The 72,089-nt window shown below is 32.7% G+C and overlaps 3 protein-coding genes across 4 annotated transcripts; 2 read left to right on the top strand and 1 right to left on the bottom strand.

Annotated features, from left to right (window-relative positions):
- The first annotated feature begins 4,325 nt into the window (after positions 1 to 4,325).
- Positions 4,326 to 6,385, top strand: LOC128552083 (uncharacterized). The gene is made up of 2 exons (XM_053533090.1): positions 4,326 to 5,259; positions 5,469 to 6,385. Exons 1-2 carry the CDS (start codon positions 4,326 to 4,328, stop codon positions 6,383 to 6,385), a joined length of 1,851 nt encoding a protein of 616 aa, XP_053389065.1.
- LOC128552084 (uncharacterized) lies at positions 6,385 to 8,598 on the top strand. The gene has a single exon (XM_053533091.1). The coding sequence runs from the start codon at positions 6,385 to 6,387 to the stop codon at positions 8,596 to 8,598; it is 2,214 nt and encodes a 737-aa protein (XP_053389066.1).
- Positions 8,599 to 22,490: 13,892 nt separating this feature from the next.
- Positions 22,491 to 53,817, bottom strand: LOC123554584 (uncharacterized). Of its 2 annotated transcripts, XM_045344834.2 has the most exons (5): positions 53,284 to 53,817; positions 32,547 to 32,583; positions 30,768 to 30,872; positions 30,082 to 30,428; positions 22,491 to 23,016 (listed from the first exon to the last, which is right to left on the bottom strand). In XM_045344834.2, the coding sequence occupies exons 1-5, from the start codon at positions 53,749 to 53,751 to the stop codon at positions 22,960 to 22,962; spliced, it is 1,014 nt and encodes a 337-aa protein (XP_045200769.2). In that variant the 5' UTR covers positions 53,752 to 53,817; the 3' UTR covers positions 22,491 to 22,959. The 2 variants fall into 2 exon arrangements, with proteins under 2 accessions (XP_045200769.2, XP_045200768.2); XM_045344833.2 differs by lacking the exon at positions 22,491 to 23,016 and having other exon boundaries at positions 29,988 to 30,428; positions 53,284 to 53,816.
- Between the last annotated feature and the right edge of the window lie 18,272 nt (positions 53,818 to 72,089).

Below are 72,089 nucleotides of genomic sequence, written 5' to 3' on the forward strand. Positions count from 1 at the left end.
TAATATGAAAATTCTTGATAAAGAGTCACCCAAAAAACATTTGTAAAATTATTTTAAAATCTGATGTTCACTTTCTTAAGCTTTCCGCTTCGAATATATAATTATGGAAATGTGGCCACGTCCTCTTGCAGTCAAGTTTTTGACAAACTTGATTAACAAGAACAATATTGGTAAAGTTTATTAAAATCTGACAAGAAGACTTTTTACACTTTTACACTTCTCACTAATGATGAACATACGTTAGCGGCCACCTGTATAAAGCACCCATTTGCATTAAGCAGTAAGTCCGCTTACTTTCTAAACTGTCTCGACTTCTCTTAAGCAGCCACTTTCTTTAAACAGCCTAATTGTGTTAATTTCTTGGCTACCTGCTTGATATATTATTGTACTATACTGTACGAATATTTTTTGATTTCTATTGTATCGTATCGCATCGTATCGTATCGTATCGCATCGCATCTTATCGTTTTGTATTGCATTGCATCGCACTGCATTGTATTGCATTGTATTCTATTTTCATATTAGCCTTATTATTTGTTTTATATGGTGGCATATTTCTGCCAACTACAGTAATCGAACGATAATTTGATATTTGTAAACAAACGCAGTCGACCTTATTATTTACCAGTTTAGGTAAATCACGCATAGACGATATGGATTAGTATCTCAAATTGAGACACGATGAACGAAGTACTGTATTAGCGCAATGGGTTAGGCCGCTAGGTATGACACCTGTGGTCCGGAGTTCGATACTGGGTTGAAGTATAGTTTTTTACCTTTTTCAGCATAGATACAATACCGTTTTTTCAACTGGCTTTAAAAATAATACGGTAATACAGCATTCACGGGTTCTTTGTGAACGTCCAATTTTTACCGATGGAATGTAAGTACATTACCCACACATTACACACTAACATACCATTCCTTAGCTCGAAATGGCGAACATTGAAAAAAGCTTCTGATGAGCGGTTTCATTATTCTGAAATTCTGAAACGGACACAACCGACGACTCTGCAACAGATACAGCGCCGTCGGACGAGCCGGAAATGAAATCAATTTTACTGATTAAAATTTCATAGATACTACAACAAGTTAAAACAAAATAGAAAAAAAAAAAGAATAAAAAAGAAATAAACGTAATAAGATAAAAAGAAAAAAAAGGCATACTGAGAATCAAACTGAAATAAAACAAACATAAAGCAGGGCTACATAAAACTTTTCCTTAGAAAATTTTCGAGCTCGTGCTGTTTTCGGACTGCATTTGAAGACCGACAGCTTAGCCACCTGAGTTATTTCGCCAATCAAGTAATTGTTGATTTCAATTTGACAAGTATCATACGAATTCCTATCTAATTTACCGTGACATCTGACCAACCTAAGTTATCTGTCTTAGACTCGACTGACATTTTCGCGCCATTTTTATTATCGTTCGCCGACTGTACATATCCACTTATATATCTCGGAATTGTTCGTAAAAAATGTCACTTATTCAGTTATTATCTGGCAAGTGACAAAACTGCTTGTTATCCACTTAAGTATCTTAACAGGACAAAACTGCCTGTTAGTGCAGTGTTACTGCCATTTACATATTCACTTACGTTAACTAGGTATCTTGATTTTTGTCAGTTAGTCAGTAATGATTGGTAATATCCCGTAATCATCCTCTGTCATTACGGGATGAATGAAATACATAAATGGGCATAATAAATATGCAAATTTACCATTCCTTCTGAATGTTATAGGGGCCTCTATGGCCGAGTGGTTAAGGCCGCTAACTTCAAAATCACTTGCCCCTCATCGATGTGGGTTCAAGCCTCATATGGTGCTTGAGGAAGCCATCCAGCTGGCTTACGAAAGGTCAGTGGTTCTACCCAGGTGCCCGCTCGTGATGAAATAACGCTCGGAAGGGCACCTGGGGTGTTCCTCCACCATTAAAGCTGGGAATGGTCGCCATATGACCTATGGCTGTGTCGGTGCGACGTAAAACCCAGTCAAATTCTGAATGTTATAAATCATTTCTATAAGTTGCACAAACCATTAGTGGTGGTAATTGGGGACGAGGTAGATATACACTCATTCATTCCGTATAGGGGACGAAATGTCTAACCGTTAATCACCAATTTGGGTATGAATATTATCTGGATATCAAGAAAACTTTCACAATAACCACTTATGTATGTGAATATGTGGATGGCAGAAGTGGGCACTAACAGTCAATTTTGTTCTGTTAACATAATTATCTGGATAACACGCAATTTTGCCACTTGTCAGATAATAACTGGATATGTGACATTTTTGAGAAAACTGTCTATATAAATAAGTGGATATGTTCTTGGCAGAAATATGCCACCATATATTGAAATTATTTTAAGGTTCTGACTTTATTTCTAATAACATGACCAGCCCTTATAATAAATAAGTTTGAATAATCCCATAACGTTTCCCTGGGGTCAATTAAAACATAATTGAAACGCGATTTCAGAGCAAAACGGCTTAAACAAAATTACATCATCAAAGAGAACACGTATTGTAAGTGCCACTCGTAATGGTCGGTACTTACCGGCATTTAGCCGTTTTGTTAGACGACAACGATAATGTTGCTTTGATTTTCGTTAGCAGTTTAGCCATGTTTCCAGAGTATTTTTTCTAGAAAATTGTTCGTTTTTTTTTGTACTGAAAAGGTTCAAATACATGTACTATAATTTGGTAAGAATATAAGTATTTGCTTTACTATTGTTAAATATTCTTGACATGTAAAATCAAGCAATTATGCTGTATAACTATTAATTAGTTACGCGCCATTCGTACCCCACCCATATCTGACTGTTCGCTAATAAGTTTGTTGCTGGTAAATGACTACTACAGTTTTCTAGATTTAGGACAGCAATTGTTTAAGTAACAAGGATCGATTTTCTTTGTATTCAAGCTGTGTTTGTATATTTTATTACGTTTAAGACCTCAGTTGTCGTTTGCTTATTGTCAAGGGAAGTAACTGCTACAAATTCTTGTATATGCCTTGCATAGTTATGCCCCTTTGTTTCACCTTGCTTAAATTCACTATTGTTACATTTGTTAGTATTGTGTTAAGAAGTTTAAAGATTTTAAACATTAATTAAGTTGTTTTGACATGTATAATAATTTACTAGGCTATAATAGCATTATACATGTATTGTGACTTATTTGCTAGTACTTATTCATGGTTTTGTGTATTTTCAGTCAATCGTAACATAACGAACTGGACATAACACCGTGCAACATGATGTAATAAAGATCATCTTGAAACAGTTACGCATTGTCAATTTGTCTTGATATTTGAACATTTACCAGCCAGTACAACATTGACAAATTATAAACAGTGAAATGGAGGAAATGGATGACGACCTTAGCCGAAAGAGAACTTTAACAGAGAAAGGGCGTGAATATACCATGAACTTGAAGAAAGGGGAAAGAGAAGCGAAGCTTAACAGATTGAAGAAAGAGAGTGATAATTTGGAACAATTGTTACAGTGTACATTAGATCCGCTAGTAATAAAACAGTCTCATGCAAAGTGGCTTCAATACTACGAAGAATTTATTGAGGCTAATGAGTGTTATCAACAATTCTTATCTCCTGATGAAAAAAAGTCTGACGATGATGCATTGAAATTATCCTATGAACAATTGTGTGATTTGAAAAAACGTGTTGAACAATGGTTTTCGGTGAAGATGCAACAAGCCGAAAATAAGACTTCTAAAACAAGCCCCGGAAGTACATCTAGTGCGGTATCTCGTCATAGTTCAGTATACAGCCAATTATCAATAGAAAAGTTAAAAGAAAGTCAAAGGAAGATAGAACTATTGACAAGAGCCGCAGCTTTAAAGGAAAGACAGAAAATCGAAGAAGAAAAGTTAAAACTGAAAATAAAAGAGGAAGAGTTAGAATTAACCACTGAAATTAAAATAAGTGATGCTAAAACCAAGGTTATGGATGAATTAGAAAAAAGCATACGTATGGATGAAAATATTTTTGAGGAGACCAACTTACCATTAAATCTTGATGCTCCAGAGTTCAAACCAGATATGGAAAGGGTTTCACCTCCACCAACGCTACCAAAGTCTGCAAACCCTCAAATGAATAGTTACATGAAACCTGAGTGTACCTACAGTACCACTAACATTTACAGTAGTAATGAGAACGATGGCCTACATAGGGTGACGCGTGAACTGAATAAACCAAAGTCTGAAATTATCAAGTTTGAAGGAAATCCTATGGACTACAACAGATCAGATTCATTAGACAGTTTCAGACAAGAGTGTTAAATAACACTGATTCGTATGATGAGCGCATGAATTTCTTACTACAGTTTACAACTGGTGAAGCACACAAAATAGCTTCAGGATATTCACACTTGAGTGCTGAAGTAGGTTTCACAGCTACAATGAAGGAATTCAAAGACAGATATGGTGATCCCGATGTGGTAGCTAACGAGTATGTTAAAAAAGCCTTAGAATGGTCCGTCATAAAAGCAGACAATCCAAAAGCATTAGATCAATACTCTATATTTTTAAAGGAATGCTTATACGCAGTTGAGAATGTGGAAGCGGCCAGGGTTCTTGAATACTCTGAGAACATTAAGCGCATCATCATGAAGTTACCGTATTACCTGCATGAGAGGTGGCGCACAATAGTATATGAGTTAAAGGAAAAGAATCGCGTTGTAAAATTCAACAACCTTGTCTCATTTGTACAAAGGGAAGCTAAGAAGGCCAACGACCCATTGTATGGGAAAACGGTGATGAGTGTGGAGTCGCATAGTACACGTGCGCCTACGTTGAATCAAAGGAAGCCGTATAGAAGTTTCGCTACAAATACAAGCAATGACGAACATAGAGAGTTACTACCTGAAACAAGTCTATCCGAACACGTTGTGCAGTGTGTGTATTGCAGCGCTGAACATTCGCTGAATTCTTGCCAGGACATCACCAAACAGCCACTTAAAGAAAGATACCAGTTCTTGAGATCAAAGGGTTTATGCTTTGGTTGCCTGAAGCCAGGGCATCAGAAGTCAAATTGTAACAGGAAGATGGAATGTCATATCTGCAAGAGACCACACCCAAGTATTCTCCATGTGGAACCCACGGACAATGAAAAATTTTACACAAAAACGGCTGCAACGTCTACAGGGGCTGGAATTCGTCAAGTTTTGCCTATTGTTCCTGTGAGAATTAAATCTAAAAGTAGTAGCAAAGTTGTAGAAACATATGCATTTCTTGATACTGGTAGTACATCAACATTTTGTTCTGAAAGTTTACTTAGTAAATTAAATGTATTAGGGAAAGGACATAAAGTCACAATCCAGACTATTACTGAAAGGCAAACGCGAGACTGTCTTGCTGTTACGGGTCTAGAGATTTGTCTTTAGATGAGAATGAAGTTATTGACTTGCCAAAGATATACTCTCAGACAAAGTTGCCGGTAACAATTGCAGATAGAATAACAAAGTCCGAGTTAGAAAAATGGCCACATTTGAAAAACGTTGAATTACCTACGATTGATCAGTCGAATTGCGATGTTGAACTCTTGATTGGCGTCGACGTACCTAGGGCACTGGAGCCTTGGGATGTTATTCCCAGTGTTGACAACAGTCCGTTTGCGGTTAAGACCCTATTCGGCTGGGCTGTAAATGGTCCCATAGACTATAGTGATGTTGATGCTGAATGTTTAAACGCGTTTTCAGTGACATGTAACTTCATTCAGACAAGTCTTGATCAGCAAGTTAGAAATAATTTTAACCTTGATTTCAGTGAACGCGTAATTGATGATGTTCCGGAACATTCTTGCGAAGATAAGCGATTTTTAGAGATAGTGGCAGGATCTGCAAGGTTTGAAAATGGACACTATGTAATGAACTTACCATTTAAGTCGAAAGACATACAAATGCCTAATAACAGACAGGTAGCTATACACAGACTGTCATTACTAGGAAAGCGTTTCAAAGGTGATGCAGAATTTCAAGGACAGTACGGTGATTTCATGAATAAGATGATGGAGAATGGCTATGCGCGAAAGGTTCCAAGTAGGGATTTGACACAGAACGATGGATGTGTTTGGTATTTGCCGCATCATGGTGTATTCCATCCAAAGAAAAACAAAATACGTGTTGTATTCGACTGTGCGGCACGTTTTCAAGGAAGGTCCTTGAATGAAGAATTATTGCAAGGTCCGAACCTTACGAACACTCTTATTGGAACATTGATCAGGTTTCGCGAGGAGCAAGTTGCTATTATGGGGGACATAGATAGCATGTTTATCAGGTTAGGGTCCCAGAATGTGATGCTAGTTTGTTACGGTTTCTATGGTGGGAAGATGGGGACATTAATAAACATATTGTTGAATATCAAATGATGGTTCATTTGTTCGGTGCAAGGTCCTCGCCGAGTTGCGCGAATTATGCATTGAAAAGAACTGTACAAGACCGTAGTGATGACATTGATGAAGAAATAGCTGACACTGTTATGAAAAACTTTTACGTGGACGATTGCTTAAAATCCGTTGATACTGTTGATCACGCGAAATCAGTTGTGAAAGGTTTACAAAAAGCTTTGAGTCAGGGCGGGTTTCACATATCAAAGTGGTTGAGCAACAGTCGTGAGGTAATGCAGGCAGTTCCTGCTAGTGACAGAGCCAAAGAGATTCAAGATTTAGACCTGGACCAAGACGTTCTTCCCATTGATCGTGCACTTGGGGTGCAATGGAATGTTGAGTCCGATATGTTCTGTTTCAAGGTCCACCTCAAGGAACGTCCACTTACCAGGAGGGGGATGTTGTCTATGATTAGCAGCGTGTATGACCCTTTGGGATTCCTGGCGCCATTTATGCTTCAAGCTAAGAATCTTTTGAAAGATCTGTGTAGGTTAGGTCTAGGCTGGGATGATCCTGTCCCAGAAAAAGTTGTCGAGCGGTGGTATCTGTGGCTAAATGATGTTGAAAAGCTATCCGACTTCAGCGTTACTAGGTGTTTGAAGCCATCACTGTTTGGAAAAATTACTTCCGCTGTCCTACATCATTTTTCTGATGCCAGTGAAAGTGGATACGGAATTGTCACATATCTCAGATTAGTAGATTCAGATGAAAGAGTTCATTGCTCATTTGTGATTGGAAAATCGCGTGTTGCGCCGTTGAAACAGGTCACAATACCGAGATTAGAACTTACAGCTGCTACAGTTGCTGTTCGCACAGACAGAATGGTGAAATCAGAAATTGACATTCCGTTGAATGACTCAGTGTTTTGGACTGATAGTATGTCGGTTCTTCGCTACATTATGAATACCACATCAAGATTTCACACATTCGTAGCTAATAGACTATCGGTAATTCATGAAGGTTCGAACCCCGACCAGTGGCGGTATGTGAGCACGAAGCTCAACCCAGCGGACATAGCTTCCAGGGGTATTCCAGCAACTGACCTCTCGAGGCATTGGATTGAAGCACCAGAATTTTTGTGGAAGTCCATATTACCGGAAACTACCATTCAAGTATCAGATTCTCTACTTGATGATGACCCCGAGGTTAAGAAAATAAACTTCGTGAAATCAGTTACAAACAATGTTACTTTTGAATCAATTGAAGAGGATCCAATTCACAAACTAATATTACACTATTCTTCATGGCTAAGACTTAAAAGAGCAGTAGCCTGGATACTTAAGGTTCGCGCAAAGTTGTTGCAACGCGTAAAGTGTAAGTCTAGTTCGCAAAGTCATTTTTCTGGTGACATTGACCGTGGTTGTCCTGACATAACAGTTCATGACTTAAATCTAGCTGAAATAATTGTCATCAGTTATACTCAGAAAAATACATTCCCAGAGGAAATCGCGACTCTCGCGTCCGGAAAGTACAAATTGAAAAGAGACAGTTCGATAAGAAATCTTGACCCTGTTCTTGATGATGGACTTTTGCGTGTTGGAGGTCGTTTAAACGAGTCATGTATGCCAATTGAAAGCAAAAATCCTATCATATTGCCAAAAAACTGTCATGTTTCTAGTCTAATAATGAGACAAATTCATCAAGATCTCAACCATGTTGGTCGAAACCAGATGCTTTCGAAATTAAGAGAAAGATTTTGGCTGATCAATGCACCGTCAGCTATCAGAAAAATCATTTCAAAATGTGTAGTTTGTAGACGACAGCGAGGCAGCGTTGGTGAACAAAAAATGTCCGATTTGCCTGAAGATCGAGTCACGCCAAATGAACCACCTTTTACGCGCGTAGGTGTGGATTACTTTGGACCCTTTGAGGTTAAGCAAGGAAGAAGCTATGTAAAACGTTATGGTGTTATTTTTACGTGTTTAGCAAGTCGAGCTGTTCATTTGGAAGTTGCCGCGTCTCTAGACACTGACTCGTACATCAATGCATTACGTCGTTTTATTGCTCGTCGCGGACAAGTGACAAAAATGCGGTCTGATAATGGAAGTAATTTCATTGGTGCCAATAAGGAACTCAAGAAAGCGATTACTGACTGGAATGTGTGTCAGATTCATGACGCAATGTTACAGAAAAACATAGATTGGCAGTTTAATCCTCCAGCAGACTCGCATCATGGAGGCGTCTGGAACGAATGATTAAGACTGTACGTCAAACTCTAAATAGTGTTGTGAAGGAGCAAACTCTTAATGATGAGTCCTTACATACTTTGTTTTGCGAAGTTGAGTCTATAATCAATGATAGACCAATTACCAGGAATTCAGATTCACATAATGACCTTGAGACGTTAACCCCGAATCACCTTCTTCTTATGAAACGTAAGCCAAGTTTACCTCCAGGAATCTTTGCGAAAACAGATAATTACATCAGACGTCGCTGGAGACAAGTTCAGTACATGACTGATCTGTTTTGGCATCGGTGGACTCGAGAATATTACCTCTACTCCAAGAACGTCAGAAGTGGTGTGACGTCAAAAGAAATTTATGCGTTGGTGATGTTGTCCTAGTTGTAGATTCTAACGCGCCAAGGAATTCGTGGTTGATGGGTAAAGTAACAGAGACTATTCCAGATAGATTAGGCCATGTTAGGCAAGTGAAGTTGAAAACTGTGTTCAATACGAGCTTGGTACGTCCAGTTGACAAGCTATGCTTGCTTCTTGAAGCGGAAACATAGATTGCTTCACTGTTCTTAAGGGGCATAATAATCCCCGTGAAACAATCTTGATAACAAGTAGTATTCAATATCTTGTAATATTTTCTAGTCACCAAGAGAAACAGTTTAATTATTGTGATCGATATAAACTAGTCTAAACTGTTGTTATAGAAGAAAATTGAACTAGAGTGTGTTGTTGTTTCAGAAGAAATTGAACTATGTGTGTTGTTTCAAGAGAAAATTGAACTACTTGAAGGAACTACCTTATACATGCATGTTTGTCTATTGAACTATCTGATATGTTGAACTATTGTATGTTGAGCTAAATAACTGATGAGGCATTTATAGCTTAATTTTTTTTTATTTTTTTTTTATTTTTTTTTTTTTTTTTGAAGATATTTGAAAGGTCTTACTAGAGAATTACTTGAGAATTCATATGTTGTAAACTTTAGTTGAGAATACAGTGTATTTTGTAAAATACCTTTAATGTCTTTAAATTATGCACATGGTTCAAACCTCAAGAATTTATTTTTGCAAATTGAGTTACTGTATCTTAAGTTTTGAAGTTGTGTTGAGTAATTGTGTCAGATGTTATCTTCACAATTAAGGGGCTGGGATGTAAGTGCCACTCGTAATGGTCGGTACTTACCGGCATTTAGCCGTTTTGTTAGACGACAACGATAATGTTGCTTTGATTTTCGTTAGCAGTTTAGCCATGTTTCCAGAGTATTTTTTCTAGAAAATTGTTCGTTTTTTTTGTACTGAAAAGGTTCAAATACATGTACTATAATTTGGTAAGAATATAAGTATTTGCTTTACTATTGTTAAATATTCTTGACATGTAAAATCAAGCAATTATGCTGTATAACTATTAATTAGTTACGCGCCATTCGTACCCCACCCATATCTGACTGTTCGCTAATAAGTTTGTTGCTGGTAAATGACTACTACAGTTTTCTAGATTTAGGACAGCAATTGTTTAAGTAACAAGGATCGATTTTCTTTGTATTCAAGCTGTGTTTGTATATTTTATTACGTTTAAGACCTCAGTTGTCGTTTGCTTATTGTCAAGGGAAGTAACTGCTACAAATTCTTGTATATGCCTTGCATAGTTATGCCCTTTGTTTCACCTTGCTTAAATTCACTATTGTTACATTTGTTAGTATTGTGTTAAGAAGTTTAAAGATTTTAAACATTAATTAAGTTGTTTTGACATGTATAATAATTTACTAGGCTATAATAGCATTATACATGTATTGTGACTTATTTGCTAGTACTTATTCATGGTTTTGTGTATTTTCAGTCAATCGTAACATAACGAACTGGACATAACACCATGCAACATGATGTAATAAAGATCATCTTGAAACAGTTACGCATTGTCAATTTGTCTTGATATTTGAACATTTACCAGCCAGTACACGTATGTCCTTATCTCATGGAGCTTATACGATACGACTGAAAAGTTTGAATTGGTCAACGTACTAGCATATTTGTTTAATTTGTTATGTATTCTTCGGAAAGCTTTGTCTGCTAAAATGCATGTGTGTCTGACGTAAATGTTGAAAGATCATTTTAAGAGATTTGCTACTCTAGAGTGCAAAACTATCGACAGCAACTTCAAAGTAATTAAGGCTTGCTTAATGGATCTCAAAATAGTTTGCAGAGGTAATTCAAGAGGTTAAATCATTGTCGTTATGTTCATAAATATGCTGAAAGCTTAATTGCTTCCGTATGTGATATCATACGTATGAATAAGATCACATGACTTCATGACGACAAAAGAACTGATTAAGTTAGATTGTTCACTGTAACCCCTCATAGGCTGAGAGCGTAAATAAATAAATAAATCATATGGCTACGTCATAACACCAAGGAGACATTTGAAAACTTACTAAACGGCTGTGCACGAATTGTCAAGTTACCATGTTCCAAATGAATGAAAATTCCTCAAGACAAAACTATGGTGGCTTATTTCTATATCTTCATATATATTACTCTATACGGAATGAATGAGTGTAAATCATACCCGGTAACTGACTAACTGACAAAAATCAAGATACTTAGTTAACGTAAGTGAATATATGGATGACAGTAGTGGGTACCACCAGGCAGTTTTGTCCTGTTAAGATACTTAAGTGGACACCTCGCAGTTTTGTCACTTGCCAGATAATAACTGAATAAGTGACACTTTAACTTTCAACTCCTTACCTCGAGCGCTAGACTTACACAGTCTGTTGAGATTAAACATTTCCCATTCTATTTATATATTTTTTGAAAATATATATCAACTTTTCTGTAGCTCCCTTTTACTGTGGCTTATCTCAACACAGAAAGTGGTATTAGAGAGGATTTTATGGCCAAGTGCTTTACATTTAATGACTCTAACGACTGATGCCAGTCTACTCGAGCGCTCGAGACGTTATTTACCTCGAGATAATAAGTCGAGCGTTCGAAATAATTTTGAATAAAACTTAAGGTAGTTGTGCACGTTTTGATCGATTTTTTTTTCTACAATATAGAATTTGATTAAACTCTGATTTTTCAAAACTTCAGAAATACCTAGAAAATTCAGCAAATAAAAAAGATAGGGTCGTGCGCTTGATTTTGTGTCAAGCTGATTTTGAAAAATTGAACCTCGCGCAATATTTCATAACGGGAGTCTATGGGAAAATTATAAATTTCATAACATTGTCGCGAATAGATTCTTTTCTACAATGTAGATTTTGATGAAACTTCAAACAGTTGTAAATAAACACATGGCCTATAAATAATGTGGCGAAATAAAATTTATATGTCAATGTGCTTATTTTTGAAATATTTGACCATGATTAAAATGAACTGGACATTTCACGGTAATTTTAATACATTATTTTGAATTATTTAACGTGTCATATATTTTGATATCATATTTTGACTTTAGAAATATAGTAATAGTGCCACTGTAAAAAATACTCACAGGTTGCCATAAATTCATAAAATGATTTTCATTTCCGTACGCCGAATCCAGACTTTATTCTACGTTTTCCGGATAAATGACGTTACGCCATCACTTCCGGATTATCAAATGTGCAGAACTACCCTCAGAGCGTGTTTGAAACATAACACAGTAGGAGATATCTCAATTTAAATCTTAAGAAATGACGATTCACGAAAAGGAAGAAGATCTTCTATTCATAAACTTTGTACTTTGCCCAAAACCAATTCATAATGTCCTGCATTTTTTTTTGCAAATTTGCCCATAACTGATGAAACTGACAACCGTCGGTGTACATTAGCAGTGATTAACCTCATACGTATAGAACTAGGTCATTCTTCTTTATCTATATAAACCGCCATTTTGTTTTTTGAGGAGTCAATATTTAAAATTAGTCAGGCGTGGAGTTAACCTGGTATACTTGTATCCGCTGCTTTGTGGGTGAGTCATCCCGACGGATCCATTCTTCCAGTGACAATAGTTATCTTTTAATCGATCATAAGGCATTGTACGGATTGCCGTACGTTTTGATATTATCTACTCAAATTCCAAAACTCTACCCAACAATAGAAGGTATCTATTATATAAAGCGATATGACTTAAATCAAAACAAGGGAACACAATTGTGTTTTGTGGAGTCAGTTTTTGAGAGAAAAAAATCGATATTCTCGGTAGCAGACGATTATTTAACAATAGGGAACCGCACGCTAAGCGATTTCTTACGATTTACCCAACAATCAGATTTAATTTCTATTTATTTTTAAACAATGGTTTTTTAAATTATCTTGATATAAAATTACTTATTCATTATTAATGTCCATTATTTTTAAAACTATTATGTAAATCTACTCAAAATGAAAGAATTAAATAGCAATATACTGAACAATGGTATTGGGTATTGTAATGCATTTTTCTATAGATTCATTATAGGGTTCACCGCGCCAGTGTAAAATGATACTAAAGGTTTTTGTAGTTTTCTTTTGTAATTTATTGAATGTGTTGAGAGGTACATTTTATAAAGGTTTTATCAATTATAATTGGATGACAATAGAATTTATGCATTAGATTGTAAATCCGTTTATTGGCTTTTGTTAATATTAAGGTATGTTAATATAAAGAGAGCCTGTAAGACTTCCCGTATACTAGATGTTCCGAATACGGGATCGTATATTAGGTCCGTATATTCGTAATATACATCCCCTATACTGTAATATACTCCCGTATTTTCGAAATATACGGGACCGTATACTCCCGTATATTGACCCTTTTTTCGCAGTGTTAAGCTATGAACACTGTCTTAAAACTAAACAAACCGCCAAAATTGATGCTACGTTTCACAGCAAATTAACGAAAATATTCAATAGAAATCAAAAGCCATGTTCTTAATATTTGCACATTCAGATAAACTCACGAGGATGCAATAAAACTCACGAGGATGCAATATGTAAACCCGGTTGACTTTTACCTAGATTTACAGATAGAACCAATAAAATGATTTTCTAGATAAAGCTTTCATAAAAGAATACGGACTTTGGATCTGAAATGTCTCTTCTTTCCAAGTACATTGCACTAACTCGTAATGGACCCTTTAAATCCGTACAACGTCCAAAACAACATGAAAAATAAATATAATTGCGCTGTCCGTCGTAATATGTATAAAGATTTAGTGCACAATTACTGATTTCCAAGGTGGATCCCCAATGTTTTCCATTATACGTTTCTTTTGTCATCGTAGATGTTTTTCTTCATTTAAGTATGTCTAATCCTTCAGCAATCATATCCACTTCCATTCACACTCTGCTGTAAGGTATTGTTTGAGCTGGCTGCGCTTAAAAACCCGGCTGTTTCTCTTGAATCCTTATTCTTGTAAATCCAAGGGAAAAAATCTCGCAAATAAAACGGAATGGACTTCCTTGAGTTTTACAAACCCTACAGTAATTTCAACTGAGCCGTTTATGCATATGATATATAAAATATCGACCATATTTAGATTTTGCAGTCCAAGTAGCCGAATTTGGGCCGACATTTCTTGTCTTTGGTAAATACATGTATATATTTCAGCTCAGTGAAGCATTAAAATGATCTGAAAAGTCACCAACGATCACCACACCACATATCTATTCCTCGGGGAATGTCCCATGCACCCCCACAGTCCCCAGCCTCCAATACCCACCAGACCCCTCACCCCTAATTAATTTCATTACAAAATCTTGCATCTAACGATACTATGACTTGATTATACGGGTGATATACCACTAAGATATGCAGCCCCATTTAAATCTTGCATCTAACGATACTATGACTTGATTATACGGGTGATATACCACTAAGATATGCAGCCCCATATTTACACTAAGCAAATTAAAGGTTATGAACTGGAAGTTGAGACTGTGCTATTTCATGTACATGTTTAGAGAAACAAACGGGATAGATTACCCTTTATCGGGCTTCAAAATCTGCGCCGAGTTTTTATTTCATAGTCATGCATAAATATTTTAATCTAAACTAAGTAAAAGCTGACACGTCAGACATAATATTTCATTTCAAGTGTAAGGAGAATTATAAAAAAGACTTTCACACGTTATACTCAGAATGTGTCATGCTCTTGTCTTCCCGCCTGAGGACAGCATATTTGATAATACAAAGGCAGGACGTGTTCATCTGAATCTTTGTTATAGGATAATAGTGGTCTACAATAATACGTTTCAGTCATTTGTTTTAAAGAAGAGTGATGATTCTTGCATACCAGACGGGGATTTCTGGTGATTTCACCGGTGCTGAAAAAAACTCCACCTTGCACCCCGGGTGTAAGATGACTCTCGTGCTGTAAATGACGTATAACGAACTACATATGTACAGAAGATGTGTGTAGTAATAATAATGTTTTTCGTAAAACGGGATAAAAATTAAATACCTTGATAATTCCTCTTTGTTCCTTATAATATATTTCTCGATTCAAAAACCGTTATTTTAAGGAAATAACATAACGTTTCATTGCAGATGATAAAACAAAACCGGAACTCTTACGTTGTTTTCGTCTCTGTAACGTCATGACGTACTTCCTGTTTACAGACGTAAAGTTCCCGCGCTTTGTTAATACGCTACTATAAGAAAAACGTGTTATAAGAAAATCATTTGTTTGAATTTATTATTAACTCTTCTTTGTTGAATATGGTATGCAAGAAAAAGATTATATCACTGGCTGTAGGTGCAGATGGGAATATCCGGCTCTCGGGTAACTGTTTACGCGGTTACTCGGCTGGAGCCTCGTAACCGCCTAAACAGTTACCCTCGAGACCGGAAATTGCCATCTGTACCTGCAACCAGTGAAATAATCTTATACTGTCCTACAAGTCAAAAGTGGACGAACGGACGGACAATAGACAAACGACCACACTAAAAGCTGAATGGATGAGCTAAAACCTACTTTTAATCCTGTGCATTTCTGTGATATATTTTCAGGGCCTGCTTATCAACATGGAAGCAATGATATCGATTCTACGGGTTTCACTGTTGCACAGTGTTTTATTCATGGTGCTGTGGATGGTTACAGGTGGAAAATAATTTGGTTAGAAGTTTCGCGGAGTAATAACGAGTCTTCCCTAGCTATGTATTATATCGGAGCATTGAAGATGCTTAGAATTGTCCCTAGAATCTTTCGCTGTGACAAGTGAACCGAAAATTCATCCTCAGCAGTTCTCCAGCCCTTCTTCAGACACAATAATACCGATAGTATGTCTTGTCTAAACAGTTTTACTTTTGGAAAAATTGTTTCTAATAAAAAATAGAGGTTTGGTGGGGAAGTTAAAGTCGTCAGGGAATACAATAGATAATTATTTATTTAAAGATCTGAAGAACAGTAATGAATATGATGAACTGAACCCTTTACATGTGGAATGTTTTAAGTTTTCTGTTACAGAGCTGGACCAAATAGTTGTATTCCATAGGCATACAAAACAATTCTGAAACACCGAATGGAAAGCCTGATTTAATGTACTTTTTTCCCAAAGTATTTGATGGTCAAGATTTTGGCAAGAAAATTGCCTAAGAAGATGTTAACATATGCTGTAAAATGTGTGGTTCCCGTATGAAGATTTGTAGTCGAGACTTTGAATATCTTATAAGATTGCTCAAACCTAGTGTTCAAATTTCCATACCTGTAAAAGATGCTATACGGAGAACTATTAACTCTTGTTGAAGAAATGTTTGACCTAATCACTTATCATCATAATGAAAAGATCTCTCATTTCATCATATAATTTTCCATTGCATTACAATAATGACTGTTACGCAACATTTTCACATTTCGTCGCTCTGGTATTAAGATGTTGCAAGTGAATTTTCATTAACTGAAAAGAGCTCACGGTAGTGTTAAATAAGCCTGGCTCCCTGGCTGCATGGTTATTTTTTTCAAGATACATGTACTGCAAACCTTTCATAAGTAAAATCAAAGCGTTAAATGCAAACAAACTGTAGCAGTGAATATGTATATTACTGACTACTCGATTTACTTCATAGTATATGTAATTAGTGTTTGAGCTTGAAAACTCCAAGTTAAAAGGGACATAACTCTATCAGAATGACATAAAAAAGTCGTAACAACTATTGCAAGTGTCGAAGATAAATGCTTAAAGTTTGATGTTACTGCCATTTGTATCAGCGTTTTTAATCGTTTTTCATCTTTTCTAAAGGAGCAAAAATCTTTCCAAGTAAAGATAAGACTTATGTATACTGAAACTTGTGGCAAATGTTCGGAGAAGGAAACGCTTGTTTGACGTTTGAAAACATTCACTTGTAGCAACAGGCACTACATCAACATCTGAAAAGAGACCTAAATCTTCATGAACTTTTAGAAATTTAACAACATGTCGCCTTCATTGGCATTGCAACTGATAATATATATGTAGGACTCGGGTTCCCCCAATTAGCACCTGGCAGCAGGTTTGTCTTTGTTTAGTATATGGGTCATGACTTCTTATTGCCATTTAAAAAAATGAAATAAAATAAAATTAAATAAAAAGGAAGAAAAGAATTGAACTTTGAAGTTAAAAAACATGAAATGCCCCCGTTTGAACAAGTGAAGGACCTTAAAATGATACTACAGACCAAGTGTGATCAGGATCATGCAAGGACTTCATGAAAAAAATGTTTAAAGGTATTTCTATGTTTAGCTCTAGCGGGCCCTACAAGGGAGCCAATTCGCCTTTTTTAACAAATTTGGGAGATGACCTTATACTGATGCTACAGACCAGTTTTAATCAAGATGATCCGTCATGCTTTTCATAGCAGAAGTCATTTAAAGCTATCTCTATTTTAAGCTCTGGTAAAATCGTTACCGTCCACCACTTTTGTTTTGCGGTTCATTGAGATCTAGGCCAATCTAACGTTTAATAAGTAACACACAAGATATAATACCTATGTTATGTGCAACATGTAAGAGATAATTAATAACACGTAACACATAATATGTCATACATAGATCTAAGAGGTAATGCATAAAAACTAAACTAAGAAAAATGTCCCTAATAGGCTTCCGTAGTTTAATCACTTGACTGTTTGCTTTAAGTCATCTTTTAAGCATGTATTTACTTTTTACAAAGTATTGAGTTGAATAAACTTTATCATTGAGAGTAATTTAAGCGAACTACTTTAAGAACAGGAAATTAGTTATTAAGTTATTTAAAGTAATTTGCGTGTTACTGACAAGGCGTTTCTTTCTATTTTTGTGAAAGTTCAGTTAATATTAAAGGTAAAATAATTGAGAAAATCAGCTTGTTCCGGCATACTTTCGTCAATCTTCAGTAATCTCAAATATTAAAAGAAAGTGTACATTATTGCAAACATCGGCTTATTTTCAACAACTTAAAATATGCAAATATCACTTTCACAGAACAGCTTTACCAGACACTTTAACTTTCAGTTTTGATATATTTTAATAGAAAAAAACAAAGCAACGTAAAAAGGGTTTCCACCATAAACATCTGAGGTTGGTCTTTAATTGTATAATTATAAATGAATTAAGTTCTACGCAGACAAAATGTAATATATTTGCAGAACTTAGAAAAAAAGTATAGTTATGTATCTGACCGACATTATTAATTTTGATCAACTTGATAACCCCTTATCTTTGAATATACAGGGTCTTTCTGACTGCTATCTGCTACAGACACATTTTAGTCACCATCTTTTGCTGAAAAAAGAACAATTAATACTAGAAAATAAAACCAAATCTTACCGCAAGCTTAGGAAACCAGTTGAAAACTTTCGTGTTTGAGTGAAACCTGTAGTCGAAATAAAATTTAAGTTTCAGCCGTAAAACAATGAAGATTATGAGAACAGTACTTCTTGAACTCGAGTTTTCTTTCATAGCTTAAGATAAGGCATTCATAGATTGGCAGTCTAAGAGGTGATTTCATATTCTTGTTGAGCCATTTGTCGATGGGAAAGTATCAGATGTCCGCAAATAACCGTAAAACAATAGGTGTCAGTAATGAACTTCACACAGGAAAAACGTGGTCATATCTGCTAACAATCAATGGTACATGAGTCACGGAACTCATAGAATATAGCAACAATAAAGATCTGGTATCAAACTACATGTACTAAGAGATTGTTATCTGTTTATACACTTAAAATGAAGGATGTTACTATTAACAATAAAGGCATATGTTTCAAGCATATTTTGGCATTGTCACATTGTCTACAAGAACAATATGTTATCCTCTAAATAAGGTTTTATATATTCCATATTGTTAGAGTTGGCTTTTATAATCCTTTTGAAGCATTAAACGCATCTAAGCAAAGTTAATGCACACTTGGTTTGATTGGGTCTGTTTATGAGAGGTAATGCGGTAATGTGCGACACCCCTCATGCCCACTACCACCGACTTAAGTGGAATTATATTATAATGCTAAATAAAATAATGTATTTCATGATCCCAAAGGACTAGAAAATATAACAACACCGAATCCATTTTCCGGGAAGCCTTTTCCAGCCGTCACATGGCACTTGAAGGCTGTTGTTGTGATAGTATTAAAAACCTATTAGACGATGATTTAGAAGCATGGAAGGCAACCAAGCAAAATGATAGCTGTCTCGTTATGACTGTTTACCAGAGGTAATGAATTTTAACTTTGCGTGCGATATGTCTTCTTTATCGATTAAAATGTCTCTCAAAGTTGTGTTTCATTATTTCCAGACATAGCTTTTCAAGACAACAATATTTTATTAAACAAGCATGAAAGCATATCGATAAATGTCTTTAAACGACTCTTAAATAAACAATGACGAACATTTTGTATATCACTTTGTTCATAATCTCTAAAACAATTGCATTGACGGACAGGTTCACGTATGGACTCGCAAGTCAGGTTTCAGATGTGCTATATTCACAAATTATCACCGACATGTTTTCCGCGTACTTTGTACCATCGGCGTCAGATAGGCAAATGCATACAAATTCCATTAGGAACTTCCTCTTAAGAGTTTTCTCAATGTTAAGGTACCATACAGGTCCGACATTGAGTAAAAAGACATATTTGACATATCTTTATTTAAGAAGAGCCGGTTTCAAGGTTGGTCACACGGACTTTCAAACAACAATATAGCGGATGCTATATTCTGAAACTGGAGAACATGCGATTTGTTGGAATTTGGGATGTTAATTAAATGGTACAAAGGTTGACGATATTAAAAGACGATGTTTGTTCAACCCTTTTTACATTTACTTCTTGTGTAATTTTTGTCAGTGTTTCATACAAAATTTCTGCATTTTAGGTTTGGCCGGTGATAGTGGCGTAATAGGTACTGTGCACATTTTATTGTCTCTTATAAACTCAGTCCGTCCAAACGAGTCTGATTTGTTTTCTTGTTTCTTGTGTTCTATGCTTTCAAAGGGATTGCTTGAATATTTAATTAAGGATCACAACATCAGTTTTTGATTTTGTTTTGCTTTGCTGTGTTCTAAGTTTTTATAGATTCTGTTGGAGCATCATTTTACTTTTATTTGATCCACTGATCAAACCTGAAAGCATTTCAGATATTAATCAAACATAACATATAAGATAAGATAAATGCTTATTTTGCTATTTCTACAATGAATCTTCGTCCTGCAAATCAATTGAATTTACGTCAAATACCAAGCCTCAAAGCTTTTGTTGGACTTAAATCTTTTGAAATAAGCCCCACATGTTACCGCTTTACGTAAGACTTTGGAGGATCGACATTGTGTCAGATATGCAGCTTATCTAGAATGTATTCGTATTTCCTGAATTATAACTGTGGTGTATTAGTTTTAAACTATTAAAAGGGTTAGGGATAGATTAGATGAGACAGAAGTTATATGAAGGAAAAATGAAATCACCAATCAACTTCATATGGGATCAAAATTCCACAAATGTTACATTTGTCCTAAACCTGTAGTCGCTCTTCAATATTAGAGACATCTGAGTAACCGATTTCCTTCAAATACAAGGGTTTACAGCTATCTATCACAAAATGGCTGAGGGAGGGACATTCCCTAATTTTACCAATCTAATCAGTATTGAACAATACACAATGTGCTTCCCTGTAGTCTGTATCTATTGCTTGCGAATATATTTATATTCTACAATCAGATGACGTGATATATATTTCAACATGCCGGGACTGTATATAAGCAACATTGCACAGTTACAATGCTCACAGAAGAAAATACACGATGTGACCACACAATATGAAAGATGCAATCAGCCACTAAGCAAGTTGAAAGTACGCATAATACAAAGTGCAACATTACACGTCACATTTTGATACCAGGAGGCGCAAGTTCGTAGTTTTCACGAAAGGTAACGGGAATATCCGGCCATACAAGAGCTAATTAAAATCCGTTATAGGCCGGATATTCCCGTTACCTTTCGTGAAAACTACGAACTTGCGCCCCCTGGTATCAAAATGTGACGTGTAATGTTGCACTTTGCATTATGCTTACTTTCAACTTGCTTAGTGGCTGATTGCATCTTTCATATTTTGTGGTCACATCGTGTATTCTCTTCTGTGAGCATTGTAACTGTGCAATGTTGCTTATATACAGTCCCGGCATGTTGAAATATTCCAATACGCTACACGGCACTGTCAATTTGCCAAATGAAATTATGATATAGACATCAGGGTCTAAGCAGCAAAGAAGTTGTAACTTCCAGCACGTATGGTATCATTGTCAACAAGCGTGGTTTCATTGTCAACAAGCGTGTTAAAGGTGCCAGCATGCATGATTACTATACCAGTAAGCACAATGGGAGTGTCAGTGAGTAAATTGTAACAGTCAGCAGGCATTGTGTAATATTTACCTAAATATCATTCCATATATGTTTATTTGGGGCATGAGAGGTGTTGTACATTTCATAACCTCTCGTGCTTTGTTGCATTTAATGCTGAAAGATCCTTTTATAAATTTCGTTCAACATTGAGATTATTATGCGGGAAGGTTATAAGTTTCAGGAAATAAATATGAAGACGAGTTTCATAATTTTTTACATTATCTTTTCTTAAACACTTGATAATATCATTTGCCGCTAATCAGTATGAACAAGCTAACTTAAAACATGGAAGATATTAAAACCTCAGCAAAAGTTGTATATGCACAGAAAACGATGAAATGCGTAAACATATCCAAGAAAGCCAGTTAAATGACAGTACCAAAAATGCGACGCTAGTGCAAAGAGATTAACAATAAATTTGAAAATTATTAGAACGAAGTACAGAGTGTATCCTCCGTCTGAGTTAATGTCTAAACTACGACGAGTGTTATCCTGAAAAAAGAAGACATTGGGCGAGTTATATAACCTTAGGACACCTGGCACATTTTATACAATCTCGCAAGGTATATATGTTTATGACAAATAAGAAATGACATCAAACGACCTTCAGCTTTTCCAGGAAGTAAAGAAAATGAAAGAACACAGGCTAAACCAGAAAACGAAAGTCGCACTTGTATTGGTTTATATTCAGTGTGTACGTGCAGGGCTCACCCCATCTAAAAGTATGCGCGTGGACTTTTTCCTTTTTTCTTTGCTAACTGGGAATCAGATTTCAACCCTTTTTTACAATTTGATATACCTAGATTTTAGCACATGTGAGCTTTTCATCTAAGAAAATATTTAGGGAAAATACAAATCCCAAAGAAGTCGGGCAAGGATATATTGAGATTTTTGGAACTTCGTCAAATCGTTCGAAAGGCCCTTCGGATGTTAGCTATAAGTGTCAGTATATGCCTCAGATGTCAGATATTCCCGTGTTATTTCCGAAGAAATATTTTCAAAATGACTTTCGTGTGATAAATATTGATTATACGGAAGCGAGAAAGGGCCCTCAGACGCAAATACGTTTTATTACGGCTCTAAACACAAACAAATAGGCATAAACACCCTAAATAGCTGTCCTTTTATTCTTTATAAAGTTCACATGGGCTACAAAATACATCATGACCATTTTTAACTCTCTATAATTTATAGCTTTAGAAGAACATCGTCTGTGTTTAACAAAAATGAAAGGAACATTGAGAGTCATGTTAGAAAATCATGTTCAGTTAAACAATTACATGTGACTCTAAAATCAGCTCAACGTGAGAACTGAAATCGTATCGGTGGCGTTTAACCTATGTTTCCATGACAAATTCTATAGTGCAACTACTTCACATCGAAACTGCTACAAAAATGTCAGACATAGATTTGTCATGTGATTTCAGCAGGATACTAGTATTTCGATGATATAAATAGAAAATGCTCAACAGAGCTAAAAGAAATTGAGAGAACAATTTGAATCCGCCAGTATGCTACAGCCATTTTTTCAACTGTTTAGTACGAAACTGAAAGAACATACGCAGTAATGCCGTTATGCTCTAATGTCAAAATTTTCGGCTAGCGATATATACTTTGCTTCGAAGATGTTCTGAAAAATAAAACCAGAATTATAACAATATATCTTAATCTGCGAAACAATAGCGGTCGTATGGTGTATTGTGAATCAAACAAATATCAAAGTACAAAAAACACATTACACAATCAAATCACATGTAACAAAATCTAAAATATCAAACTCGGTGAAAATACGACGATAAACTCTAACTAAAAAATAAATAAATACAGAATTACGATAGAATAACAATATGACCGTATACTAAAATACATTTCCGAATGACAAAACATGTGCATACTATAAGACATAAATAAAAGTGACACTATTTGATACGAGGGGCGTTCAATATGTTATGTTACTCCGTATGTAGTTCCGTAACCGCTTATCATTTTTAGATGCGGTTTTCGGCACATAATAAAGCAATTTATTGGAAACAAAATGCTCTATAAATTATAAAAATCGGCATGTTCAAGGTAAAGATATAATCATTTTAGTGAGGTGTGCTCAGGTATACTGGACCATAATTATAATTTAGGTTTGTCCTGGGCATCCAGAGTATCAGAAAAATAGAATAACTAGTAAAATCTCAAAATTCTATTATTTTTCTACGAGGTACAGCAATTTGTGATGAGTTTGCGTTTGTTTTAAACTATTTATTGCATTTTTAATTTTACAACACAGCTAAAAAGTCTAAACTCGAAGTTGATTCCATCTGCAATGGGTGTTGAGAGCAATTAATCAAAGCTGTAAGAACTAGTTTCGCATCGAGAATTAAGATACTAGTATCAACTTAAAATACAAGAATTTTTTAAACGATGATTATCGCGCCGGATAAAATTGCAGAGGCTTATTGTACCCAGCTTATCATTTTTCGAGTAAACATATACACACTCAATTTAAAACTGTTATAAACTCTTTTATTCTAGTTTTCATATGTTCTTGTGAAGAGCATGATTTGTTTTATCTGTTTAAACTGAAAAATGAACTATAGTTCTAGTTGTTGAATAGTAGAATCAAGGAACTGCATATTACAATCTCAATAATTTGGACATAAAATTGTCCAGTATACCCGAGTACACCTCACTCAAATGATCGTATTTTTACTTTGTATCTACCGATTTTTATAATTTATATAGCATTGTGTTGCAAATAAATTGCTCTCTAATGAGCCGAAAACCGCATCTAGAAATGATAAGCGGTTACGGAACTACATACGGAGTAACATATTGAACGCCCCTCGTACGTTTGCCATATAAACGAAAACAGCTAATGGAATTTGCTTGACATGTCAAAAATTCCTAAGCGGTTACCTGTTTTGATTTTTGTGTGTTTTCGTCCTTTGTTCTTACAACTAAACAAATAATACGCACACTGTATCTACATTTATAATACATCCTATGTATAAAGAATGAGGAAGTAAATCGTATTAAGTAAACCTTGTTATCCCTTGACTCATCAACAACACAACAAAAATAAAATAAAAAGAAAAGATTATGGAAACACAGTAAGCGCCATGCATGGCAAAGTAGACCCGCAACAAATAGAAACTTTATTGGAAAGATATGGCATACGGGTTCCTTCAAACATTCAACAAAAGGTACATTTTACTAAATAATAATATGCTGGAAGCAAAAATTGGCAAAGAGTAGAAAAAGGGGGCGGGGATGTGTAGGGAAGTAGAAGCAGGGATGAATACAACAGGGAAGGTCAGGCTCCAATAAACACTGTCTCTCTAAACCGCAAACCAAAACAGTAAAAGAATGGACGCATTACAAACACATACACACAAGCAAAACAAACAAGTAACAAAACAAAACACAGTGGGGCATCCCTCAGCGACGGTCGGTTGCAAAAAGGACCAGTCGGGAGTTCCAGCCAGTACCTAACCTCACTCATAGTAAAAAGAGAGTTTGTGTAAAAGTAAGGGGATGGGGGAATAAGGAAAGTAATGCCACAAAAACAAGACAATATACACATACAATACGAAACGGAGAAGTTGAAAATAGAGGCAGCACCTTAGAACGGTCAGTAACCTATTTGAACGAAATTAAGGGGTTTAAACGCTGTTTTAATTTTGTGTTATATTTCTTTAAAGGTTCGGACGATCTTTAGTAAAATTTAGTAAAATCCTTTCATAGTTTACGGCATGTTCAGTTTAAAAGTGATGTTTATATATTTATCTTTATACCTTTTATGTGTAGACGGAAGGACAATGCAGAAACTGTATGCACTCCCCACCCTCTACCATCAACAATATTAAACAAACAAAATAAAAAAAACATGAACACACAGGACATGCCTTTGTAGAATAATATTAAATAATTTGGTTGGTTGCCGAAGATGTAAGTTGTTGTCTCAGAGACAATTTTTAGCTTACAAGAAATAAACCTTGGTTACCTATTTAATTTTGCAAGTAGTGGAGCCTTACCATAATTCCAGTCACTTGACAGAATCGATTACTTGACTACAGCATTAATTTTTTATCATTTCGGCTGTGTCTACGCAGAAAACGAATCTATGTGCTTTGTTTGCATTTTATATCCGCAAATACACATATTTGTTTCGTAATTGTTCATTCAGTATTATCATCCAAAGGGAGCGAAATTTATTTGACACCTGCAACAAGGAAATATGACATTGCTAGATTGAAATAAAAGGAAAGAAATGATGATTAATTGCATGCTAACCCTTTGTTTGGTGTTTCACAAATCGCCACAACGCCTTAATCAAAAGGCAGTTAATGTTCAAAAGAGCTCAGTCATTTAAATGCTTTATTTCATAATCGAAAACTGTACAAAAGCAATTACTATATAAACTTTGTCTTCTTTTTCTTTACAATTTGTTTATTATTCAATAGTATTTGCATATTATTATAAATTATGTCTTAAAATTGTATAAGCAAGCATATATATATATATATATCCTTTGCTTAATTGTCCTTTATCTTTTCATGGCCATAATCAGTGTAAGTTATGATACATTCCAATAGAAATTTGTGTTAGCTCTGTGTTGAAATCTTTTGTTCCTTTCATGACAAGATATAATTGACAAAACTTTCATGTGACGTGCCTTTTAAGTACGTTCACTTCATTTTAGAATGTCTTAAAAGCACACATGTCCTAAAATAATTGTTTAAATACGCGAAAAGTAAGGATAAACAAACCTACATTCATTCGGAAAGCAACAGCAATTATTAATCTACATATCAAAGAATTGGTTTGCTTTTAAAAGCTTTGTACAAGGCCTGCAACCAGTCCGGAATGTCTTGCATTTTTTCCGGTCGAGCGCAACTTGAGTTAAAGTGACACGGCAAGGTGAACAGAGAAATACGGCGTACGGATAGGTTTACTTTCTACATATCTGATTTAATTATGGTTCGAGCGCCATCAATCCATTTAACCTTACAATTACATTTTTTAGAATATAATAATATAATTAATTTTAAGATCCATGTTCAAACACAGACACAAGTAACGTATATTATTATAATACGCAATTAATTATATGTGAAGAATTATGAAAAATTTCTAAAATGACAGTTATTGTAATTTATTTTAATTAAGAGTAAAGCATTAACAATAATCGTATGACTGTTGTGGGTTACATTGGCTGCTGAGTTTTGTCAATCTCGCTTCGCCTAGTAGCGACTCCTTCTCTCACGAACATTTTGCATTTAGTCATGAAAAATGAGAAGAACACTGCCCGACTTCTTTGTTCACTGTTAGGGAAGAGAACTTTATCTGACAGCTATAAAATATAAGATATCAATGATTAACAACACAATGAGAATTTAATCAGTCTTAATGGAAAGGAAAATGGGAGGTAAGTGATTACCTTTTTTCTTTTTCCATAATCAACGAACAAAATTGCTTAGTCACCTATTGATATTTCAATAATACAAAAGTAAAGCTAAAGACTTAGAAAACATCGAAAATAAACGACAACAGCACAGGCCATATCAAAAGTATCACAGCTACGCAGAACTATTCGCCAAAAAAAAATGTAAAGCAGACGAATTAGGGGGCGTCCGGGTAAATTCGGACGATTTTTAACAGTTCGAGTTTGACAGGTTGCTGTGAATGATATTTTAATTCACTGCTTAACAAACCCTAGCAGTAAGGAGAAAAAAATATCTACAGATGCGATATCCAGTCATATTTAGGTTTGTAATCTGAAAATGTTGTTACACAATCAATTTCATTGGCCCTGCCCTCAGTCGGCATAACTCGGGCGAGGTAGGAAAATTCGGACACATTGTACGAATAATTCGGACATAATAAAATAAGTAGGAATAATTTGGACACTTAAATTGTTTTTAAAAAGCAAAATTCAAACATCTGAAAAATATAGATATTCATCATTATTTATATGCAGTCAAACCTCTCTATAAAGACCACCCTCGGGAAGAGTCTTTATTAGGACCCGGCCTATATTCACAGGTTGAAATACACTGAAAATGTTAAAATGGGAAACAAGATATGTGGTCTTTAGAGCCAGGTGGTCTTTAACACAGGTTTGACTAACTTTTTGGTCAAAATCGAAAACAATGTAGTACAGGGAGTCTGCACTGTCCCTTAAAGTTGCATGTTCGAATTTTTCCTACTATAAGAAAACGGGTGTTTTAACTCGGACACTTAAATGTTTGCCTTATTTTAGACAATCCTTTGATTTTGGTGGAAGCAACAGATATTATTGAGTTTTTAACATACTTATCTTCCATTTTGAATACAAAGTTAAAAGCAATACTATGATATTATGCCTGATACATGAATTAAATCCTCTTCGAAAAATTCCCGCCTTCAAAGATATCTTTAATGTTTGCAGAAAGTATCAGTACTACGTCATTACTTCAGATGTTACATTAAATCCGATATTAAGATGTTTGGTGACTTGATTGTATTTTAACGGAGACATATCGATTTCACAAAAGAGACCTAAATTAGCCTTATCGGAGGTGAGAACATGTAATGATTTGACTTTAAAACTGTACGAATTATGCCGATGTCCGAATTTACCCGGACACCCGCCTACTAACGGACACCACTGCATAGTACCAATAACACTGTTACAGGGGTAGGTAATCAAGGCTAACAAATTAATATGTTTTGGCTTGCACCTAATAATTGAAAATTGTAAAATGGAAACCATATCTTGAAAGTTGATCTAATTAACAATACTGGTGTGAAAGCTGACTCCAACTCATTGCTCTTCACTTATATGTGTTTGTAACCAAGCTTGTGAATGTAGCTATGCGAATGACTAGAAGAATAAAGCTGTGTTTACAAAGGTATCCGCCTATGTCTGAACTATATCTTAAGGGGCATCTGGGACTATTCCTCCTACAAAATCAAATAAATAAAATTAACACTTCCTCGACAATGAAATGTATAATTAAGAAATAGTAGGTTCCCAATTGTGGTTAATCGTAGAATAACCTGTGTTTTGAGTTCTTATGCGTATACGCATGAGTTATATATTGTTTTGCATAAGAACGAAAAGCTTGGGTTATTCTACGATAAATAACACTTGGGAACTTGTTATTTTGATTCTAACACGACAAACTAGTATCAACAGTGTAAGGGAAAATGGTAACTACCTTTTGCGACCATGCTACGCACCTGGATCGGATGACGTCATTGCACGCGAGTGGTTTATTGCAGAATAACCCGAGATAGATTTTGCTCTACGTGTATGTAGATTATTCGCTGGTCGTGTTAGAATGTACATTATTTTTAATTTCCCTGTGCTAGCGACAATTGTGCAACTTTTCTTATGTTACTTCTGCTCTGTTAATGGAAGCTCGGTTCAATTTTCTTCTAAAATCTGAATAAATGAAGAGTACCATTTAAAAAAAATCATGGCCTCGTTTCGTTAGGAATATGCCAGTTACAACGCTTTTTACAGTTAAGATCTTTCAAACATACATCTTCCGCTAAGCAATAGCATTAAACATAAGCTTACATTTTAAGTCAAAAGTAACGCTCAAAGGCATTGAAAATGCACCTAAACAGATTAAAATTTCTGTTCATTTGTAAAAGGTATTTCAGGTTAAGTGCACAGGTAACGATTTACCCATTGTTGTTTTTTGCATTTGACAACTCGAATGCGGGGTTATTTGTTGCAACTGACAACTCGAATGTGGTGTTGTTTGTTGCAACTGACAACTGGAATGCTGTGTTTTTTGTTGAAACCAACAACTCGAATGTGGTGTTGTTTGTTTGTTGCAACTGACAACTCGAATTTGGTGGAGGCTTCTTTTTTTTTTTTTTTTTTTTTTTTTTTGGTTTGCTTTCTATGCGATCAGTTGCGAATGAAATGTCAAGCTAAGGACCAACTTTACTGAGAGAAGTATTATTACGTTAACTCAATGAGACTCTTTTAAATGAACGTGTTTTCCTAACTGGGTTATGGTATACCAGTATATATGCTTCTCATATCTTTCTGTCTCAGTTATGTTTAGCATTAGCATTGACTGGCTTATACAAAAAAGCAAAACCCTGTATTCAGTTAAGACAATGCAGTATTGCAAATATTGTAACAGCTCATACTTCTAGTGTCCTTGACCTCATTATCAACAGTCACGTGTGTTTCATGAATAAACATTTATTGAAAAAGTGTCAGTGGGGGAAGTGGTTTTTTGCTAGACTTAATTGATTAGATAAAATTCCAGTAATTGTGCGAGAAACTAACAATTTATGACTATTACGTAAAACCTTATCAGTCGAGAAAACCATTACACTACTGCTATTATAAATGGTTGGTTATTTTTATAAAGACGAGGAAGCATGAGGTTCTTTTTCCTCTACTTAGCACACAGAAACTCACAAATATGTCTTCACACAACAAACATTTACATTTTCAACCTGAGTAGGGACGGTTTCAGGATTTCAGTCAAAGGCAAAGGGATGGGTCGCATGCCACATTCTATCACCAAAAAGGTGTTTGCGAGCAAATTGTGTAGTCTGACGTATATAGCTTAAACATGAAAGTAAATCAGAAACATAACAATTTGAGCAAGTTTTTATTTCAAATCTACAATGGAAAGAGTCCAAAGGTATTTCCCCTTGAGTCATGTATTATCTTATTTGCATTACTCACACGGACGTAAATCGTATCATCTCGTGACAATTCCAAATGACTTCCGATACTTAAACTTGACACAACGTTTTCAGTGTTGGTCATATTGAACAACTGTGTTCTTCCAAGTAGCGTTCGCTCGTATCCATAAACGCTCTTGCAAATTCGGATTGAAATTCTTTGCGGTCTTGCAAATTTCTTGATCCCAATGTTTTCCTGGTGGCTTATATTGAAATGTACAGATGCGTACACGAAGTATGTCCGTCCTTCAGGTATAGTCACCTCGCCATCATCGTAATGGACTGAAGGATCAATATGGTATTTTCCTGAATGATTGTTCCATTGAAGTTTTAGATCAGAACTTTCATCTGCAAAGTTACGTAAATTTTCATGTGAATATTGGTTGTTAGAAATACAACATAGCTTTTCTGAAATGTTTTAATTAACTGCATTTATAAATCCAGCCATTTAGTAATTGAGGCAAAGAAAATAAGAGTTTTCCTTTTATTATATATATTATAAAATGACCATGAAATGTGCCATACTTGTGCACAGAAGTCGAAAACATATATACATTTTTTTTTTCGAATATTTGGCGAAATGTGAAAAATCTCAAATATAAAGTCACAGATTTTATATATGTTTATTCTAAAACAAATTCAGAGGTATTAAGATATTTGTAGATAAAATGTTAAAAATCATATTACCTAAGTATTTCTGATGTTTTGATACCTCCGTAAAGAAAACATTCAGATATCCAGATTTTTCCGCTAAGGTTTTATTTCCACAGGAAAGGTATTGTTCATCTAAACCTAAAAATAAAAAAGCTGCTTTACTTTGTGATAAATTTCGTTTCTATGAAATGAGCATTGCGCTAGTGCACCAATAGCTAGTGAGTTTCTTAATCTTCTTTAAACCTACACTACACAATATTATTAATAAATTATTTCCAATACGGCTTGTATTTCACAGGCAGGAAATATTCTGTATTGTACCTTTCGAATAGAACGCTACCGCACTACTTTTATTTAATATGCATAACTTGAGACAATTCAATAGATAACAGACACAAAAACTCCACACAGCTCTGTTTTAACATCGATAAACATTAAAGATTTCTATCGTAACAAAACAACAAACAAAAGGGTGGAGGTATATGTTAAAAGGGTATTTATAACAGTACATGTAGCTAGAACTGGGATTTTGTATTCGCTCTCATGGTTTTACCCCGAGTAATCCGACTTGGCAAAATCCACTCGAGCCGAATACAACTTCTATTATAATAACTATTGTATTTATTTACAGTATAGTTCTGATGGATAGTAATGACCGATTATACAAGAAGAAGTCTTGACAGATATGGAATATTTGACATTGTTATCAACGGTTTTGCATTGTTATCAACGGTTTTACATTGTTTTCAACGGTTTTGCATTGTTTTCAACGGTTTTACATTGTTATCAACGGTTTTGCTTTCTCAAAACATGATATAGACCAAATAGATCTTATCATGAATATAAGATAAGATTCTGTGTGCTAGTTCATTCATTTCATTATTACGACTTGATGTTGCAAGCGGCGAGGGTCCCTGTTTATTAGGGCCACGCCAACCTAAACCAATACATACTATCTTGAAAATTTTATCACGAAATCACGGCATATCTAATTATATTGGTGCGCATGGTCATTTTCACAGGGTAAGAAAACATGCCTTTACCGACTGTCGTATGACTTTAGTCATTTTACATATACTGAACAGCAAAAGAAACTATCCAGTTTTATAACTGGGGTATTTTTTATTAAAAAACTTTAAATTATAAATAATTTATGTTTTTCTTATCACATTACACTTGAAGAACTTCCAGGATAATTTTTTTTAAAAATCAGTTAACCGTGAAGTCAGTAATCCCACATTAGCCGTTTTGCACGAAACTCACGTGCGCCTATAATTAACAATTTTCTTTGTGAAATTTTATTTTCATTGAAAATACTGATAATTGACTAAATCGAAAAACAGCATAAAGTTTTAAAAATATTGTTTTTGCACCGCACGACTGAATCAAATTTAGCGCGAGCGCCCAATTGGGATGTTACAATACAATTGACGTGCAGAAGATATAGCCTTTCAAACGGCTATTGTGGGACAACTGACTTCACGGTTGATTGATTTTTAAAAATTTATCACGTGAAGATCTTCAAGTGTAATTTTGGTAAGAAGAAACAATTCAAATTTGAAAAATTAATATTTTATTTCAAAATATACCAGTTATACATCTGAATAGTTTCTTTTGCTGTTAAGTATATATTTTATAACGTTGTCGAATTATATTTAAATCTGTGAAAAGGTCGTTGGGAAGCACAGATCGGAACCAAGCAACATAATAGCAGACTAGATTTGATTGAGTCTGTTCATGAGAGGTAATGAAATATGCAACACCTCTCGTGCCACCTAGTCTCCACAGAAATGACAATATGCAGACATTTACCTTTTGCTAGTTGATGTCTGGCTTTTCTTTCAACGACCTGAATAAAAAACAATCAGATGTAATGTATGGAATATTACGTTAACATGTGACGTAAGCTACATCAATTTAAAATAGTTTGGCAACACTATATATAGATACGTTAGAGTTATTGTTATATCGTTTGTTTAACTGCCAACTCTCTATTTATTACGTAGTCAAGCACAGACGAACACAGAGTAAAAGGAGAGGTTGTATTACAGTGAAACTATAATCCAGTGAAATGTTTGCATCTAATGCCATTATGTATCAACTTATACTGATGCCTACCACGGTGAACAACGTGAAACAACGTGCTGATGTCCATAATGGATACATCTTTTTGTCTCATCTGTGTGTCTTGTGAGGTTGTGAATGAAACTTAGCGATTTTTTTAAAACTTAAAATCGGGAAGTATTAAATCATCAACTGCGTGATTGCGCATTTAAAGCTTCGTTATATATGATATTTGCATAAAACGTGAACCATTAAGTACAAAACAAGAGTACCGCCTTGCGGGTGCTGACGCTCATCTGATTTTTTTTTTTTTGTATAATAGAAATATTGTCCTACCCATGATTTTCTAAGTCTAAAAAGGGCCATCATTCTTGCAAAAAGCAGGATAGAGTTATGTTTCTTGAAGTAAAGCGTCCGCTTATGATGGTGAAAAAATGTTGCAAGTTTTAAAGCAATAGCTTTGATAGTTTATGAGAAAAGCTGACTTAAACATAATACTCAACCAAGAAAAGAAAACTGATTTTCTAAGTCCAAAAGGGGCAATAATTATTGCAAAAAGCAGGATGGAGTTATGTTTCTTGATGTACAGGATCAACTTATGATAGTGAACAAGTGTTGCAAGTTTCAAAGCAATAGCTTTGATAGTTTAAAAGAAAAAGTTGAACATAAACATAGAACTTAACCAAGAAATCTGATATTTTCTAAGTCCAAAAGGGACAATAAATCTTGCAAAAAGCAGGATGGAGCTACATGTATGTTTCTTGCTGTACAGGGTCATCTTATGATGGTGAACAAGTGTTGAAAGTGTCAAAGCAAAAGCTAAAAAAGAGAAAAGCTGACCTAAACATAAAACTTAACCAAGAAATTTGTTTGTCTAAGTCCAAAAGGGGCAATAATTCTTGAAGAAAGCAGAATAGAGTTACAATTCTTGATGTACAGGGTCAGCTTATGACGGTGAACAAGTGTTGCAAGTTTCAAAGCAATACCTTTGACAGTTTAGGAGAACGTTAACCTAAACATAAATTTTAAACTTAACCAAGAAATCTGATATTTTCTAAGTCAAAAAAGGTCATATTTCTTGCAAAAAGCAGGATGGAGTAATGTATCTTGCTGTACAGGGTTAGCTATTGATGGTGGACAAGTGTTCCAAGTTTCAAAGCAATACCTTTGATAGTTTAGGAGAAAAGCTGACCTAAACATAAAACTTAACCAGGAAACGCCGATGCCGACACCGATCAAGTGATGACAATAACTCATCATTTTTTTTTTCCAAAAATCAGATGAGCTAATAAGGAAGTGAATTTCTCGATTTCAAGTTTTATATAGTTCTGAATCTTGAAGTTTTATGGTGTGAAATGGTAAAGTTATATAAAGTTTTCATGCTTCTGAGTAGTATTAAATATAGCGTTTTTGAAACATCTGACCCCACTTGACCTTTTGACCACTTCTAAAAAACCGACCAATGCTGGACAATTTAAAATCCACAGGTTTTAAACCCAGTAAAAACCAACTAAAAAGTTTTAAATACATATGATATAGATGAGTTTACAGAATAAAATATATTGTTTGAAAGAAAGAAGATTTACTGATAATAAAAAATCCTCATTATGTTACAACAAAAAACGGGAAGAAAAAAGTAAAAGGGGCTACTTGTTCATCTTGTGGAAAAATGAAATCAAAGTTTTTTAAAAAGTACAGGGGGTAAATTTAGTATTCACAAAGCAATGTTACCTTTATTACCTAAGAAAGGTTTAACACTTCCAGGATAAAATTATTGTGGGCCAGGAAATCCCCTAGATAATGGACCCCCTGTCAATAAACTGGATGCAGTATGTATGGACCATGATTTTTTGCTATGACCGTGGTGTAAAAAAGGGTAATGTGATAGCAAATGCTTTCCAATTTAAATAAAACTAAATCAAAACATTTGGAAAAAAGATTGCAAAACTTTTAGTTGTAAAACCCTAAAATTTTAAAACGAAATATAAACTTGGACGGGGACAAAAACAAAAGTCAAAAACGGGGAAAAGGGGGTAGAGTATACCCCCGGAATCCTGTACCAAGCTACCGCTGGAGCGATTGAATTAGCAGAAGAATTACAAAAACCCAAATTTAAAAGAAAATTTAGGAAACGAGAGTGATAGTTAATGATATTGATGATATTTGGGGTCAGCTGATTTAGTTGACATGCAGCTTTTTTAAAAATATAATAAAGGAGCGTAAAAAGTACTTGTTACCGTTATTGATATATTTAGTAAATATGCTTGGGTTATTCCATTAAAGAATAAAACTGGAAAAATCTGTTACTGAAGCATTTGAAAAAATAATTTAGAAGGACGTTTCCCATAAATTTATGGGTAGATGAAGGAAAAAAATTTTTATAAAAAAAAGGGTTTGAATCATTTTTGAATAAAAATAAGATTAATATGTACCATACATTTAATGAAGGAAAGGCTGTAGTAATCGAAAGTTTTAAAAATAGAAGTTTAAAAAGAATAATGTGGAAATATTTTACAGCAAATAATACTTATACTTATTTAAATAATTTGCAGGATATGGTTGATAAATATAACAAAACAAAAATTCTAGTATAAAAATGACACCAACCGAGCTAGTAAAACTCAAATAAAGGTACGTTTACTTTAATTTATAGGTGATTTAAAGATACCAAAGAGTAAAAAAAAATTTAAAATTGGTGATCGAGTTCGCTTAAGCAAATTTAAAAAGGGACATTTTAAAAAAGGTTTATACACCAAACTGTACAAGAGGAATATTTAAAAATCTATGGAATTAATAATACAAATCCCAGAAGTACACATAAAAGATTTAAATGATGAAATAATTCAAGGTTAATTTTATGAACAAGAACTTTTACCTACTACAAAAAGAAGTTTTTAGAATAGAAAAAGTTATTAGACGAGACTATAAGAAAAAACAAGCTTTAGAAAAAATGGAAAGGTTCAATGAAAAATTTAATAGTTGGGTACCATTTAGTGAATTGAAAGAAATTTAAATTTAGAAAATAAAAAGTTTAATTATATAAATGAGTAGTAAAATTCTTATTTCTAAAAATAATGGAATAGAAACAATAGATAAATAAATTATTCACTTAATTTAAACTAGCTGCTGCTTACAGAAAAAGTTATAAATTTGTGGGAGAGTAAGTACGGATTATATTTACAGGGGGTATTTTTGGTTGCCCCGCTGCATTAGAAATTGTTCCAGCTATTCCTATATTTGTAGCAGTTGCTGGCGCTGTTCCATCAGAAAATTACCATATTTACTAACAGACTAAAACTTGACGACAAGAAATTTATTTCAAAAGCACATCATCACAAAAAAAAACCCAACTAATAACAAAAGAAACGGTTGGAAAAGTAATAAAGAAGAAGATAAAAAAGTTATTCAGGATATTTTTACAATACTATTAGAAATGCAGAAAGAAAAAAAAAATATTAAAGCCTTTTGAAACGTACATGAAGGAATTTAAAACTTAACGGATATAAAAGTAAAAAAAAAGAAGAGTTGTATTAAAGATTATTAAAGATTTATTAAAGATTTTTTCTATAAGTATTTTATATAAATGAGAAAAAATATATCAGTTGAAGGTAATATTGCATCAGGAAAAAGTACGTTTTTAGATATTATTAAAGAATATAATCCTAATTTTAATATTAAATTCCAGAACATATTCACGAATGGCAAAATGTTATGGACTTTGATTATAATTCATATAACCTTTTTGAACTTGCTGCTCAAGAACCTTCCAAATATTTATTTCCTTTTCAGTAACAACTTTAAATAGTCATATAAAAATGGTTTTCTTCTGCTAAACAGTTTGATGGTGTTTCTGTCCTTGAACGTTGTTATTTAACTAACAGTAAAAGTTTTTACAAACAACATCACGACAATGGTGTTATAAATGACCCCGAGTGGGGCAGTAACAATCTTTTTTTAACTGATTTTTATTATAAAACCATACGGAAAAAATACAATTGGGTGGATTTGTTTATGTTAAAACCGACCCAGAAATATGTTTTAAAAGACTCCAAAAAAAGAAACAGAAGGAAAGAAACAAAGTTGGTTTAGATTATTTAGAAAAACTACACAAATTACACGAAAAATGGTTAAACGAATGTTTCAAGAAGGTATTAAAATTTTTAAAAGTTGATAAAAATTTAGAAAAAATGACTTTAAAATCTTATTCAAAAGATATAGATAATATAAACAAATTTCTCAAATCAATATAATTTCTTAGGTGCGTTTTTAAAAATTCTTTTCTATAAGTATATTATATTAGATGGTTAATAGAAAGGTAGATAGAATGATTATACCAAAATTATCTAGCACTTTAGGAGAAATAATGAATCCAGATAAAAATATAATTGATTTTTTGGATCTTGTCTATATGTAATTTTAATTTCAAATTTCTTATAATATTGTTTTGTAGATCTCTCGATTTCCATCTATATATTATATTTAAAAAATAAAATTCGTTAAGCAAAAAAGGATTAAAAAAATAATAAAAAAATAATAAAATAAATAAAGTTTTAAATTATCTTTAAGAAGAAATAAAATATTTAAATTTTTATCTTTTTCCATTAGTTTTTGATATTCCACATTTTACTCGGTTTTCTCCTTTGCAGCACATTGTTATAACGCAGAATTAATACCAAGGTCTTTTTGACGCTGCATAATTGCTTTTATAGTTTTTTCTTCATTGTATCACAGTCGGTTACAATAACATTTTTAGGATTGTTTCGAATATTATTTGGTCGGGGACAATCACATAATCTTTCAGCATTTTCTTTTTCATTAATAGACAACCACAGTTCCATTCAAATAAATTATTTTTTAAAAGATAAGGATCTATAACATTTTGTAATTTATCAATGACATGATTTTTATATTCATCGCTAACTATTTGATCAAGTTTTGATTTAATAACATTTCTTCTTTTAAGAACTTTCTTATATGAATTTTACTATAAACGACTCTTATGAAATACTTAAATCTGAACTTAAAACTTTAAAAGGTATAAAAATAAACGTTGTTTTAAAAATAACTTTTGCAAAAATGGATAAAATGATACAATATATAAATCAGCTTATTTTTTAATCAAAGGCTTTAGAATTATTAACACAAAAAGAAATAAAAAAAACTTTCATCAAGCTTTTGATGAAATAAAAATAGAATTGGTAATTGGATTTTGAAGGAAGTGGTTGGAGAATAGAGTCAGTTGATGCTCATTATATAAATAGATATAAGTATAGTCCGTTGGCTGCTTCAAGTTATTTAGAATTAAACCAAAACCATTTACAACATCCAATGAAAGGATTAATAAATTAAAGAATGATGATAACGAATGTTTCAGATGGTGTCATTTAGCTTACAAATTTTGTTAAAGAAAAAACCCTCATAGAGTTCAAAAAAATAAAAATATATAACGATCTTGATTATATGGAATTAAATTTCCTGTTACATTAAATCAAATACCTAAAATAGAAGTTTTAAATGAAATATCATTTAATATATTTGGTTATGAAGAATAGTATTTATCCATTGTACATATCAAAAAATCAATACGAAGAACACTTGAAAATGTTGCTAATTACAATGATAAAAAAAATAATAAAATAAATAATAAAATAACTGATGATGACTGTAAGCCCTCAAAAACTGAGTCCAACATTATGTTTTGGATAAAAGCTTAATAGATTAATGTTTCAAAAAACAAATATCAACATAAAAATCATTTTGAAAAGCTGTCTACAACATTTTTTCTCAAGAAAGAATATTAAATGAACATTTTTCCAAACTGTTTAGCTATTAATTGGTATCCAAGGTGTTTAAAAAAGCCAAAAGAGGGAAGTAAAGTACAATTTAAAAAATTATAAAAGGTTTAGCAGTACCTTTTGTAATTTATGCTGATTTTGAATTTAAAAACTAAAAAAGTTTTAACTGCTTTACCCCAACTGAATCTTCATTTACTGAACCATATCAAATACATATAGATTGTGGTTAGGGCTATAAAATTGTTTGTTGTTATGACGATAAATATACTAAACCAACCCAGATTTATAGAGGGCCTAAGCAGTTTATAAGTTTTATTGAAAAAATGCTTGAGGAGAGGAATATTGTAAAGAATTTTTTAGAGATAATTTTAACAAGAAAAATAAAAATGTCTAAAAAAGATGAAAGTGAATTTAAAAAACAAAAGTTTTGTCATATCTGTGAAAAAGAATATAAGGAAATGAAAATCCAGTACGTGATCATGTCATATAACAGGAAAATTCGAGGAAGTGCTCACTCAGAATGTAATATTAATTTTAAACTAACACATAAAATTCCCGTTATTTTTCATAATTTAAGAGGTTATGGCGGTCATTTTATTATGCAACAAATAGGAAAATTTAAAAAAGAAATTAATGTATTCCTAACAATATGGAAAGGGTATATGGGGATTTATGATTTCTGACTTGGTTTTATTGATTCATTTCAATTATGTCTCAATTCATTGGATAACCTAGTTAAAAAATATTCCAGAATTTAAATATTTATCTCAAGAATTTGATTACATTATTTATTAAAAACAAAAGGTGTTCATCCCTATGGGTTACATGGATTCATTAAAAAAATTTAAAGAAACCCAAAAATTTCCTTCTAAAGAAGATTTTTATTCAATTTAAATGAAACACACATATCTGACAACGAATATGAACATGCTAAAAGTGTTTGGAATAAATTTAAAATTTTTAAAAAAATGGGAGAATATCATGATCTATATTTAAAACTGACGTATTACTTTTAGTGATGCTTTGAAAATTTTAGAAAACTATGTTTAGAGTACTACAAATTAGATCCTTGTCATTATTTTAGTAGTCCTGGTTTAGCTTGGGATGCAATGTTTAAAAATGACTGGAATTAAGTTAGATTTAATAACTGATATGATATGTATCTTTTTATTGAAAAGGGACTGAGAGGAGGAATAAGTTATATTTCAAACAGATACAGTAAAGCAAACAAAAAATATATGAAAGATTATAAACCTAAACATGACACAAATACATTATGTACCTCGACGCCAATTTAAACCCTTTTCATTTGGGCTATGTGTCAACCTTTTTCCCTCTGGAAACTTTAATTTATATCCGAAAAACAATTTAAGAAATTAATTTCAAAAGGTAAAAGTAACTTTTTAGTTGAATGTGACTTGAATATCCAAAAGAATTACATAAAACCCACAACGATTATCCTTTAGCTCCTGAAAAAATTAAAATACCAGACGAATGGCTTTCCAATTATTGTAAAACTATTAAAGAAGAATTTGAAATAGGAAAAAGTAATGTAAAAAAATTAGTTCCAACTTTAATGAAAAAACAAAATTATGTAGTTCATTATAAAAATCTTGAACTATATACACAATAAGGGTTAAAAGTAACAAAAATACACAAAATATTAACTTTTGACGAAAGTCCTTGGTTAAAAAATATATTGATTTTAATACTCAAAAAAGATCTAAAGCAAAAAATTCATTTGAAAAGACTTTTTTAAGTTAATGAACAATTCTGTTTTCGGTAAGACGATGGAGAATTTACGCAAGAGGGTTAATATTAAATTAACTCATGATGAAAATATTTTATTAAAATACATAGCAAACCTTCATTTGTTAGTTCAACGATGTTTAACTCTAAACCTTTTTGGAATTCATAGAATAAAAGAAGTTTGTTATTAAACAGACCTTGTTATGTTTTGAATGTGCATTCTAGATTTATCAAAATATTTAATGTATGATTTTCATTAAAATTACATTAAGGAAAAGTACGAGGGTAATTGTAAATTACTATTCACTGACACTGATTCATTATGTTATGAAATAAAAACCAAAGATGCATATGAGGATTTTTATAAGGACAAAGATTATTTGATAATAGTGATTACGATAGTAATTCAAAATTTTATTTTGATAATAATAAAAAAGTAATTTGGGGAAAATTTAAAGATAAACCTCCCGGGGCATTCCTTTTTAAATTTGTGGGATTAAGAAGTAAAATGTATTCAAATTTTATTAGAAAATAAAGTAAATTTTTAAAAAAATTTTTAAATAAATTTAAAAAAATTTGGGTTGTTTAAAAAAAAACAATAGTTCAAAAAAATTACAAAGATACTTTTTTTTAAATTTTCCCCCCCAAAAGTTTTTCTAAACCTTTAAAGTTATTCGTTTGATAAACCACAATCTTTCCAGAAATTGTTAAAATTTAAAACATCTTTTTCCCATGTTAGACGAAAAAAGATATTTTTTGATAAGGGTTATTGAAAACTTTAGTTTTATTTTTAAAATTTAAAAACCCTTAATTAACTTTTTAAAAAATTAATTTTTAAAATTAAAATTAAATTATAGAACCATAAATTTTTAAACCTGAATATTCTTAACGTTTAAAAAATTTAATTTAAAAAATAACACCCTTTTATTTTTTTAAATTCATTTGCAAATTAATAAAAAAAAGTTTCCCATTTTTTTCATTATTTTTACATGTAAACTTTGAAAAATTTAATTTTCTTTATTTTTTAATTGAAATTTTTGCTTCCCTTTATCAAAATTTTAATTGCATAAACCAAAAAATAATTAAAATGTTTTTTTAAAAAAAAATTTTTGTTAAAATTTTTTCCCCATTTTAAACTAAACCGGGGATAGCATTTACGGGTTTTCCTTTTGAAATAAATCCACCATCATTTCTTGGGTTTTTAACATTTTAAAAAAACAATGGGGGTTTTCTTTTAATTTGGTGGGGTTTCCCAGCTCTCAAGGACTGCTTTCCTTTCTTTCTATTTTTTTTAAATTTTTCATTTTTATTTTTAAAAATTTTCCCCTTTAAAATTTTAATTTTTCCCCAGTTAAATAAATTCCTTTTTGGTTAAAAAATTTAAAATAGTTTTTTAAATTTTACTCTTTGATTATGAAATTTTAGTTTTTTATACAATAATCATAAACGGTATTTTAAACCTTGAAAATTTTTTAATGAAAAATAAACCAATAATATCCCAAAACATACTTTTTTTTGGTCTTAAATTTTAAACCCTTTTTTTGTTTTTTTTTACTTTTGGGTATATTTTTAAATACTTTTTTCGGTGGGGGTCCAAATGGATCAAAATACAAATTTATTAAAGTAAAAAACCCAAGGGGTTTTCCCGGGGCCCAATAGAGTCGCCAAAAATTTTTAAAATTTCCCAATTAAAACCTTTTTCTTTTAATTTTAGAAATTTTTATTTCTACTAAAAAACACCCCTTTTAAATTTTTTAAATTTTTAATTTTTTTTCCCCATTGTTAAATTTAAAAATTTAGTTTTTGGTTTTTTTTTAAATAAATTTTTTTTTTTTTTTTAAAAATGGGAAAATTCGTCTGTAAGGTCTCCTTTGGGAAAATTTCCAATTTTTTAGACCCAAAACCCTTTGGTTTCCTGGGGAATTTAAAATTTCCCCCCCGGCCCAGCCCCTTTTACCATTTTAACAAAGATGAAATTAAAAGGTATTCCTGATTTGCACCAAATACCTAAAAAAAGCCAACCCGTCTTTTTTTTGGTTTTTGTTTTTAATTTAATCACCCCAGATCCTACAAATTGTTTTCCCTTTGATTGGGTTTGTAAGTTTAGGGTGAATCATATTTCTTTATCTTTTTAGCAAAGAAATAAAAACCGGGGTTTCCTAACCCAAACTGGCTACCCAAAACCCAAAGCGCCAATCCCTTTGGGGTTTTAAATTTTTTGGAGTATTTTTGTGCCATTGGAAGAATTGTTTTTTCCTAAAAAACCCGGGCCAAAGCTCCAAAAAACCCAAACCATTTTGACCTTGACTGGACATTTGTTTTTTTAAAATTTTTTAATTTTTTAATCCCTTCTTTTTGGGCAAAAGTTTTTTTAAATTTTGAAAAATTTTTGTGTTTTTTTAATTTAATAAAAGGGAATTTTCCTTTAAATTTTGTTCATGTTTTAATCAAAAAGTACGTGGAATTTTTTATTAAAGGGCTTGTGCTAAATTTTTTTTTTTTGGGTCCTTTGGGTTAGGTTAACTTTATATTCAATATAAATTTGATGCCTTTTATATTTTAATTTATTTTTAAATTTTATTTAAACAATAACAAGTTTTTTTTTCCCCAATAGAAAATTTTTTCAACTTTTTCCCTTCATAAAATAAATTGCGAAAACACGAATATTAGCTGCCGGGAATTTTTAATTTTAGCTTTTTAAATGAAATTATGCTTAGGATCTTCTGTATTATTTTCCCTTTTTAAACCCAAAGTTAAAATGAACAAACCCAAAATAAACTTAAAAAAGTTTGATTTTTTTAAAAGACTTCCAGTATTTCTTTTTATTTTGTTTTATAATAATAATTAATTACATAATTTCTTATTTTTTTTTATATACTTGTGTATTCTGTTTCTGGAAAAAAAAAACACCATTACCAACTTAAAGCGACAGGATTCAAAGTGAAATTTTTTCATTTGCTGCATTAACTTTAAATGTTTTCTAATAAAGCGGGTTATGTTGTTGTGAATTACTTTTGTCGGGGTCGTTGAAAAATAAAAAAATTTAATTTTTTGTGGTTTTTTTACACCAGCCGTTTTTTTCAAAAGGTTATATTTTTTTGTTTTTGAATCAGTTGTTTGCGTCACCTTTTCCCGTAGGTATGACCATTTTTTTTTAAAACTTTTCAGTAGTAATTAGATCAAACCAAAAATTCATTGAAAATCAACGTGGGAAACCCTTTGAATTAATTTTTTTACAATTACTCTCCCCAAAAGCCCCAGCATTAGCTGGGGGGGAAAAATTTTTAATTTTCTTTTCATCATCTGTCAGCTGCGGGTTTTATTTGAATTTGATTGTTAGAAAAATTTTGTTTTTTTAAAACCCCGAAAAATGAAATTTTTTAAGGGAAATTTTTAGCATTTACTTTTTTTTAACCCCTTGGATTAATAACTTCCTAGTAGCAAAACCTTTATTTTTTACCCAGCTTGGTCACCCTTTATTTTTCAGAAACCCGCAGTAGTATCTAAAGAGATAAATCCTTTTTTTCCAGTTGATTCTGCAAAATTCATTAGATAGTTCAACCAAACCTTTAAATTTACACCTTATAAAAAATTATTCAATCATAAAAAATTTTTTTTCCTTTTGGGTTTAACCCACAAACCGGGTCAATTAATGAAGCTGCTTTATTAATTAGAGAAATTTTAAATTTATCTTCTCCATCAGCAACATAATTATTGCCGTTAGCAAGCTTATTTATTTTTAAAACTTACTTTCAAATAACCATTAAACCAATCAAAAAGAACTTCTATCTTTAATTGTAAAGGGATATCCGTTTTTTTTTGTTGCTTAAAAATTTTTTCCCCCAAGACGATATTAAGGCGGGTTATCTAATTGAATGGGAAAGTTAATTCATATCTTTCAAAATATTTTTTTGTTCTAAACATGTATATATTATAAAAAAAATTTTTTTTTTTATTTTAGTTTTTATTAAATTTAAAAAACTTTATTTTTTTAAAAAATTTAATTGTTAAAAAACGTTTTTGTCGAGCTGAAGTTCCAGTTTCCTGAAATATTCTTTTTTTCTAAATTGAAAAACCTCCTCTTTTTTCATTTTTAATTTTTATTATTTTTTTTAAACTGTTTTCCCTTTTTCTTGAAATTTCCCTTGGGGCATTTAAAATTTAAACCAACTGCCGGAGCGGGTTTTTTTTTTAAATTTTTTCCCAACAATTTTATTAGTATCCCAAAGTAAAGTTTCCAATAAGCTTTGTGCAGCAAAAATTTCCAACTTCTGTTCCAACCTTTTTTGTTCCACTTTAAGTGTGTTTTTCCTGCTTTTTTCCAAAAATTTTTTTCCCAGCTGTGCTTTTTTGAAGATCCCAACCCCGGGTTTGGGAAAACAATTTCTTTTAAAGGGGCAAAAATACCTTTTCCCGAGGACCCCGTCCTCGGAGCCCCACGGTATTCCTTTGTATGATTTTTTTTTCCCGTGTGGAGCACCCAACATAAAAAAATTTATTCCTTTTTTTTTGTCATAAATTTCTTGTAAAATTATAAAAACAAAAAAATTTTAAATAATTTCATAATAAAATTTTTTTAAAACTTTATTTTTTAATTTAAAATTTTTTTTTAAAAAAATTTAGTAAAAATTTTTGTTTCAACCTCTTTAAAAAATTAATTTTTTAAAACCAAATACATTTTAAATATATATTATAATTGAATTTATAATTTTTTAAATTAAATTTTCCCGAATACCAACCCCTCTTTGTGGTTCTTTTTTAAAAGGATAAGTTTTGTTAAATTTTGCAGTACTTAAAGCATAGATAATTTTCATGAAATTACCACAACGGTAAATTTAAAACAATAAATCACAATGAATATAAATTGTATCCACAGAGTTTATTTTTATATTTGGTGTTTTTTTCCCCCATTCAGTTTTGTTTAAAATTTTTTTTTCCCTCAAATCCAAGAAATGTGTGAAAATTTGATTCCCCAAATAAAATCCAAAATTATTGTAATTGAAATCAAAAATTTTAAAAAACTATTTTAAATCAAATTCCAAACTTATTGGAGCAATTTCTGTTTTAAATAAAAATTCTAATCCCCAATTACTTATAATGTTTCCCTAATAAAATTATTAATCGTGTAACTGTAAGAACCATTTGTAAATTGTTTTCTTTTCCCAAACCTTACCATTATTTTAAAAGAATTCTTTTTTTGGGCAAATTTATCAAATAATATTTTGGCCCAAAAAATTGGTTTATTGTTTTAAAAAATTTTCCAAAACCCCAACATAAGTTTTTTTTTTTATTAAATTTTAAAAAACGATAAATCTGATTGTAAAACACTCAGTTTATTTTTATCATCTTTAAAAATGTTTCAGAAATTTAAATTTTCATTTTTGTTCCTTTTTTTAAATAATTTTTAAAATTTAAATTCAAGAAAAAATTTTTTATATAACTTTTTTATGTTGTTTTTGGTTTAAAAATGATTCATTTTTTTTATTCATCAATTTTTTCTAATACCTTTTATTTTTTTGTTCAAATTATTTTTTCCGCATCAAATTTAACCCCAAATTAAAATCCCAAAATCATTTTAAACCCCAATTTTTTTTGGGTTACCCTGGGGCAAAAAGTCAAAACCTTGTCCCCTAATTATTTTTTTTAAATTTTTATTGATCTTTTTTTTGAAAGGTTTAACCTACTTTTCTGTTTAATTCTTTAAATATTTTTCTTGGGAAAGAATTGAAAGTTTTTTTTTATTGTTATAACTTTTTTAAAACAAATCAATTTAAATCTCATCTAAATTTAGTGTTAATTTTTTTCTTTTTTTTTATTCTATCCTTTGAAAATTTTTTTTTTTTTGAAACCCTAAAGTTTATTTAAATTAATTTAAATTTAAAATTTCCCTATTTTTCCATTTTGGTGAAACTTTATATGGTTTTTGATGTTTTTTCCTTGTCCAAAATGTAGAAGCCTTTTCAAGTTTTTATTTAACCCGTCTTTTTTACTTTATGAGTTTTTATCTGTTTATGTTTTAATTTTTTTTACTTCTTTTTGTTTAATTTTTGGGTTTTTTTTTGGGAAATTTTATTTGCTACTTTGGGGCCCTTTTTTAATTTTTTTTAAAATCCCTTTAGTAAACCCTTTTTTATTGTGCTTTAAAATTGTCTTTATGTATTTTATTAAAGGGTTTAATTATATTTGCCCGTTAAAAAAATTTTAAACAATTCAGGGCGGGTTTTTAAATCCATATTTTTCTAAAACATCTTTTTTCCGAAAAGCATCTAAATCTACTGTAGGGATTTCCGGGGTTTCGGTCTTGTTCCAACAATTTTAGGAATTTTTTCAAAAATTCTCTAGTTTTTTTCAAAATTATCTTTTTCATTTATCCAAACCCCTATGATCTTTCGGCGGTAATTAAACGTATTGGTTCTTGGGAATTCTTTTGGTTAAAACCCGTATGTTTGGGTTTTCTTTTATTTCATCACCTATTTAAAGGAATTGTTGGGTTTTTTTCCAGGTAATGCTTTTAACTGACTTGATAAATTTTTCTTTTTGACTTTCTTTTTTTCAGTAATTTGGGTTAAAAAATTTCAGTATACAAATTTTTTTTCCGGGTTTTTTTTAGCTTTTCTTATTTTTTCTCTCATTTTTTCTTCCTAAAAAGCTCTCAAACTTTTTTCCGCCCAATTTTTTTTTTATTTTTTATTTCATTAAGTTTTGATTGCATTTTTATAATAATGTAAAGATAAAGGGAAATATTGTAAAAAAATGTAAAAAATTAATATTAATAAAATGGAAAAATTTCCAAAATTTTTGATACAAAAAAGGGGTAAATTTCCCTTTAAATTTTCCAATTTATCCTTTTTTTTTCCCCCTTTTATTTTTTTAGAAGGGTTAAAATGTGGATGTCCCCGGATTTGGGGAAAAAAAAATACATTAATGCATAAACTTCGAAAAACCCCCTTATTTTTTTTTGATTTAAAATTTTCTTGTATTTCTAAAAACTTAAACAATTTTTAAAAATCAAGATTTAATTAACAACTTTAAAACCAAAAATTTCAAAAAAAAAAATTAAAATAGATTCCCCAAAAGAAAACTTTAATATTTTGGCTGATTCCAACCAATTTGAACCTTTTTTGAGAATCTTGAAACAGAAAAACAAAAAATAAATAAAAATTTTTTGATTTTTTTTAATTGTGAAGTTAAAAAAAATTCAAAACAAAAAAAAAAAAAAACTTTATTTCAAGGACGTCACCCAAAAAAAGTTGTGTTATTTTTTTTTAAGGGCAGTCTTACTATAAAACCCCAAAAAATAATTTGAAATTTAAATGTTCACATTATATTTTATTTGAAAGTCCCCGGGGGAAAAGAGGGAAAAAGATTTGAATTTTTTAATGAACAAAATAAATTTAAACCCTTTCTCCCTTTTTCTAATGCAACAAAACAAAAATTTTTGATTTCTTATTTAATTTACAAACCAAGGAATTTTTTTAAAAAAAAACTTTACAGGGGGTTTTATAGATGGGGGGTTTTTTTAAAGATGTAAAAAAAAATAAATGACCCCGAAAGTATAAGGGGGAAAATTAAAAATTTGGGTATTGATTTAAGGGGATTAAATTTCTACTAAAAAAACAATACCCAAAAAATTGAAAGGGACATGGAATCATATCTTCACAGAAAAAAAGGGGAAAAAGTTTAAACAATGAACAGACATTGATATGGGGGGTTTAAAAAAATAATCAACCAAGGGAAATTTTCCCGATAAAAACCCCCGATGTAGGTTTCCCAAAAACGGTTTTTTGTATAAAAAAAATTTAAAATGTTAAAAGAGACTATAATCTTGAAGTGTCAAAAATATAAAAAAACCCCCTAAAAAAGCAAAAAAAGTAAAGAATATTTAAGAATTAAAAAAAAGATTTTAAAAAAAAATTTTATTTTTAATAGTTGAATTACAAAAAAAAGTGGGGAAAAAGAAATGAAAGTATGGGTTTATTCATTAAAGAAATTGAAAAGAAAATTTTATTTTACGATGAAAAACAATAAAAAAAGTATTTCGGTTTTAAATTTTTTCATTTTATTCACCCCAAAAATTAAAAAATTAAAAGATAGTATGAAATTTAAAAATGAAAACTAAAAGACCCAAAATTATTTAAACTGGGAAAAAAAATTTAAAAAAATATGTATCAGTTAGAAATCAGAACAGAAATAAATTTAAAAAAATACTGAAATGAAAATAAGCATAAAAAATTTATTAGAATTAAATTTTAAAAAAAACTTTCAGAATTTTAAATCGAATTGGAAAAAGGCAGCTTCCCAAAGAGGGAGATCATGGGCAAAAGCATTAAGGATTTTAAAAAAGACTAAATTCCTTTAAAAAAGATGACTTTAAAAAACAAATTTGAAAATTTGGGTTAGTAAATTTTTACAACCGTCACAATTTACAGTATGCAGAAATTAAAGTAAATTTACAAAAAAAATTTCAAGTGATATTAAAAGTTTTTAATGCTAAAGTTGAAGAACCCTAAAAAAAGAACTGGACTTTTTAGGGTTTAAAAAACCGTTTAAAAAAAGGGGGAAATTTTAAAGACTGCTAATATAAAACATTTTAAATTTAAATTTAAAAATCAGTAGAAAATTTCAAGAAAAAAACTTGTAGACCCCGATTTAAAAAAGTTGGGGGCACATCACAATTTAAAGTACGAAGAGTTAAAATAAACTTAAAAGGGTTTTTTACAAAAAGATTTTAATTTAATTTAATGATAAATTTAATTATAAAATTAAAAAAAAAAATAAAAGATTTGGGGCTCTGTATTGAAAATCAGCTAAAAAAAGGAGGGAAACAATCACTGCTTAAAACCCAAAAAATTTTTGCTAAAACTAAAACAATAACCCCTAATGTCGAAAAAATTACCACTTTAAAACCCCAAAAAAAATTACAAAAGTTTAAAAAAAGTTTTCTTTAAAAAAAGAAACACAAATTTCTAGAACAAAGAATACTGTTGATAGTTTATCTCTTTTGAAATTGGTAAAACAAAACGACTTGATGATTTAGCGAAAAAATTCTTTAAAATTAAAAAAAAAGCAGGAAAAAAAGAAGGAAAAACTAAGGGAAAAAATAAAACGTGAAAAATGTTTTCTTTGGGAAAAATATTATAAACGTACTTTGATTACATACAAATGAAAAAATATTTTGCCGTCGTGGTTTCCTGGGGTTTTTCAACAAAAAAAATTTGGGCCCCATTTTGAACTATTTAAATAAATTTTTTAAATTTGGGTCTGGAATTATCGTTTGATTATAGAGATTTTTTACTCATTTTTCCAAAAAATATAAAAAGATGACTAGAAATGCTTTTTTTAGTGGTGTGTTTTTTTTGTCAGGAAAAAACCCGGGAAATTATATAATAGATATTAAGATTTTATTAAAGGGTTTTTTGAGCTCTATTGGTGAAAACCCGGAAAAAAACCCCACTAAAAAGGCCCCAAAATCACTTTTTTTATTTTGGTGGCGGAAATTTTTGGCCCAGGTGATGTTTTTTTTTGATATATTTTTATTTGTAAATTTTAAAAAAGCTGAAAGGGAGCTGAGGGCTTTTGGGCATTTATAAGTTAATATTTTTTAAGAAAAAAAAATTTAAAAATTTAAACTAAAACAAGGACAATTTTTTGTTTTTCATCCTTTAAAAGAATTTAGCAATTTTACAGAAGTAACATTTTTGCTTTTGATGGGTTGTTACATCAGATTCTACATATCGGATAACCTGTTTTCTTATGGGGAAAAAAACTTTTGGGAAAAAAGTTTAATTAAAATTTTAATTACTATGTGTACCCTAATTAAAATCTTACTAATTTTAAAAAAAAATCAAATACATTTCATTTTATTAATAAAAAAAAATCTGCCAAAGTTTTGCCAAAAATTCTGCCAAGGGCAGGAAAGTGGCGTGGGCTGCCAACCTGGGGAAAAAAAGGGGGGGATTTTTATTGGTTAAATTTTTCGGGTTTCCCCCCATTTAAACCCTTTTTAAAAAATTTAATTTATTTTCCATGAACTTATATTAAATCAGTGTAAAAACGTAAATCGATCACAAAGGAAATTTTTTAAAAGAATTGCACTACAAATGTAAACAAAAAGGGTTTAAATTTATGATTTTAAAATTTTAAAAACCCAAAAAAGCGACCCCCGGTGCGCTTTAAACCCAAAAGATATGATTTTAAAAAACTTGTTAAAAAAAACGACAAACCCGGGTCGTTAAATTTTGAGGGGGGACAAATTTTACCCGAGTGCAAAACCCAAGACTGGAGGTCTGACTGGGTCAAAGACCCCGAAAAGGTTTTTTAGCTTTGCGAGTTTTGTATTTTAATTTTTGGGTTTTGGGGTTTTTTTCTGGGTTTAAAAAACCCGTGGATTTTTAAAAATTTTCCAAACATTGGGCGGGGTTTTTTTGAAGTTTGGGCAAAAAGGGGCCAAATGGGGTCAGATGTTTCAAAAACGCTATATTTAATACTACCTTTTTCTGGATGGCCCGGGTTTTTAAAAAATATCGATATTTTTTAAAGGGGTGCAATTTTGCAGTTCCCCCATCTCAAGTTAAACAAGGCCCGCCTTGCCGGGGGCTGCGCTATCCCGATTTTTTTTTTGTTTAAAAGAAATATTGTTTCCCACACATGATTTTCTTTGGGCCCCCAAAAGGGCCATCAAATTTTTGCAAAAAGCAAAGGGTAGGGGTTTTTGTTTCTAGATGTCCCTCGTCCGTTTTTGATTTGGTTTAAAAAAAAATTTCAAGTTTTAAAAACGTAAAAAATTGGTTTGTTTAAAAAAGAAAAGCCCCTTAAACATAAAACTCAAACCCAAGGGGGAAAATGAAATTTTTAAGTCCAAAAAGGGGGGGAAAAATTAATTTCAAAAGAGGATAAATTATGTTTTGATGTAAAACAGTCAGCTTATGATAGTGAACAAGTGTTGCAAGTTTCAAAGCAATAGCTTTGATAGTTTAAGAGAAAAAGTTGACCTAAACATAAAACTTAACCAAGAAATCTGATATAGTCTAAGTCCAAAAGGGGCTTTAAATCTTGCAAAATGCAGGATGGAGTTATTTCTTGATGTACAGGTTCAGCTTATGATGGTGAACAAATGTTGCAAGTTTCAAAGCAATTGCTTTGATAGTTTGGGAGAAAAGCTGACCTAAACATAAAACTTAACCAAGAAATCTCATTTTCTAAGTCCAAAAGGGGCAATAATTCTTGAAAAAAGCAGAATGGAGTTATGTTTCTTGATGTACACTGTCAGCTTATGATGGTGAGCAAGTGTTCCAAGTTTCAAAGCAATAGCTTTGAGAATTTAGGAGAAAAGCTGACCTTAACAAAAAACTTAACCAGGCAACGCCGACGCAGACGCCGACGCAGACGTCGACACCGATCAAGTGATGACAATAACTCATCTTTTTTTCTTTAAATCAAATGAGCTAAACAGAACTCGCTAAGTATGTTATGATTAAGCGTGAATTCTTGAAGCATTAAATCTATAACTTCGAGTCTTCACGTTTAATCAAAGCATACTTTATGATTTCAAGATCATTAGCAGAAAACGTGAAGAAATAAAATGTAAAATCTAAATAGTTTATACGATGTATTACTTATATGAAAAACATTAAGTGCTAAATTACAGAGACACTACCGTTCTTTCACACATTACTTTTCTTCATAATATGTTATCTGAACCGTTCTGAAAAGTTGCAGAAAATATTTGCAAATACCTCATTTAGAAAATTGTAAAGACTATATAATTGTACAATTGTACAATTATGTAGCTGATGTTTAAGGTAATCTTCTATGCAAACAAATCCCGCGTTTCCCGCTTTTTTGTGTTCAAGGTGACGAGCTAAGTCTGCGGAGGATCTAGTTTCTCACTTCATAAAAGTCTGTATTAATATTTAATCATTTACACCTGTTTCATGACGGTTGAAAAGAGATAAAATAGTTCTTAATCTAAAAAACTAATCTACTTGTGTTACAAACACCCGGTTTACTGAAGATCACTTAAATGCTAATAACGTTTTTAGAGGAACTTATCAGAGTTACTTAAAATAGAAAAAGTGGAAAACCCCAGATCGTCAAAACACGACAAAAATGAAATGTGATTGAGCCTGTTCATTGACGGTATTGGAAATTCATGCTACTGTTCATGCCCTCTATATCCGAGTCGAGCAGAACTCAACATTCGCACATTACAATTACCAAAATATAATTCAGAAATATCTACAGATATGTTCATACGGCGGTCTACTTGGGAAATTCACTGATTAGAGTGCAGTTCAATGATGGCGTATGGTCCCAAGGTACAACAATGGACTAGACCTACACGACAAAACAATGGACAAGACTTAATAAACTAGAATTTAAAGATATAATCCGGAGATATAGAGTCCGCATATTACAGAAACTGTAAAAGACAAAATTAAAATACAGGTCCCATATCCAAAGGGTCATTAAACAATACTATGATACGACCAAGAAAGCGGGAGTACTGGAACCACCCGACCCAAAATGTACATGCTGAAAATCTTAACAGTACCACTAACACAACACGGCACAAAGAACTCTGGTAATAAAAAAGCAATGTTGTAACCCACAGGTAGCCCAGTAGGCCTCTGTAACTTCATTTTTATCACATTGATACCCTATAAATTATTGCTTATAATAAAGCCGTTTCCCAAACCTTAAACATTGTTCCCTGATCAAGGCGTAATCCTTTGAATTGCCCTTTACAGTGTGGTAATGTGTGGTAATTGGTTAAGATAGTTTTGTCTTTCCGAGGAAGGCAAAACCTTGTCATAAATTTAGTTCCAAAACCACATATGAGACTACGGACTATTTTCGACAAATCTCTTAACTCTTAAAAACGCGGTTATTCGTCTAATGACAATAAGAATTAAGTCAATTTGATAATGCATTTATTTTACCTTTTTAATCGTTTCTGGTATGTTCCTTTTGCTGCATATGTATTTTCCTTCGTCATCTACATAAGTTCTCAAATCACCATTTCTCACATCAAACGTAAAGAAATCTTCATCCGCACTCAGGGAGAGATCTTCACATGGTACTGAAAATTCTGTAATTTGTTTCCTGAAAAATGACTCTTGTTCCTGATTCAACACATGTGTCACAAATAATGCTAAACTTGCAGTTATGACGAGGAGAATAAAAGGAATGAGAACAAATACATTTTCAACTTGAAATTTTCTTCGCTTTTTGGAATAATGGTACCGCTTTAATAACCTTTTTCTTACAACGTTTGCAGAACTGAAAAATGTTTTTGTTGCGGAAGGTAATTTCAAAACTCCAACACACGAACTGCACTCATTAACAATATTTCCAAAGTGTTTTATCCAGCATATTTGCGCTTTATTAGCGTTCCTCCGCTTCCGCATTGTTATCCAAATTTAAAGGTTTAAACGCTGTTGTGTAGCGGGAAGTACAAGCGAAACTAACAGTTATTTTGTAGCTTTAACGAGTATAAAAGATTTAAGAAATCCAATATCTATTTTCAGATCATGTATATTGTATCATAGCGTGAGTCACATTTTCAATACGGCATACAATAGGGGCTGAGCTACAGGGTGAACACCACTAAATCCGGCTGTTATATTTTCATATAAAATCCCCTTACTTAATAACGTTATTTCGACGTTTTCTTTAATTTCAGATTTTCTGAGACTTATAGTCTCATAAGGAACTGTATCGCTTTTATAGAAAAAGAAAAATGGGTGTCAACATTTATGTAAAAAGTACGATTCATTATATACAACCTGAATTTACTCCTTTTCGCTTAGAACTACTAGTGTCTCTTTTCGAGACATAGAGTTCTTACGCCGCCATTTTTGTCTATCATGCAACAGGCGCATATTTCATACAGTGCTATCAATAAATACTGAAACACAGTAGAGAAAATAAACACACGAAATTAATGAAGGGAAAAACAGTAGGACTGTTGGTAGGGATCAGCATATAAGAAAATTTCTGTTTGAACTTTATTCGGAATTTTCATTAATTCTCAAGATACGCCTTCTCATAGCGTTAAATTTCTTAAACAAAAATGAGAAAATCTTAAGAAATGAGCATTTGATACAGATCACTCCCATCTGAAAAAAATATGCAAAATATAGCCCTGTGGAAGCAATATCTTGCATTTTATTACATTGTTCATGAAACTTTGATGCAGGATCCATTTTATCGCCAATGATATTTGTTATTTTCAATCAAAAACATGCTAATTTTGATAACATTAAAACATTTGAAATGCTAAAGTGTGACATAAAGAACTTGCTTGGTCCTAAAATCAACCAAAATAGGTCCATTTGATCGAAAATTAGTTTTATATTCCAAAATGTAAGAAATTTAGCCATTTAAAGCCATTTAGCATCAGTATTAACCATTTGAAAGAGATTAATGGCCATTTGATTGATTTCCGATGAGTTTGGCTATTAGTAAAAGAAAACAGGTAGTGCCCCTTACAGTGTTCAGAGTATCCTTTATTAACGTCAAAGTTTTCTGCTATTCATTCATGAGGGTATTTAGTTGCTTATTAAAGATAGAAGTAACACACAAAATGACTGAATTCGTCTAATATATGTCTCAGATGGAGAGAACACCTTGTATTGAAAAAAAGTAAACAATAATTTTATTATTACCATGATTAAATCGTAGGTGGTATAGTTTTTCCTTGCAATATTCTGATTCCTGAACTGAGCAGAATGGGGAATTTCTCCTTTCGCGGGTTCTGTAGTTTCAGCCTTAACTATACTATAGGTATGCTGCATTTTTCATTACCAGTCATGAAAATATTCAATCAAACCGACTCTGCTCTGCTTTGTTGATATACCTAATCAAGGGAGTTAATTGCAAAACCACAAATTTGATGACATTTTAGTGCATAGAACAACTCATATGGTGTTGCTTTTCATGCAACTTTTCGCAGATGTAAAAAACCTATTTCTTATTAATGTATAATTGATACGTGTTCCTAATTTTGGGAAACTTGCACGCGATTAAAGAGATCTCCAAATTTGTAGATGTTTTGACATTATTTGGATTTTTTCCTCTCGGAAATATGTTAAATATTGAAAAAGATAGTTACGTTGTTTTGTTTTGCCATGCTAGTTTTGAGCATGTGTGCATGCGTGCGTGTGTGCGTGCGTGCGTGCATGCTTGTGTCTTGGGCGTTGTCTTATCTGACTTGTCTGTTTGTTCATCTGTGTATGTTAGTTGTGTGTTTGCGTGCGTGTGTGTGACTCCACCCCAACCCCTTTTTTCTACCCCTTACCCCTTTCCCCTTTTTTTTCTGTATTTTGCCTATAATTTAAATGTACCTTTTGGATTTTTGGAGCAGCCCTTCTACAATATTTTCCATTACAGCTTCTTTTTGTTGTTAGCCTACTTTGCGACGCATGGCTCTATGGTTGTGTTTGGGGTGCTCTGTGCTTCCGGGAAACCTACCCTTATCTTTTATCTTCTGTGCGTGAGTGCATGCGTGCCAGTCGGATGAGTTTAGTCGTTTTTAGCGAATAACGTAACGTCGATTCGACAATGAGTTTGCGGACCTGTATGCCAATGGAATCACTGCGGTGCGTCTTCAAAGAAAAATGACATAAACAGGTAGTGACCCAAATAATTTTCAAGTTATTTTCACTGTAGATCACAAATAAGTTGTAAACTTCTTTCTTACTGATAAGAGAGGGGGCTTACTCAAAACAATTTCAAATTTAAGGGGACAATAACTTGAATGCAAAATATTTTATCATTTTTATTGCTTTCTAAAGCGCTTTTCAAACATGCATTTCCTGCTGATAGGGGCTTTGTGGGAAACAGCTCTAAGAAAGGAAGCCATAAGTAAGTTTTAAAATTCACAGTTTATAAGATCTGTCAGAGCGTAATTTTACTCTTGCCCAAGTTTTAACTCTGATTAAAAAGTAATCTAAACGTACTTCTGTGACAAGGTATATCAAAACCACTGTACCGAAAATGTCCGAAATATCACTATTTTTGAGCCAGGAAACCTCAAGGGTATTCATCATTAATATAAACCTGATTTTTATGGAGACAAAATGTAAAGGCTTCGTTAGAAGCTCGGGCATTGCCATTTCCAACCTTTATTATGAAAATATAAAACATTTACCGGAAGAGGCTATGACCGTTTTGTTCTAAAACACACTCAATCTTTAGTGTTCAGATGTTTTTCACTTTATCTCTACGCTTTCCTCTTGGTTTGTGCGATAACGGGATAAATGGTGGTCTTCATGATAATTAGCTTTAGATTCCCCGAGGGCTGATTTGATGATTGTCCCAAGTCGTGCTTTGTCGTGCTTCTAATGGTGTTTCTCCTGGTGCTCTCACTACTGCACATAGGTTTATGTTTTTCTTTTTTTTTGGTTTTGTGGTTTACATCGTGTTTCTGTATTTACTGTTACGTATGTTAGGAGTAATTCAATCTAGTTTACATTGTCTTGTAATTTAGGAACATACAGGGATTTAAGAGTAAAATTTGGCACAAATAAATCGTTATTAACTCCCCAGTAACGGTTTTGCCACTGACGGTTTCAATGCAGTATCCTGTTGTGCTCCTTTTTAGCCAGTGATTTATTAACTGGCTACAGCTCTAAATCAGCTACCAAGTTTCAACCTTGCGTCGTTTGAGTTTTCCTTCTATTTCTATGTGACCGCATAAAATAAATATTCTGGACATGTAAAAAATAGTCCCATATTTATTTTTTTAATCTTAGTATTGTGTGAGTTTGTGAGCAACTAAGGACTACTGTTTTAAGCAACAAAAACAAAAACAAGCAGCAAGAGATTCTAGAATAGTTATGAACTTTATATTCACATTCGAAATATTCGGAATCACTCCGCTCTAGGGTTAGGGTTAGGGGTAGCGTTTAGGGTTAGGTTTAGGGTTAGGGTTGAAATTGGCCAAACCCTTGGGTAAACTTAGTTTTACATAGAGTTGTATAGGGAAAACCTTTAAAAACCTTCTTGTCTTAATCCACAATGCACAGAGCTTAGATATTTGGCATGTGATATTGTCTAGTGGACCTCTACCAACATTGTTCAAATCATGACCGGTCTATGCACAATGAAATGTTGATTCTTCAGGTGTATCGGTTGAAATATCACTCAGTACGCACTGGCTATCAGTCCTTTCAGAGCTTTGATTATGTATCTGTTACGTCTCTGTTTTATTGTTCCTTCTCAAGGGAAGGAACACTTATGGTGAACATGTCACACTTGACTGAGTATGTAATGGATACAAGGGTATCGTCAAAGGAATCCGATTTCCCGTAGGGCGCCGCCATCTTGGACTCATGCATATTCATTACTAATAGCCTCTAGCCCAGTATATGTTTACGCATAATCAATCTTAAATATATTTCAGTCTTTAGTGCAATACAACTACCTAAAATAACAGAACAACAAGACACAATAATAAAGTTTAAATCATGTAACTCCTCAATTGAATATATCATAGTAAAGAATCGAGATTAATGAAATGAATATGCATCATCTAAAAATAGACTCCCGCAAAAAAAAATTACGTAATGAAATTTTCCCTGGTCACGTGATTTTTTTAACTTTTAACGTTTAAGATTTGCAAATGCTTTCTTTTGCTTACTTTTTTACTCTTCCTGGTTTGTTTTTCGACTCGTAAATGCATGTATGAAATTTCTTTGTGTTAAGTGTGCAAGTACTCGCTGGTGTAGCCGCGTGATGAAAACATCCGGAATTGAAATACAGACTGCAAGATAAATGCTTCCAAATAGCATAATATGTACTGCGCTTGCTTTATTTAACATTTGTAACATTATGCTAAAACAATATCCCTTAAAAAGAATATTTTTTATGCGCTAGAAGGAACCTTTTGGTAAGCTAAATCTTGTTATTCCAATACTAGTAATCTTTTTGTCTTGGAGCTACAGCTCCAAGCCTATGTATTGTTTTCGGGCTTTTTGGTACCCAAGTGTGTGTTAGTATGAAAAGCCGGGAAGCTGCCACAAACCGAGATCAATATGTTACGAATTCAGTGATTGGTTGCAGGAACAAGTGACCTGTGACGTAAGCTGCGCAATGCGGAAATATTGGAAGTTTTCCGATTGCAGTTGCTCTTTTGTTTGTCTATTATTAAAATGGGGATGTACAGCAATATGAATATAACTATAAAACGTAAGTCTGTACGATAAACTGACAACTTCTCAATTTTGACGTTTACATTATCCACGATTGAGTTTACATTTATCCATTGTAGTAATTGTTAAAAAGATTTAACGGGCAATTGTGAAATTTGTTAGAGAACACACCCCTGAAAGGACGTAACCTGCCAAAAGGTGTCTCAAAAGACATTTTGCCGCCAATTTTTGACAGGACTATTATGGTTGGTTCGATTATTGTTGTAGGGGTGTTATTAAAACAAGTTAAGGAAGTAGCTATGCAAGGTATATTATTATATTTATTTTCACAATACCACCGTATTTTGTATATCAGTGTTTATATTTCTGTGTTCGTATTGTAATTACTGGTGAATGCCACGGCAAATCTGGGTTGTTTTTCGTACGTGCACCCTTTTGTAAGGAATAGACCATACCCTTAGAAAAAATGGCGGAGAAGAGCAGAACAAGTGCTTCGGGACAGGTTTGAGTGACGTTTTAGTTCATTTTAAGGCACAATTCGCTAAAAGGAAAACATAATGCGTTCTTTGCGGGCTAAAACACATCGAGGTAACGTGAGTTTTGGTGAAAATGCAGAGATGCAATGCACTGCAATAGCTTTAATTGCCCTTCTATTGGCTGAGTTGGTACCTGTTGACCAATGGAACAACGCTAGCTTGAACGATGTCCTTTTTACCGGAAACAGTGTATATTCGCAGGTTGTAAGACTTCGGTACGGAGGTAATAGGGTGTATTTGTTGCCTTCAGATTTACCAAGCAATGTTTACTTCCACGGTTTAACACATTCAGTTCAAGTAACCATTGATCTTTTTAGTGGTGTTGTAGGCCAAGAAGGTGTCTCTACAGCATTATCTCTGTCCTTCCAACGAGCACTTCGGTTAGCATTCCATCAGAGCAATTTGCTTATTTTGACCCTTGGTGATACAAGTGTTGCCGTTTTTCAACAGTCTCACAGCAACTCGTTTTATGTATTTGATTTCCATTCCAGAGGTGGTTGGGGATTAGTTGCTGACACCAGTAGTTCAAAACCCAAAACGTTAAGAATTGTTCAATACCCTTGCCTCTAAAGTTAAGACTGGAGTTCCCATGGGAACAGCAGTAGAAAATCGCAATCATGTTTTGCATAGAATCTTATGTAATGACCCCTGCCCCCACTTGTCCAGTTATATAGACTATGCCAAAACCAGCCAAGCCTTTCCTTTTTAAAGCGAAACTTTTTTTGTACCATATGGAGCGCTGTATAAAGATTGAGCATGGGTAAACGTTAAAACTTGTTTAAATGTGGCTGTAAATGGGTTAGTTTGATCAGATTATGATAGAAAATGGCAATTTCTTGCAATTTAGCTGAGAAAGTGTAGAAAAACTAAAAATGTTTAGGGTATAATTTTTTCTAAAAATGCATATTTACTGACTAAATATTGCTAACATTTTGGTGTCAGAGGTGAGATTGGGTACAGTAAAAGTGTGCGATTTGAGTGCAGTTTAGAGTAAAAAATGATAAAATATGGCAAAAATAAACACCAGCAATTCCGAAAAGTGGTCATAAATGATGCCGCGACAGGTATTTCGAAGGAAATTTCGCCCGCTAGCATACGTTAATGAAAAAGCTGTAAAACCTTGAAAATTGGTTTTATCGAACTGAAACTGGTATTGTTAGCATGTATGTAGGTTACTGGTACAATTTAAGTGAAAATAACACTTTTATAGTATTATTAGTTAAACTTTTATTAGTTAAAGGAATAATTACACTAAACAGGAAGTGACTACACAGTGTTACATGTGAAGTAGTCCAAAATGTAGTTCCATGCTGTTGATTAAATCTAGTACAATGAGTCAAATGAGGATGTGGCAGTTATATATTTGGCTTAGTTTTATTGGTTGTTGTTAAAGGTCTAGACCAGTTTTGGTTGTGAATTTTTCCAGGTATTAATGGGAGCATTTTCAGAGGGTTATGTTCTTCAGAACAGATTAATTTTTCTTATATGTAACATAACATGTCAATATTTTTCTATTTTTGATAAGAAGACATGTCATACTAGATGACCATTATGGTTTTCTTATCATTGAAATGCTGTAAGGTACTGAAAATGAGGTCTCAAGAGTTCATTGTTTATTTGAAATAAAGAAGGAACTGAATTGGTAGATTGTAACCTTCTATTCTGAAGAACATCACCCAGAAAATGCTCCCTAAGCCAAAAATATAACTGCCGCATCCTCATATGACTCATTATACCAGATTTCATCAAAAGCAAGGAACTGCATTTTGTAGTCACTTCCTGTTTGGCGTAATCATTCTTATACTTGACTGCGGTCTTCGAATGAGGCCCTATACTTGGAACTTCCATTGACATGTCAGTTTTTTTCTGTTAAATTAAAATCATATATTTTGTTTTATTAAGGCCCATTAAAGAATGCGTGATATTTTTATTAACTCTTTAGCTGAATGATTTCATTTAAAAGGAAACACTTCAGGAAAATAAACTATTAATGTGTTTGTATTGCCACGTCAGCTTTACAATGCAATTCTATTTAAGGTAAAGCATGGTTATCATTTTCCAGTGGAGGTCGTTTCTAGAACATGGATTCTAAATTTGGTAAAGCACTTTGATTTCTTATACTTATCTTTTTATTCTCTGTGTGTATATATTTAAAATTTGTATGTGGCATATGAAAATGAATCGAACTTCACTTTTTAAATTAGTCTAGCAGGGGGCAATATCCATTTTTTGGAAAAGAAAACGTGATTTATTATCAGCAAAGATAAACAACAGCCATAAAAACAGTTCAATATATAGAACAAAACCACATGGAGTTTATAATAAATGAAAAAAAAGAGATTTTGTTGAGACCACCGGCGGGAAAAATTGATTATTTATAAAAGTTCTGGACACACTGATGAATGCACCTATTGATTTCTTAGTACGTGAACAAATAAAGAGACAGAAAATCTTTCGATGAATGAAATTATGGATTCCACATTCATTAAATGAGACCTGCTTTAAATCATTCTTTTAATACTAGAAAAACAGGATTTTAGAATGATTAATAAGTGCTTTTAACAAACTGACAACTCACAGCTTATTACCTTATAAGAAGTGCTCAAGGGCGGTCTTGTCTAAATTTGCATCTTCACACCATTTAAAACTGTAGGCACGGTGTGCACCGACCTTCCGCAAGCCAGCTGAGGGCTTCCGCATTCGATGACCAAAGCAGGGATATATTATATGTAACTGGGAGTTCTCAAATCATGTAAAGACTTTTAGTGTGTACGGGAGCATCGATCTTAAGCTGTTTTATCTTGAGTCTCATGATGTTACGTGTTTGAATACAATATGTCATTCTCCGTATGAGAATGTTTCATCTGATTTATCAACGTACCTTTCACGATTTAACTTCTGAAATTACCGCATTCAGTTATTTTGAGACCCATTAGCATGCTATCACGTTCAGTTGCAGCATAATTATTGTAACACTTGCTGCTTTCTCGAGCATTAAGCATGCAACCTTTCCAGACGTTATCTAACAGGAACGGCGTTCCAAATCATGAAATATAACTGAAAACACGCCAATAAATGTTTGAAAAACTCTCCAATAAGCAGTGGCGGACATGTTGGATACATTTTTATCACTGACTCCATTTCGTTTACTTTGAGGGGCACGGTCTCGTATAAAGTATGTCCCGGTGATCCAAAGAAAATGACAATGAATGAATCACCACAGACATGTTATGTGAATCATCACTTAGCAATAATAAAATACCATGCTGCGTTTATTGAAGACGTTCAAATATGATATCAGATAGCAGATTGAAATTAGTTCAGCGGCCCAACAATGAAAATAAAGAGGTCTATTTCTCTTAACTTCGTTTAAGAGAAAGGTCGATTTAGGAAGGTTTAAGAAGGGTCGATTTCAAGATGGATCAAGAGGACTTTTCCTATATGTATCCTTGAATGCAGAATCAAAGCTTTGAAATGTCTGATGGTTGCGGGTTTTTAGTAGATTTATTTTCTGTTTAAATACCAGGCTATGAATATACATGAATGAGAAACAAATACAAATTTAATGTGCCTCCTATCTAAGATGAACTCCTGCCTGACCTAGCTTGTGATGTAACCATGGGCTGGAATGCTTTATCATTGATAGATCTTATATAACCTAAATGGTCAGTGTGGATACAGGTTGAATAAGAACTGCTTGTTCATTGATAATTCATCCGCTTTTTTCATCAATGGGCCAATATGATTGTGCTATATGACTTGTAACTTTGGTAGCGGGATAAACCCGCAACCAAAAAAAGAGATATGATGTTGCAAGTGTTAAAGTATGCAAAAATTGTGGTATACCGACGCGTTTTTAACGTTCAGGTAGGCCCATTGTGAGCCAACGATATTACTGTTGAAAACAAGCAAATTCGGTGAATTGGTATCCCCCTCCGAAAGGGTTTGTGGTGAGGAATGGCAAAAAAATATATCCGGCAAAAAGTTAAGGATGTTAATAAGAAGCAAATAATTTCATTAGTCAAAATCAATTTAACAGAAAACAAATGTTTAATTAAAGAGTACATAATAAATGTATGATACTTTGATCCTGACTAAAGAATTTATTTTGAATGGGATATGCTTACTGTAATAAGCTTAGCTTTTAAAATTAAATGCAGTTAATTGAAATATGAGCTTGAAGTTTAACTGGAACGAAATATTGTCTTTGAGTGGTTTGGCACCAGGTGTTGTTGTTTAACATGTATATTTGAACTTAAAAAAAAACAGATGTCCTTATGAGAACACTGGTAAGATATTTTGAACATGACTGAGGGCAAGGCTTGTGCAGTCACAACTTAATATGTTGAAGGTTTGAACATTTAAAAAAAAAAAAAAAAAAGGAATGGAAATATATATATATGTATATATATTTACTTTTTAAGGGTGTGGGGGTGCGGGGGAACGGGAAAGGAAACAAAATTTCACATGTTGATTATAAATATTGATGGAAAATTAAAAATGAAAAACAAGAGGGTCATGATGACCCTGGATCGCTCACCAGAGTAATATGAGCTACATGTTTCTAATGTCAAACTGATGATTTTTAGACATTTTTTGGAAGATTTTCCGATGTACAATCAAGTAACCCCTGGGGCGGGGCCAATTTTACCCCGAGGGTCATGATTTGAAAAAAAGATTGTAGAAGTCTACAAGGAAATGTTACATGTCAAATATCTAAGATCTAGGCCTTCTGGTTTATTTTTAGCAAATTTATGAAGATTTCCCTATGTACAATCAAGTAACCCCTGGGGCTGGGTCAATTTGAATCTGGGGATCAAGATTTGAACAATTTTGTAGAGGTCTATTAGGCAATGCTACATGTCAAATATCTAAGCTCTAGGCCTTCTGGTTTATTTTTAGAAATTTTTTGAAGATTTTCCTATGTAAAATCAAGTGACCCCTGGAGCGGGGTCAATTTTGATCCAGGGGTCATGATTTGAATAAATTTTGTAGAGGTCCACTAGGCAATGCTACACATGAAATATCTAAGCTCTAGGCCTTCTGGTTTATTTTAAGAAATTTTTTAATGATTTTCCTAAGTAAAATCAAGTGACCCCTGGGGCGGGGTCAATTTTGACCCCGGGGGTCATGATTTGAACAAATTTTGTAGAGGTCCACTAGGCAATGCTACATGTGAAATATCTAAGCTCTAGGCCTTCTGGTTTATTTTTAGAAAAGTTTGAAGGTTTTTCTATGTACAATGAAGTAACCCCATGGGGCGTGGTCATTTTGACCCTGGGGGTCATGATTTGATTTTTTTTTTGTAGAAGTCTATTAGGCAATGCTACACGTCAAATACCTCAGATCTAGGCCTTCTGGTTTATTTTTAGAAAATTTTTGAAGATTTTCCTATGTAAAATCAAGTGACCCCTGAAGCGGGGTCAATTTTGACCCCGGGGGTCATGATTTGAACAAATTTTGTAGAGGTCCATTAGGCAATGCTACATGTGAAATATCTAAGCTCTAGGCCTTCTGGTTTATTTTTAGAAAAATTTTGAAGATTTTCCTATGTAAAATCAAGTGACCCCTGAAGCGGGGTCAATTTTGACCCCGGGGGTCATGATTTGAACAAATTTTGTAGAGGTCCATTAGGCAATGCTACATGTGAAATATCTAAGATCTAGGCCTTCTGGTTTATTTTTAGAAAAATTTTGAAGATTTTCCTATGTAAAATCAAGTAACTCATGGGGCGGGGTCAATTTTGACCCCGGGGTCATGATTTGAACAATTTTAGTAGAGGTCCACTAGGCAATGCTACATGTCAAATATCTAAGCTGTAGGGATTCTGGTTTTTGAGAAGAAGATTTTTAAAGATTTTCCTATGTAAAATCAAGTGACCCCTGGGGCGGGGTCAATTTTGACCCCGGGGTCACCCCGAGTGACAAAGGCAAGTGGGCGACCAGGTGTGGGTACGCAACTTCACATGTTTATAATAAATGTTCACAGAATAGAATGAAAGAAATTTAATGAAATTCTGCCAAATGGCAAGTTTGTTATGTACAAATATGTGGATTTTTAGACAATTAAAGGGCAATAACTCTGCAGTTACAAAAGAAATCCATACGAAATTGTGTGTGCACAACCACATTATAGTGCTCTAAATTCTGTTAAAGTTTCATAGTTCTAGGTCAAATATATCAAAAGTTATGATGCAGAAATTGCCATATTTATAGTACTCTATATAGTTAACACTAGAAACTTCTAAGGGCCATAACTCTGTTGTTACTTGGGCAATCTGACTGAAACTTGACGGGCCGCAAGAACTCATAGTGGTGAACACGTATATGAAGTTTTAAATAAATATTCCCAACCATTTCCTAGATATGGCTCCGGACGGACGGACGGACGGAAAGACGGACGGAAGGACGGACGGACAACGCCAAAACTATATCCCTCCGACTTTCGTCGGGGGATAACAATCAGATTTTTTAACCGACACGTCACAAATCACTGTATCTTAATTTATACCCATGACAAACATAACAAGAAAACTATTCATCCAATGTATCAAAGGCGGTACAGAGATTAATCATGGAGATTAGTTACAAGTTTGAAAAGTTGTGGCAACAGTACATTGTAACGTAAAATGTCCCACGATATTATTACAGATTTTCGTTCAATTAAGTAACAAAAATATTTCCTAAAAGAATAATAATAGATAAGGTACGCATTGTAATCAGATGACATGTTTGTAGATATCAATACTGAGTTGGCAAGTTGAAACTCCAGTTAGTTTTACTGACCATGATTTGATGATTAATCCTGTTGAAATTTGGTATTCAGACATCATTTTATAAACGCGTGCAGAAAAATTATTTAGTGCAAGTTTTCTAGAAAAAAAAATACATTTTTTATTCGGACAAAAGTACGAGGTCATTTTACTTAATACCCCAGTCACACATACGGCGCGGAAAGCTACGTTTAGCCACGGATAAAAACGTAGTAATTCGTATCTATCCGTATTGATACGTACCTGAGACGTACCATAACGTAGTAATCCGTATCAATTCGTACCAATCCGTACGGCTCAGATACGGATCGATACGGTTAACTACGTTTCTATCCGTAGCTAGACGTAGCGATTTGCGCCGTATGTGTGACTGTGGTATAAAACCCCAGTCACACATACGGTGCGGATAGCTACGTCTAGCCACGGATAGAAACGTAGTAACCCGTATCGATCCGTACCTGAGCCGTACCTCAAAGTAGTAATCTGTATCAATCCGTACCAACACTTGGTCAAAACGTATTCAAGACTTATCCCAAACTTGCAAGTTTCTCCAACTTTTGAACATGCACAAAAGTTTGAGCCATCCGTAGCCGTGACTTTAGTCCAACTAGCTTGAAACTTATTCATCCTTAGTTACACGTACTAAAGCGTAGTTATCCGTACTGAAACATACATTGCCGTAGCTGACCGTAGTTATCTGAGGCTGCCCGTACTTAAGCGTAGTTCAATGTAGTTCACCGCAGACCCGTCTACGCGCTGGGCAAGTTGCCAGGCGCAGTAAAATGTAGTTAGCGTAGTATGCCGTACCTGCCCGTACTTATTTGCGTCCTGTATTTTTTTTTTTTTTGTTCCCCGTTTCTCACCATTTTTCCCGTACTAAGACGTACGTACTACTCCGTACTTATCCGTGTCCGCCCACCACAGACCAATCCCATCCGCACCATACCTCAACACACGGACATATCCGGATGTGTGACTGTACCTTTTTTTTCAAAACTGTTATTTGGTAAACACACAAATAATTTGATCTCATGTTATAATCTGAGACATGTTATATCAGATTTCATCACTGACTGCAGTTATTTACTTCAATATGAGTAAAAAAAGAAAGAGTTGTGTTGGAAACATTTCTGTGTCTTTAGTACTGCGGTCAAACTTGTAGAAACTATATTATGTGATGCTCTCTAAAAAGTAAAATGTTCAAGTATGAATTAGTAATAAGTCTTCATAGACCACCGTTATAAAAATGTGCCATACTGTCGTTTATTTAAAGGGATATACTCATGTATTTTTTCAAGTCATAAAATATTTGCATCAGCCTTGTTATTTTTCAAAGCAGTAGTCTGAAATTACAGTTTGTTGACTGTAAACAATCGCCGCCCCTTACTTTGATTTAATATTGTTTTTTACTTTATGATTCATTTCGATCATGCAATCATATCAACGCTTCTGCATCAAGATTTCTGCTTATGCCGATTCTAGGGATGTGTCAGAGGTATTGTGAATTAATAACATCTCCTCATTTTTATTAGTTTGCTTCCAAAGGATATTTTTTTTAGATTTTATAAACAGTGGCAGTTGTTCTAAGTTTTCCGATACCTGCACTCATCTTCAACTTTTGATACATTTTCTAGTACTGTTTTGGCTTGTGCTAGGGGCGTGACTGGTGTTACACAGTTCATTGTCTCTAATCAACTTAATCTGTCACAACGAGGATGCTCTCAATGGATCTTCTTGGGTATGTTATTACATTTCACAACATCAGTCTTTAAATGCCATGTCTGCTATAAATTGTTTCTCCAAAACTAACTTATTGAAACCAAGTTTGCTTTTATTTTCCCTGGTTGCGTACTATACTTCCAAACCGTCTTTTTATATATTCTGTTGGAGCTTATTTTTACACTTTGATCTGTTTCACTGATCAAAACTGAAACTTTCATTTCAGGTATTGTTAAACGTAAAACCTAAGATTGATAAATTCTTACGAAACTTATTTTACTATTTCTACCTACAATGAATCAGCTTCGAAAAATTCCTGTTACGTCAAATGAGCTTACGTCAAATGGATAAGAACCAAGCCTCAAAGCTTTTGTTGGACTTGCATTCATTTGGAAAAAAACACATGTTACCGCTTGACGTGGGAGTTTGGGGAATCGATTTAGTGTTAAATGTGCAGATTATTTAGGACTTAATCGGTATTTCCTGAAATTATGATGTCATTTAACTGTACATTTATTACTACAAAAAGGATTAGGGATAGGTATTGAATGGAAAGAAACTTGATATGGGATCAATATTCTACAGCTGCAGTCAATAAGTACGACCTCTAAATACCCAGTACCCAAGCATCCTACAACAGCAAGGGTTACAGCTATTACAAATTGAGGGAGAGTGATTAATGCTTTCAAGACATATCAGTTTCTTGAAAACCTTTGGAACATTAACATTAATTGCTTCCCTGGTGTCGGTGGTTATTACTCATTCCTCATACTCTGACCTTTGGGATCAATGTATCAATATACATGTAACAGCATTCTGTTTAAACCGGGGCTGGTGGTCGGTGCGTGAAGAGTGTTGCACATATCTCAACCTCTTATGCTTGGTTGCTTTTTTTATGCTTCCAAAGGATCTTCTTACAGATTTAATTTAAAACATTTAGATAACTACGAGGAAATGTTATAACTGACAGGAAAATATTCTGATATAGTATTTATTGGTGCTTGACAGTAAAGAGTAACGTCTATGTACGATATTAAGCAACTTTCTATGTTTCCAAGTGTGTGTATGAAATGCTCGGGAAAATGGAAGTGAAAACCGTCCATGTAATATAAACGTTTCATCACGTGTCCCAAATCACGGGACCACGGTTTCTTGTACTACGTTCAATCCAGTATTTTGGTATTTTTCAACTGCATATAGTCAGACTGTCCGAGATAATGAAATCTGCAAAAAGATGAAATATTCGTAAATGTTTTTATCCGACATGGCACAAGTTACCCAATACAAAATTTACTTTTTAACAGTGTACTTTGCCAACACAGAATAGCAAATATTTGGACAAATATAGGTGTGTCTTTTTCAGTATAAATATTTGATGAGGGAACAGTCAAAGTTGTTTATTCTATACAGAAAGTTTCTCTGTCAATTTCTTTTAAGATTAGAACTCTTCATTTTTACATGAACTTGTTAAGTATATATCAAGTTATGTTCCATACAAACGTATGATGTTATTTACTTTGAATACAATTCTGATACATTGTTTTGACACAAAGTATAATGAGTTCTTTGTTTGCTAATACAAAAATCAAATTATCAGGAAAAGAGATATAATTTAACTAGTTCGGTTAAAACATCGAAAGTAGTCCATTTTAATATAAAGTGCCATTTTCCCGCAAAATAAAGATTTTCATTCCAGACAGAAGCTTTATTAATGTACTCCATATTAAAAATTCATTATATATTGCCATTCTTAAGCCAAATTAAGGCCATTCACATTCCAGATACATAAGCTTAACTGAAATAATTCCATTAGAATCTAATATGTATTATTTACATTTCATCTTTACTATTAACCTTTGAATGTTCCTCTAAATTCATTTTTCCTTAAAACATGAAAAACTCATATACTAAGAACAAGGAAAAAAGAATAAGGTTAAAAGACAAATATAATATTTCATTTACTGCGTGTCTTTTACCTTATACTTTTTCCTTGTTCCTTTGTTATACGCAATGCAAGACTGACTACTCAAAGTTTTACCAATACGGAGACAACACATAACAGCTATTTTAAGTTTTGTAAGTTTAGGATATTTCCTGTTATATCATTACAACAATTTTAAAGGAAGTATTGCAACTCTATAATTTCATCAAGATCAAGCAACTTCCTACACTTGGACATTTCTGTATTTCTGCAGAAACAGAGATATCATCGAAACTTGTGCGCAATTCTAAACGCACTTATAGTCAAAAATAGTTCATGTATAGCTCAGTGGTTCTATGTTATCTGTAAAAAACGACTAGCAAGAGTCGCAAGTGGTAAAAAATCCGTGTATACAAACGTTAGCCATTAAGCAGGTGCCTGTGACGTTAGACCTACTCAGGCGTTTACTTGAAACGTGTACACTAGAAGTTTGTACGATTATTCATTTTGGCACTAATCCCCAATGATAACGAGATTCCGACCGAAACGTGAGGACGACCCTATTTCATGATAACCGATGAAATAACAATTCATAATGCTTGCACATTACCTGACAAATAAGTATTAGTATTTCTTTCATCTTAAATATTCTATGATTATATGGCAACATAGCTCAGTCAGGTAAAACGCAGATAACAATTGGATATAAGCAAATCATTTTGTGGGTTCGGATCCTCATGAGATTAGAGTTTTTTTTTTTTTTTTTTTTTTTTTTTTTTTTTTCTTTTTTAATTTTCTTTTTTTTTTCTATTCGGTTTCATTTTTGTTCCCGTATTTTGTTTCTTTCTTTGATGGTTTATGTTTGTATATCTTTATATAACACAACAGTATGTTTATTATTTGCATGGCTTAAATGCATGTATTAATCAATATCATCTTTGATATAATGCTAAACTTTTCTCATCTGCCATATCGGCTTAATTAAGATACGTCTCTGTTGTGTTGTCACAGAGGTAATGAAGGAATCTAAATGTTTGTGCGAAAGTGAAATAAAAATTTAATGTCGCTGAGTTTCGAACCCACACGGCAAAAGATCTGTTGAATATGGACTGTATGCTTTACCACAGAGCTAATTTGAAATTGGTACCAAATCTAGAAATATTTAGATTGTAACATTTTAGAAAAATGTTGAATTCCCTATGTTCCATTTTAATCTATTTATAGTCATGTTTGTAAATATCAAGTTATCGTTGGGGTTTAGTATTGTGCTATTTTTTTTAACCTGTCAAATGTGCATGCATTACACGCTCTGTGCATTCGATATTATAATATTCGGTCCAACTTCGGTGCTATCCGTATGTTTTACGGAAAGAAATTTTGGTCAAGTGTCCAAATTTCATTATTAGTATTGTAAGTGAAACACGTACTCGTCGTTAGTATCTGTGGCTCAGTGGTTACAGCACATGACTCATATGCGGGAAATCGCTGGTTCGAGCCCATTAGCGAGAACGTTTTTACTTTTCATTTTTAATTGTTTATATGATTTATATGACTTCGATGACAGCAGTACCGACATCGCGATCGAAACTGAATGATGAATTTAGCTAGTTGTAATTAATATGTATGAAATGTGTAATGTAGTGAAATGAACTGTGAATAAAATAACATCAACATGTAGAGATAGGCCCTAAAATTTTCAATGATAGAATTACATTAAATAAAGTCTAGAAATTAATTTCCAAGTCCTTGAAATAACCAAAAATGATTTCACAAATGTGAAGTTTATGATAGTTTTGTTAATATCAATAACAGAAGTTTTAATTTTTAATTTAAAGTTGTGATCCACAAAGAATGACAACTCTTGCCTTGGGCTAGTACTTATAAGTAGAGATCTATTAGTTTACTTCCCTTGCAATTACACAATTGAGTGGAAAATGAAAACTGTTTAAGACACAATATCATACTTTTTTGCACAACAAAATCATTAAGGATTTATTCATTTGTGTTTGATTTACCCCTCAAGACATGGTTCCTATGATTCTGTCAACTTACATATGGTAAAAAATTAACTTTTAACAAGCCGATAATAAAACGAAGTACCAGTAGGTAAATAATAGTGCAGATAATACAGTTTTGCTTGTATCAAAATGTCACAATAGATCCACTTTTGTAATACAGAACACCTGGTAGGATTAGTAAAGGTGCAATTATATTGATCTCTATTTCCTATGCCTACAACATGTATTAAAAATGAGAAATAAAAGAAAACGAGATATAAATATAAAAAGTATAAATATAAAAGTGAAAATACAATAAAGGGAACATTGCATAAAAATGTACGTGTACAAAGTGTTCTTGAAATTTGTGAGAAAAAAACAAAACCAAAACACACAGACTCTGAATGGTTTCGAACTTAAGACCTCCAGGTTTCAAGCTATTGACTGAGCTATCGTGACTTGCGTACATGCGTATGCACGCTTTAAATATAAATCATTTTAATTGCTGGTTACTTTCCGTATACTATACGGAATGTACCGAAAATCAACCGAAGATTTAAATACCCATGTAATCAATATGCATTTGACAGTTCAATAAAATAGTACAATACCAACTCTCCAACTGCCAATTTATTAAAAAATTCTCG

The sequence above is a fragment of the Mercenaria mercenaria genome, unplaced genomic scaffold (assembly GCF_021730395.1).
Source record: "Mercenaria mercenaria strain notata unplaced genomic scaffold, MADL_Memer_1 contig_2020, whole genome shotgun sequence".
Classification (NCBI taxonomy): Eukaryota; Metazoa; Mollusca; class Bivalvia; order Venerida; family Veneridae; genus Mercenaria; species Mercenaria mercenaria.

Bases quoted from the DNA above. Each gene is read 5' to 3' on its own strand.
- LOC128552083 (XM_053533090.1), top strand. From the start codon at position 4,326: ATGAATTTCTTACTACAGTTTACAACTGGTGAAGCACACAAAATAGCT. The intron at 5,260-5,468 runs GTAGTACATCAA...TAACAATTGCAG, and splicing joins ATATGCATTTCTTGATACTG to ATAGAATAACAAAGTCCGAG.
- LOC128552084 (XM_053533091.1), top strand. From the start codon at position 6,385: ATGGTTCATTTGTTCGGTGCAAGGTCCTCGCCGAGTTGCGCGAATTAT.
- LOC123554584 (XM_045344833.2), bottom strand. From the start codon at position 53,751: ATGCGGAAGCGGAGGAACGCTAATAAAGCGCAAATATGCTGGATAAAA. The intron at 32,584-53,283 runs GTAAAATAAATG...TTTTTTATTCAG, and splicing joins TACCAGAAACGATTAAAAAG to GTCGTTGAAAGAAAAGCCAG. The intron at 30,873-32,546 runs GTAAATGTCTGC...TTTTATTTTTAG, and splicing joins CAGACATCAACTAGCAAAAG to GTTTAGATGAACAATACCTT.